The sequence below is a fragment of the Tauraco erythrolophus genome, chromosome 21, assembly GCF_009769465.1.
Source record: "Tauraco erythrolophus isolate bTauEry1 chromosome 21, bTauEry1.pri, whole genome shotgun sequence".
Taxonomy (NCBI): domain Eukaryota; kingdom Metazoa; phylum Chordata; class Aves; order Musophagiformes; family Musophagidae; genus Tauraco; species Tauraco erythrolophus.
The window spans coordinates 12,025,096-12,096,996 of NC_141485.1; the positions used below are offsets into that span (position 1 = coordinate 12,025,096).

Consider the following 71,901-nt stretch of genomic DNA (forward strand, 5'->3'; position numbering starts at 1 on the left):
CAAGTGGCTGAGCTGCACTGTTCTGACCTGCCACCAGTACTCAACTTTGCCTTGATTTCGTTTGGATCCAAACTGAAGTGCCTAAGTTCAGCTATCTAAAATGGTAGCAAAGCACCTTATCAACACTGGCTCGATTTTCAAAACTAATGATCATTTTCAAAAGCAACTTTCTTTGGCTAGCAGCAGTTAATCAGGACTGTTCAGCGCTGTCATCTAGATAATATGGATCTATATGTTCAGTCTTAAACCCTTAAGTTTAAATGCTTTGACCACAGTCCCTAACACTGAAATAAAACTGGTTCTCTGTGTACAATACTTGCTCATAAAATTTAGCACAAAGGATGATCAGGAGGTGAATTAAAATTGAACCAAACTTGCCCTTTTACTTTCATTGGATTTTTTTTCTAAGTTTGGTGTTCTGAAATTTAAGCGATGACAGAAAAAGTTTCTTATTATTGTTACAAAGATAAACTCTACCATGACTAGCACACGACTCTACTGGCAATGACGTAGTGTTTTCGCAGTTAGGGGGGAAATAAGGTGTACAGGAATTTTTTAATTCGGTAAAAGCTTGCTTTCCATTTCAGGCACTGACTCCCAACGGTGACCGTATTTCTGTTGTCATGGAGAAGTCATTTTTCACACCTGGCTATTTTGTGGTGTTCACTGTATTTCTGATGCAACTCAGATTCCAGGAAGTCTGGGAACTCCCACAGCAAAACCTGCTCTGCAGAGGTCTCTACCTCAGCAGCAACTGTATGGAGTTGGAAGCTAATCCATGTTAAACTGCATCATTGAATCTTTTGGGATTCATTCATAACAAACATCTCAAATCCTGAAATGCAAAGCATCAAGACATCTCAAGGAAATTTTCTGACCACGTGTACAGTGCAATTCATGAAGAACTGTCTAAACATGTAGTGCCTTTAGTGTGTTCCTATGGTGAGTTTTCTACGTGCAGCCTCACAGTACAGCAAATTGTCCTTCTGGGTATGAACAATGCTCTATTAATAGTCTATTAAGTACTAGGAGTGAATGAAAGACACTTCAGATGACTCTTGAAAAATGAGTCTACTCTGAAATTGGACCCCAAGTATGGCAACATAAAATAGGATGTGGCTGTAAGAGATTCTTTTGGGGCCATATGGTTTCTTACTCTGCTCCACCCTCCTTTTCAGGAAGCAAACATGTCCCAGAACCCTGTATTCATTCGAGATTAATATGGGCATGTTTTGTGCGAACACTTTGTGGGGCTATCAGGAATTTTGTTCTCTCATAGAGAGAACAGACAACTGTTCTGGTAACATCTCCTGACCTGTCTTCGTGGAAAACACTTCTGCAGGGCGAAGCTCTTATGCACCGATTCTTGTCTTCATCCTGCAAATAAGTTGCTGTTTTTTCTCTTCATCACTCTGCTTTTATCTCACGTCCATCCTGTTTGACACATCCCTCCTGCTGACTGCTGGTGGGGCAAGCCCGTGGTTTGTTCCAAGCAAACACATGTGGACAGTTTCCACCATTGTGTGGTCTCATGTTATGAACTTACCTGTGGGTGTTTACTTTGGTGGCATGACCTGGTATTTTGCAGGACTGTATCTTTTTCTCCTTCCTTGATTTCCCCCCCCACCCCCCGCCCTCAGCCACGATAACTCTTCGTCAGAAGCGGCTGCATTTCTGCTTTGATCATATAGAACGTACCATATAGCCTCGGGTGGCACAGTGCTGCTTACTACAGATGAAATAGCTACAAACTCTCTTAGAAGTCGGGTTTAAAAAGGGATACCAGTGAAATCAGATCCCTGTAGCTGGACAGCAGTCTGATAGGAGAGCAAGGGCTGTTGTGGTATTTGGCAGCCAGGCAGTCTTTATTGTTATTAGATGAAACAAAGCTTGTGATCTTTAGTCCTTGACCTTAACTGCAGCAGCACACTCTTAATCAGACCTTAATTTAACACCTAACATGGTCACAGAAAGGATTGGACATGGGCTGCTGGTTTAATTACATATAGCTGATATCATCCAAACCAATTTAACCTCATTGCTGTGTGTTGGGCACTGGATGGGAATCGCCCTCGAGACACAGAACAAAACAGCTTCCAACAGAAAAGAACAGCAACATACCATTCAAAGTTTTGTGCACTCACTTAAGAAAAGAAATAACTACTCTTTTGGCTACTTTGCAGATGATGTTGCAATCTTTTCAGGAAGAGCTGGAATCAGCGTGATTTGCTAAATCTGTTTGCCCTTTATGCTTTCACTCTGGCATTGTAAGTATTTCTAATATTTAAAGATTAAGCATCTTGCTGATGGGATTCTCCCATCCACTTTCATTGAATCTGTTGCTGTGTGGTAGCATCGGATGACTGAAATATGTAACTGGGTAAAAAGTAACATTGATGTGTTTCATGGTAAGATTTTCACATTTTGCTACTGTTTACTTTATGCTCAGTTCTTCACAAACTGACACAACATTTATTCTTGACATTTAAATATGAACAGTTATATTTTTACATGTTTTGACACAAAATTTGATCTCTTTTTGAATTAGTCTGGAAATCCAAAAATATCCAAAGTCTTCCTTCAGAAACAGGGTTGTTTTGATTAATCAGATTTCACTCAAATTTTTTTTCACTAAAAACACCATCGGCAAACCAAATCCACAACAAGCATTGTAAATATTCTGCAGTTCTTTAGTGAAAACACAACTTTTCCATGAAATCACGGTTAAATACAAAAAGATTGTTGTGAACATCATAGGTTTACTTGAAAGAGATTGCCTCGAGTTTGCTAGAGGGAGATGTCTACCTTTAGCAGAGCACTTAAGCGAAAATACTAACGGAATAAAAGCAACAGAATATTAACAAGCAGCGAGAGCTTGGTCTCTGGGAAGGCAGAGATTCATTCCACTGTCGGTGTGTGTCCCTGGCTTGCTGAGACCTTGGGCAGGTCATGTTGCTTCTGCAGATGAACTCTGATGCCTCTAACTGAAGTGGTTTGAGACATCAATGTTTTGCATTGTCTGTCCTTCCCGTCTGCAAGAGGCTGGCTGCCTTGTGGCAGGGCTGGCAGAGCAGGGCACAGCTGGCACGTCAGGCACTCGTGTGCACGCTGGGGCACCGGAGCCTGTGCCACCGAGGAAGGTGGGTTTGCACTGAGAGCCTGGGTGGTAACATGCAGGCACTGGGGTATGAACCTTGTGGAATCATTGTGCACGTGTAAAGGTGAACAGGGATTACCTGCCACTCTCAGCAGGAAGCTTCCTACTTCCACTCTGTGCAAATGTAAATGGCTTCACAAACTGTGAGAATCAAGCCCAAAGATTTTCAGTGGAAACGAATTTAAAAGCAAAATGAATCCAAATCTTCCATGTGAAGTTCTGCATAAAATCTGTATTTTCTTCTGCTGCAGACGAAAGACAGACCTTGCCCATGTGAATGCTTTTGCACTTTAAAGGCCAGGTCACTGAAAGTCTTCTCTGGTGCTTTCAGTGCAGAGGCCATTTGAACTGAATTTAACCTGAACTGGCTAGCATGCATTGTTTCCCAAAGTGCAAGCTTTGGAAGCGGAGTAGGCTATGGCATGTTTAGTTCTCGAGTTTCTGCATGATGACTGCTGCGTATTTATATTCTGGTTTACTTTGCACAAACTTTCCATTGTAGCCCCCTTGCACCGACTGAGCTCTGAGCGAGACAAAAGAAAGGCTTGTGGTGTCAGAGCTGTGGTGGTGCAAGGTTTCATCTCCAGCTGACGCTACACTTGTACAAAAGCAATATGAAAAGCAGGTTGTCACTGGAACTGGAAACAGAATCTCTATGACAGGTTTATGTGTTTTGTCAAGATTTTGGTTTATCTTGTGCAGTTCTTTGGTACAGGTAATTCTTTCTGTTGGACGGTCTGCTGAAATTTCCCCCGGCCTGGCTAGATAGATGATCAGTGTTGCTTTAAAACCTGAATAAACAGTTATACGCCTTGGTAGCTTCAGATCCAGTGGCCAGAACAAATGACATTTTGCATGAATTCTCCCAAATGAATTCATCTGTGACTACTGTAGACTTTCGAGGTTCTGAATCATGAGAGGAGAACACTGTTAAGGCTTTTCTTGAAGAGTTCTGAAATGCCCTTCTTTCACCACCCTGATTGTTTCCAAAGTTAATGCAGTTAGCTCAAAGCCCAGTATGATTTCGCATACTCCTGTGAGTTATGTTTTGACAGAGGGTTTGGACTTTTTTGTGATTGAACGTTTTCACGTGGCTTTTGGTGACCTCATGCTAGGGTAATCACTGTGTTGATTTGAAGGAATGTAGATGGGTCTGCAGAAATGTCAGGGTCTCCCATTAAGATGTTTCTTTCACCTCAGCAGGAGTACTCAGCATTACTGTGAGTGTTGTTACTGAGATGCCCAGTAGTAAGTAACACAGCACTAGAGCACAATCACTCTGATGTATTCCAGTAACATGGTGTTAATGTGCCATTGCTTCTCCGTATTTCAGCACCAAGGCATCACTTCTTTGGATTACAATAACACAGGCAAGTGGGCTTCTGCTTTAAGCAAGAACAATAAGTCAGTCTATGCAGTAGTGTTGCTCTGGGACAGTGGGATACAGTCAGAGCTTTTCTCATTGTGCCTGAATGCAGGACACGCTCTCAAAAGACTTCTGAGTCCTGCAAAGCCTTTTTCGTACGCTCACTCTTACGCTCCACAGACTGATCCGAGGTTCAGTGGAAGCCAGTGGCACCCTGTTTCATTGCTTCTGCATAGCTTTGGATCAAGCTGGGTCAGTACTCCACTTCAAAGGGGCCTCTCTTTCATGATGCCTAAACGTAAGCGTTTACAGTACCAGAGTGCAGGGTACGTGGCAACGCATGTTGCACTAAAGTTTTCTATTTGTTATGCTGACATTTGTCTGTGCCATCTAATGAGGGTTTGCTCTACAAAGGCACTCAGCACCTAAAAGTGCAATTCTATTTTTCAGAAAGCTCTCGTCTTAGAAGTTCTCTTTATGACTAGGTATTTATGCTAAGGATTGAACTCCAGCAAATAAAGCAAAGTTTGAGCTTTCTTGATAAAGAAAACCAACACATCTTATTCATAGTTCTCCTGATTTTTTTTTTTTTTGTGATTCTTATCATGCTTAGTGTTCTTCCTAAGTCTAGACTCCCTGGAGCTAGATGATTAGAGAATCTTTGTTTGTGCGAAACTCAAAATAGGAGATTTTGAGCTTTCATTATTGTAGAGAAAAGCTTGGAAATAAAAGCACATGGAAAGCAAATGCCAGAATGCTAAAAAAGGAACCCAAAGTCATAAGCTAAAATGGTGCAATGTTGTGGCATAGAGAATAATTTAATCCCAGATTCTCACTGAAAATTGCTGCTTATTAAGCAAAATAAAAATATTTTTAGTTTTATTGCCTTAAGGATACTTAATCTAACATCAAAATGGTTTTGTTTATAAGATTCATTTTGATTTCACAAATACCACATTCTGCTTGAAAGCAAAATAAAGTAAATTTACATCAAGAGTGAATTTGATACAAAATTAAACATTAGCCTTATTCAGAGGTACCTGTGTATCCATGTGGATATATGTATGTATGGATATGAGTTTGTGTCTATGTCTTGTTACGTTAAGTTAATATTTTCATACCTGATTCGTGATTTTTGAATGCCTAAGCTTGGCAGCACTGAACGTCTGCCTTAGTTGTGGGTACTAAGCTTCTTTGAAATTCTAACCTAAATTTAAAATTTCTCCCATTAAAAAAAAAAAAAATAATCCTAGACCAGACAAGCCACTTGCCAAATGCTGGGCTATAAATTACAGCCATTTCTTTTTATTACACTATTATACACTGAAAAAATAAACCCCAAACGCCTAAACCCACAAATCTAATTACACCAAATGTGCTCTTCATCTAAAGTCGAGCTGCTGAGCTTAGCCTCAGCTCCAAGGAGACTGTATGGTTTAGCTGCAAACTAAACTTTTGGAAAAGCAGAAGCTGAAATAGTAACACAACAGTAACTCTGTATTAGCCCTGTAGGGAAATACCTAAATAAGCACTAAAATTAATGAAATACTATTTATAGCCATTGTGTCGTAAACGTACTGTTTATAAATAAATGCAAAGCAGGTTAGCCACAGCAAACTGACACAGCTGTACTGATTGTGAAGGTGATTTACACCAACAGTGGGTCTGGCCCAGCCCTTTCCGGCATGACTGTGACTGCAGTGTTGGAGACAAACCCGAGGACAAGACATGCCTGTGAAGTGTTGCACGGGTTCTGCTTCAGCCTGGAACAGCCTCTCGCCTGCGAGGCCTCAGGCTTGGTCAGCAGTACCTGAGTGTGAGCATCATCACGAAAAATGCAGAATCATGCTGCTAGGCCATGAGGTAATGTTTAGCAAAACCCTCCAAATTCCACACCCTTTCTGGGCAATCTTCTGCTTGTCTATCCTTCCAGACAGAAATCGTTCATGGCACCTAACTTAAAATCTCCCATGTTGCAATTTGAGCCTCTTACTTCTTACCTGTCATCAATAATCTCCATGGAACAAGAGCTGACCATCTGTTCTTCGTCACAGCACTGTCACTGAGTTTTCTCCTCGTTCCTATCGATTTTTTCCTGCAGGCTATATATACTTCCAGACCTTGCTCCCTTCAGGGACCTTACCCATTCCCAGTAGAACTGCAGATGGAATTCATAGCCAATAAAGACACTGCTCCCATTTGTACCCTCTGAAATAGTCTTACACTGCTTGGGTGTCACTAGGTGCAAATAAGCAGTATTGGCGCCAGGACCAGTGAGTTGGGTGGACATTTATGAGCATAAAGAGGAAATGTTCCTGCTCCCATCAGGAGCTCCGGCAAAGCTCAGAGTGGGGTTGTTCTGTCAGATCCATGTCAGATTTTGAATCAAGCTGAACGAGATCTACTGATTATTTCTACAAAATATCTCCTTATATGAAAACATCTTTTGACATTGTTGCTAATACAGACTTCTGAGAAGGCAGCTCATGACAGCAGATGGGAGGTAGTCTCCAGGATCTTTAGAGATGCTTAGCCTGGTTAAACGGGAAAAACATTGTCAGAGCAGTGATCTGGAGCAGGTTTTTCTGAACTGGTGAGTAGAGAGTCCGTGTAGATATTTGAGGCCTTCTAGGCAATGTCGAACGTTTCTGTTCAGAGCTGCACGCGAAGACGTGCCCTCACCATAACAGCTGACGCTGAAGGACACACACGTGGGCTCTGCAAACGCCGAGGGCCAGCCACAAGACCTGTGCATCATTTAAGACAATGAGTGCTTTACCTTTATCACTGCTTGAGGACAGGGAGAAGGGAATTTGACTTTTGTACCACAGGAAGATTCATCTGTGCACGTTTGCACGTGTTTTTGCATTTTCCTGTTAAATGTCACTATATTTTGAAAAGATAGTCCAGGAAGTTGCATAAAAAAAAAAAATCAATTGTTATTGAATTTATACTTAGCATGAGAATCCTGTTACAGGAGGCCTTTTAGAGATGGTGATTTCAATGCATTTGCTTGTTTTGGTTCATAGCATTAGGCAGGAGTTGTGTCTTGTCTCCTGACTATCGACCTGGCGTAGCCACAGGGTTAGTTTGCAAGACAGTGAAAAAGGTGGAGGCATTAATTGTTCATTACAAAGGTGAAAAATTGTAACTAATCACAGCACAGCGTTGCTGCTAATGCATTCGAAACCTCCCTCTACCTCACCAAACCATATGAGGGTTTAAAATGTAAATACAATTTGTAATTGAGAGCAGCATTTTATTACTTGCTTTTAAGAGGCACGGGACGCCTGTAACCCTCAATATGAAATTTCCGTTGGCTAGAAATAAATTCAGCTCCATGTTTTGTTTTTATTCCCGCGGCGACACCCACGTGAGGAAGGTAACGGCTGGTCTGCAAGCTTTCCCTCTCTCACTCAACACGGGGGAGAAGTGGCTGGGAGCTGTGGTTTTCCGTCACACTGCTGGCATCCTCACGTGGCACACCGGAGGCAAAAGCAAACATGCTGCAGGATAAATCCTCAGAGATGCTGAGAGCTGCTGAGCTACCACGGCCTGGGCTGGAGTCAAAGAGACCTGCAGGCACTCAGCCCTTCTCTGAATTTCACTCCTTCTCAGCGGGACGCTGCCCAAAAGCAGCCCGCACGGCTCTTTGCAGCTATTTATCGGCCTGGCAATGGCACCCAGGAAGCGTGGCGGTGGGCTCAGGTGCCGTTGTACTGGGTGCTGTGCAACTACACAATGAAGAGCGGCCCCTGCCACAGTGAGCTGCAAAGGTACGTGTAAGACAAGTGACGAGAAAAATATCCAGAGAAAGGAGCGTGGGACATTTCTGCTGCTTCTCTGATATGGGAGATGTCGCAAGGATGTATGATTTACAGGTAGAGCCTTTAGGGAACCAAATACTCAGGCTGTGTTTGAGTCAAAGAGTAACTCCTTTGTAACAGGATTCAACTTTAAACTTTCAGGATTTTAGCTGGTCTGGGAATGCAAAGCTCCTGTATGGAAAGGGAGGCCGTATAGTGACACCACGTAAGAAGTTACCCGTGGGTGCCTCTGTCAGCATGAAAATAATCTCCATCACACTTCCTGTCTTCCTTCTCTTCCCTTTCTATCAGTTCCAGGTCTGGGAAGCAGTGTGAAAAGGGATCCTCATAAACAGCGCAAGAATCCTGCCCTGCAGTCCTTGCAGGACATCAGCAGGGAAAGAAGAAAAGTAAGTTATCCATGTTTTGGCCAGAAGGACCAGTGACCTTCACCTGTGCAGAAGTCAGGAATCTCTAGAAAATTAAAGAACAGTGAACAGGCAGAGACTTAGAGAAAGACTGAGAAAGACCTCTGGATTTTCAGGTAAACCATCAGACCAGCTCATGTGCTGGTCACTCAGCAACAAAATGGGCAGTTCAGGGCAAAGTGAACAGTTCCAGGAGAACTGTAGGGAAGGTTTAAGAAACTCTCTAACCATGGGTGTTCCTGGGCTGAAGAGTTCACAACTCTGATAGAATCATCAGAACTTGTTTTTCAGACGAATAAATCCTGTCCCATAATTCTAGTAAAAATAGAGAAAATAATCAAAATAAAACTGAAAGTGGAATAAGTACTGCTTTGAATGGACTAGACTGGAATATTTGCCTTCAGTGCAAGTTTTGAGACCTTGTTAGGTGCCCAGTGCCTCACAGGGTTTAACTCATCATATACTTCTTCACTTAGGAATCAGGAAAGTATTAACTCTAAGTCTTGAAACGAAGGCAACCATGACAGTGGCTGCCACTTTAGTGAACAGAAACTCATTCTGCTACTTGAAGACTTCTTGGCTGAATTAATGTGTAGGACATAATAATAGCCCTGCTGAGAGTGAAATATTCCCTCTCTCATTAGAAACCACTTCTCTTCTTGCTGAGCTGTATCCTCCTACCTTCATCTGCTCCGGTTTCTATCCAACATTATTTACAATAATTGTATCCACCTTCGCTGTTGGATTTCTCAAAGGAATTGTGGCTAAGAGGGATAAAAGATGTCTACACACTCAGTGGCTCTTTCCTCAAACAAATCAGGAAGTCAAGCATGGTTTACAATGAGAAAGAGCTACTTGAAGAGCTCTGGGTGGGTTTTTTTAGCCTCTTAACGTTGCAGGGCACCTAGACACCCTATCTTATACGTGAGAAACTTAAATAGTACATTCTGACAAGCAGTTAAATGAGTTGATTAGAAAAATCCTGAATATCCAAGAGCTCCTACTGAAATCTCAGAATGCATAATGCATTCCTTGACCTAAAGGCTGGAGTAGGGCAACATAGGAGTAATCTACCCATAGTTTGTCTTCAGGGAGTCTTTATCTTCTGACATCTGTCAGCTTACTGGTAAGAAGCAGGCAAAATGTCCAGGACTAAGCTGCAAGTGTGTCGTGATGAGTAGATTTGCTAAAGTTATTTCTCTCTGCACCTCTATTAGCCTTGAGTATTTGTGTGTGTCCTTACACACAAAAAATATAAACACTAAAAGTGAAATGCAGAATGATGTGCAGCTGATGCCTCCTTGCATGTTAACTGTTTTCGTGTCACACTGACAGTTACCAAAACGCAAATGACCTCTCTTCCCTAACCCACATTTATCTACATGAGTTTCTGCACGGTGCACGGCTACAGTGGCCAAATGAGTGAAGAGGACTTGATCATATACAAACACATTAAACAGTAGATGAAAGTAGGGTCTAAACAGACTGTACATTTACCTGTCTCACTGAAGTATGCAAAAGAGTGTCTGGCGTAATGAGGTTAATGAAAATTGGATTTCCTTCTGCCTGGCATATTCGAGAAAAACCTTAGGCTAGGAGTTCACAGCAGAATCTTTCCTGAGGGACTTTCTTTTCTTCTGTGCTCTGTGTGACTGATACATACGTGATCCAAGAGTTCTGAGTAGCATCCTCATATCTGAACGTGAGCACTGAGAATTTCCTGCATTACTATGCATTTTTCCTTCTAATACAACTTGAGTTCAATGTCATTGCTGAGGGAGCATTACTCACTCCCCATGAGAAAATTGAAAATAGTTAAAGTGGCTATTTTAACTCCATCTTCTGGGAACCTTCTTAAGTTTTTGACTGGCCATAGAAGGTTGTGGTAGTCCTCCTACTTCTGCTGTTGCTCTATTATGTGTGTGCCATTTGTTCATGGAAGTTAGGCTGAGTTGACTGGAAGCCACAGTCAACAATGATAAGCAACTTCCAGTTTAGATTCCCAATGTTCTTCCCCTTCCCAATGGACTTTTTCCTCACTGCATTGCTCTGTACTTTTTCAATGAGGTGGTGCATGATTTCCACCTACGATTGTCACGGAAGTGCCTGACCCAAGTTCATTTTGAGAATAGACTGTGTGCTTAGTTTCACCTCGCTGTAGGAACCTGGTTTGAGCTGACGTTTCAGCTGCCTGAGTTTCAGTGGAAGAAACGAGCCAACAACAGTTCTCTCCTGCATGTGTCTTCTTCAGCAGGGATCAGCTTTCATGCCTGCAGAGGGTACAACAGAAAGACTGTAGAGCAGTATCACAACATGCATACTCTGACCTGCAACTAACTAGCAAAGGAGGTACCATGAGCAGTTTGCCGTTCTTTCAAGAGAGATTTTGGCTTCTAGAAGTCTTTGCCTTGACTTCTACCGAAAGGTACAAAGTGTATCAAATTTGTTTCTTACACAAGTTTGATTCTCTGTGCATTTGGAGCATTTCAGTTTTGTCTGTTCTCCGGGTTCGATATCTGACTTTGTGCTTTAGGGAGTTGATCTGTATGGCCAAGATGTTGGGTTCATGGCACAGATTTCTTTCATACATTTTTAAACCAAAAAGTTCAAGTTAAAGATATTTCCTTCACAGAAAAGAAAGGAAGACAAGTACCTCAAGGAGTGATCCAGCCCACCTGAGATGTGATTCTTACAATTGCAAACCTTGCAAAATTAAAACGTGACTTTTGGGATGTTAACTCATTATTTTGGGGTAGTTGTATGGACTGTATTGGAGTACGACAATATCTCTGAACATGACATTTGCATTTCCTCCTGTTTGAGTGACTGTACTATGTATTTTCAAACTACCATGGGATTTTGTGCTGCATTTCTGAGTACAGTGGGGTTGGCTTGCATGCATACATAAATAATGTCTGTGTTTTGAAGTGCTAGGAAAGTAAAATGGGTTAGCTAGCTGAGTCGAACAGCAGGTCGAGACATGTCACAACAGTATAATTCATCCAACAGAATGAAGATACCTTGGGGGGTCCTAAGTTAAAAGAACTTGGTTAGTCTCAGCTCAGAGTAAAGGTTACCACAGACTAGCAAAGACAGGAGCAAAGACATTCAAACATGGCTCCGGGCCCTGGTTCTGTAAGGTTTTATCCACAATCACCAAAATATTTAGGAACTAAGTCCCAAGTGAGTCCGTCTGAGGGTTCAAGTTGGTTGACCATCATTGTGAATGTGTCTGCTTGTTTTCAGAAGATTGGTATATGAGGTGCTCAACTTGTCTCACAAATGTTCACTATCTGGCCATGCTGGGTCCCACCCTGACTTCCTATACTGGAGGGATGCCCTGTCACCCACTGTGAGAACTGAGCCTCCACTGTCAGTACAATCCACTCTCCCTCTCCTGCACATTTCACATACAGCTCCTGGACTACCTGGAACCACAGTTTCCAGCATTATGGACTAGATGATCTTCAAAGTTCTCTTCCAGCCCAAACCATTCTATGATTCTACGAATGCTACAAAGAAAAATTATATTGGGCCAGATTCTGTCCTCAGCCACATGCCGGTAGATCCCGGATAATCCCACTCATTCTAAGAGGTGGCAATGGATTTATGCTATTATTTGTGAGGTCAGAACATGACACCTTTCTTACGTGCTGTGCTCTTTTTCGTAATTTTAAGCCAAGTTTATGAGTGTGAGTTGTTTCTTTAGTAGAAACAAGAGAGTTCATTACTATGTCATGTGATGATTTTCCCACAATGATTTTTTTAGAAAAGTCCCAAAGGAATGAATTAGGAACTTGTGAGAGTTACAAAGAGTTGTTAAATACCTTTGTGGTTCCTGGTTTTTACAGCTACTGTGCTGGTGGAATGTGGCCCTACTACCATGTCCTACGTTCAACATCTGCAAAGCAATGCCAAGCTACTATACTCAAAATTTCCAAAGTCACTATTTCAGCTGGCATTTTTCACTGCACTTAAATTCTTGAATTGTCTCTCATTTGGCAGTCTTTTCTCTAGTGCACTTATGGATGGTATAGCCTAAAATCTGTGCTGTATGCTGAGGTGGTATTGCTGCCTATCTTCTGTTCCCTTGTGTGTGTGTTGTAACCTGCAATGGAACATAAGTGGCTCCAAACCTCAATACAATGTGATCCAACACACTCTGGGATTCCTATGCAATCGAACCACGAATAGCTAGCATGAATTTAGCCATTGGGTCAATATTCAGGTATTATTTTCTGTAAACAAAATTGGCGTTTGCTATGCTGGACTTTTGACAGGGGAGGTAGAACCTTATATTTTAGCACATCCTGATATAGTTAGATTTCAGGTGAGTAGTTCCAATAGTTTAGCCTGAAATTTGAGGAAACTCCATGCCATACATATTCCAAAATTTTCAGAAATTATGCAAGTGTGTGTGTACAAACAGAAATTACAAATGCATCAGATTAGTTTAGAAAAGTAGATTTCACAGAAAAAGGCATAGCAGACCCCATGAAAAGCTCAATAAAAGACAAATATTCAGGCAAAATTTCTGACAGGGAGAACCATTTGTCAAGTGGTGGGCTGGTTCCTTCATTCTTTGAAAGTTTTAAGGGAATATAGCCTGTCTTTCTGTGAAGATACTTGGCCAAAATGTTAGCACATGTCTAAACCTCACCTGCTTTCCCAGAGCTCTTTAGCTTTTTTCCAGCCTCTCTCAATTCTGGACTTCTGCTTTGTTAAACCCTAACTTCTCGACAGGGTATCTTGCTGTCAGAAAGAACAGGCACTGTCAGCAGAAGCTAATTACTTTCTCATCAAATCCTATCTTGCAACAAAAATGTTGTGATCTGTCCCACTGCCTCCCAAATTATTCATGTAGAGACGACACCTGTTGGGTGGTCTAAGGTGCCTAAGGTGGGTGCAGAGGATATGCTAAACTGCAGACATGACAAAGTGCAGAACAGTGAGTCCACTAACCAGACTGGCTCAAAGTCAATGGGCACTGAATTCTGTCACTGAGGATGCTATAGCTTGAGTTGGTTTGGCCAACTACTATGAGCATAAGCTAATAATAACAGTAACAACAACAACAGCAATAACAAAGTTTAAACACGTTCTAGCTCAGCCAGAAGATGTGGGCTTGATACAGCCACCGATACACAAAATGCCATGGCCTGTGTTAGACAGGAAAGTGGCCAGAGATGTTTTTTCGATTGTTTCGTCTGTAAAACTCCAGCAGAAATTACAGTAGATTTCATTATAATCCATCAGCTCAATTATTTTGGTTACTGTTGGGTCTTCTGTTTTGATTCTGTTGGATGGAGAACAAGGCAGAGCTGTTGCATAGGGATTCATAACATCACCAGAACATTCCATTTTAATTTATTATTATTGTTTGAGGTTTTCACAAAAAAGGCTTATGCCTGCTTTTTCCACTGAGGGACCGGGCAGTATGAAGCATCCAGGGAATGAAAAATAAAGAATAAATGCAAAAGGCTGGGATTCTGCTGCCTTGCATTTCAAGCCTTTTCTATGACGGACTTCCCGTTGGGCCTATAGTAAGATAAAGTCTTCTTCTTCTCCCTGTCTGTGGAACAAAGAATGAATAACTGCGTTTCAACTTTGTGGGTGTGCTGAGAAGACAGGTTCAGCCTTGGTTTTGAAATACACATGTACTGCGGTAATTAGAACAATGCGAAAGCAAATAAAAACAGGAAGAGGAAAAGCACCTAACCCACAAAAGGATTTGGCTGATATGCAGCAAATGAGATATGGGACCACAGACTACATGATGAAGTTAAGAGAAATATTGAACAGCTGCTTTGCTACACACGTCTACAAAATGAAATGACATCCTGCAGGAAAAATAGTACAGGCTCATTTACTGCCCAAGAGGGCAGAGCTAAGGTTACAGGGACTTTAACAGTGTTGTCATTTCCTTACTCCCTGCAGCTGCTTTTTCCAATTTGATGGCTTTCCTAATGTAATTGCATTTTACATGATGATTTTTTAGAACCTGATTCTTGCTAGACTAAATCAGTAGGAATCCTGGAAAATTCAACAAAGTGATCTCGGTGCAAAAATGATGGTAGCCACAGCAGAATCAGGCATGCTCAGTCCATAACCACTTTCTCCAAATTCTGCAAGAAATACCCCATGCTGGAATAGCAAGTAGGTATTAGATGAAAACACAAAACAGTGACAACAGTGCATTTTTCAGTAGCCACATCAGATTTTGTCATTGATGTCAGGTTGAGTTATGTTAGTCTGCTTTTCATTATGTTGTGTTATGCCTTTTGACATAATGCAACACACTGTAAGTAACATAAAGTGACCCCCAAGTACAAAAGAGAACACAGTTGTTGTCAGATTAGATAGTGGCGATGAAGTCTCAGAGAGGGAGGGGTAAGTTGGAGAAGGAGAGGAGAAGGTTTGGATTCTGTGTCCTGAACAACAAATGCACAGAACTTAACAGCTACAGCAGCCCTGGCTGTTTCCAAATAGGTGTATGTGTCTCCGCTCAACAGAGAAGATTCTCGATGGGATTTGCACTGTTTAATTTATTTAAAATTCTGCAGAGGTATCTGTAATAGCTTTTTCTTTTCCGTACCTCAACTGTAGGAGCTCCATATACCTTAAATATAGACTAACTTTCCTACTACTCACCTTGTTGCCAGGCTCCAAAATACAGTAGTTGGACCAGATTTAGCCAATGGGCTTTCTGAACAGCACTGTGTGACCTGTCCTCTGTATCAAGAATTTAATCAGCTGCTAAGAAAACTACTGTAGGGAGAAAAGACAAGGGAATCATCATGGCTCTGAAAAGGAGGAGAGCTCCTCATCAATTTAAGGTGATTAGGAAAAGTAGGTGGTTCAAGGGAAGTTGCTAATTTTCTCTAAAGGGCTTGAAATACACCTCAGCTTGGTAGTTCTTGCTGGTGTCTTTGCTGGAATAAGCTGGTGTCCAGACTTTGGTGTCTAAGTGGAGGCCAGTGACGAGTGGTGTTCCTCAGGGGTCAGTACTGGGGCCAGTGACTGTTTAACATCTTTGTTGGTGACATGGACAGTGGGATCGAGTGCACCCTCAGCAAGTTTGCAGATGACACCAAGTTGTGTGGTGTTGTGGACACGCTGGAGGGAAGGGATGCCATCCAGAGGGACCTTGACAGGCTGGAGAGGTGGGCCTGTGAGAACCTCATAAAGTTCAACAAGGCCAAGTGCAAGGTCCTGCACGTGGGTCGGGGCAATCCCAAGCACAACTACAGGCTGGGCAGAGAATGGATTGAGAGCAGCCCTGAGCAAAAGGACTTGGGAGTGCTGGTGGGTGAGAAGCTCAACACGAGCCGGCACCGTGCGCTGGCAGCCCAGAAAGCCACCCGTGTCCTGGGCTGCAGCCAAAGCAGTGTGGCCAGCAGGTCGAGGGAGAGGATTCTGCCCCTCTGCTCTGCTCTTGTGAGACCCCACCTGGAATACTGTGTTCAGCTCTTGGGCCCCTCGCTGTAAGAGAGATATTGAGCTCCTGGAGCGGGTCCAGAGAAGGGCGACTAAACTGGTCAAGGGGCTGGAAAATAAAACTTATGAGGAGCGGCTGAGGGAGTTGGGGCTGTTTAGCCTGGAGAAGAGGAGGCTGAGGGGAGACCTGATTACGGCCTATAAATACTTGAGAAAAGATGGTGGGGAGGTGGGGGAAGGGCTCTTTACATTAGTGATGGGTGATAGAACAAGAGGAAATGGGTATAAGCTTAGTCAGGGGAGATTCAGGTTGGATGTTAGGAAGTATTTCTTCTCTGAAGGGGTTGTCAGCCACTGGAATAGGCTGCCCAGGGAGGTGGCTGAGTCCCCATCCCTGGATGTGTTTAAGAAAAGGGTGGATGATCTACTTAGGGATATGGTTTAATGGGGGATTAGGGACGGTTGGACTGGATGATCTCTAAGGTCTTTTCCAACCCAGAAATCTATGAAATCTATGAAACACAAGAAGGACATGGAGCTGCTGGAGCGGGTCCAGAGGAGGCCACGATGATGATCTGAGGGCTGGAGCACCTCTGCTATGGAGACAGGCTGAGAGAGTTGAGGCTGTTCAGCCTGGTGGAGAGAAGGCTCCGGGGTGATCTTATAGCAGCCTTCCTGTACCTACAGGGCCTACAAGAAAGCTGGAGAGGGGCTTTTTACAAGGGTGTGTAGTGACAGGACACGGGACAATGGCTTTAAGCTGAAAGAGGGGAGATTTTGATTAGATAGAAGGAAGAATTTTACATTGAGGGTGGTGAGGCACTGGCACAGGTTGCCCAGAGAAGCTGTGGCTGCCCCATCCCTGGAAGTGTTCAAGGCCAGGTTGGATGAGGCTTTGGGCAACCTGGTGTATTGGAGGGTGTCCCTGCCCATGGCAGGGGGGTTGGAACTAGATGATCTTTGAGGTCCCTTTCAATCATTCTGTGATTCTATGATTCTATCTGAGAGACATTGGGTCTATGCTCCTGATCCATGGTTTGCACACCTGCCAGGACTTGCAAGACAATGCTTCAGTTTGCTGCCTTGCTTTTAATTCCTATTTATATTTGGAAAATCACTGAGTATATCTGTTCCCCACCTGTAGAATAAATGAACATCTGTGACTTAGAGGATGCTAGGAGCGCATAGCAATGAGAAAACAGATGACACGGCCAGTGAACAGTAGTAAATGGCAATTCCACAAGGTATATTTTGCCAGAGTGCAGAGTGCCAGGATAGGACTCACATGAGCCTCTTGTCTTACCACCCAAGCTGTGGAAAGAACTAGCAGGGACTGTGAGGATGAACCACCGCCCACTGTACTTGAAGACCAGGTTCGAGAACATCTGAGGAACTTGAAGGTGCACAAGTCCATGGGACCTGATGAGATCCATCCGCGGGTCCTGAAGGAACTGGCGGATGAAGTTGCCAAGCCACTGGCTATTGTATTCGAGAAGTCGTGGCGGTCTGGCGAGGTCCCCGATGACTGGAAGAGAGGGAACATAACCCCCATTTTTAAAAAGGGGAACAAGGAGGACCCGGGCAACTACAGGCCGGTCAGCCTCACCTCTGTGCCTGGCAAGGTCATGGAGCAGATTCTCCTGGGAACCATGCTAAGGCACATGGAGAGCAAGGAGGTGGTGGGTGACAGCCAACATGGCTTCACCAAAGGCAGATCGTGCCTGACCAACTTGGTGGCCTTTTACGATGGGGTGACAGCATCGGTGGACAAGGGTCGACCAATGGATGTCATCTACCTGGACTTGTGCAAAGCTTTTGACACTGTCCCGCACGACATTCTTCTCTCTAAATTAGAGAGTCATGGGTTTGATGGATGGACCACTCGGTGGATAAGGAATTGGCTCAATGGCCGCACTCAGAGAGTAGTGGTCAACGGCTCAATGTCCAAGTGGAGACCGGTCACGAGTGGCGTCCCTCAGGGGTCCGTGTTGGGCCCGGCCCTCTTCAACATCTTTGTCGGTGACGTGGACAGTGGCATGGAGTGCACCCTCAGCAAGTTCGCCGATGACACCAAGCTGTGTGGTGCCGTTGACACGCTGGAAGGGAGGGATGCCATCCAGAGGGACCTCGACAGGCTGGAGAGGTGGGCCCGTACCAACCTCATGAAGTTTAACCAGGCCAAATGCAAGGTCCTACATCTGGGTCGTGGCAATCCCAGGCATAAATACAGACTGGGTGGTGATTGGATCGAGAGCAGCCCTGAGGAGAAGGACTTGGGAGTACTGGTGGACGAGAAGCTCAATATGAGCCGGCAATGTGCTCTTGCGGCCCAGAAGGCCAACCGCGTCCTGGGCTGCATCAAGAGGAGTGTGGCCAGCAGGTCGAGTGAGGTGATTCTCCCCCTCTACTCTGCCCTTGTGAGACCTCACTTGGAGTACTGCGTCCAGTTCTGGAGCCCCCAACATAAGAAGGACATGGACCAGTTGGAGAGGGTCCAGAGGAGGGCCACGAAGATGATAAGAGGGCTGGAGCACCTTTCCTATGAGGACAGGCTGAAAGAGTTGGGGCTGTTCAGCCTGGAGAAGAGGAGGCTCCGGGGTGACCTTATAGCGGTCTTCCAGTACCTCAAGGGGGCCTACAGGAAAGATGGGGAGAGGCTGTTCAGGAGGGCCAGTTGTGATAGGACAAGGGGTAATGGTTTTAAAATAGAGGGAGGTAGGTTCAGGTTGGATATTAGGAAAAAATTTTTTACTATGAGAGTGGTAGAACACTGGAACAGGTTGCCCAGAGAGGTGGTGGATGCTCCATCCCTGGAGACGTTCAAGGCCAGGTTGGATGAGACCCTGAGCAACCTGATCTAGTTGGAGATATCCCTGTTCCTTGCAGGGGGGTTGGACTAGATGACCTTTGAAGGTCCCTTCCAGCCCTAACCATTCTATGATTCTATGATTCTATGATTTTTAGATAAGGACTGGCCTTGTCTTTGCCCTGAGCACCAAATTAGATATCAGAGAGAGATCAAGGCTGGTCAATGTATAGAAAATCAAGTCCTTTGGTATGAAGGCTGGGATACATCTCTTCTAAAGGTTTGGGGATTGTCCCTACCTATTGGCAGAATATGGGAGATTTCAGTTCCCAAGTATGATTGACTGTCACATGTTTTCTTTTGAAGGCAAACCACTTAAAGACGTAAGGGAAAACTATCTGTGTGCAGAAGTAGTGTAATGTCGTGGTATGAAGTTGGTCTCAAAACTCAGTCTGCAATAGCCAGAGTATTTACAAAGGTGCTTATTATACATTTTCCATGTAACATTCAGCATTAGTGGCTTTTTTGTGTCCCCACTGACCTAGGAGAAGAGGCCACATTCCATTTGGCATCCCATCTCACTACAAGAGTTGTTACTAAGTCCTGTCATCTGCATCTTTTTAGATAGTAAATGTATGGATCAGAAACATTTTCATGATCAGTCTCAAAGATGGAAGTTGCAAAGAAACCTGAATACATTTGACGTGGTCTTCTTGACCAGTAATAGATGTGGAATCTCACTTAACAAGGTGTTTTATGATTAAAATTTAATATTACTAACAGTAATAAAGTGTAGCATTTTGTGCAAAAAAGGTGCACAGATGAGCAGGTAGAACAGCACAATGGTATCAGAATCCAATGTGTCACATACATTTTCTTTATCATTTCTCCATCCATAAATACAGTATAAATTAATATCTACTTAATTTCTAGGCATGCAACATTCTTTTAAGATGTGTATGAGATGCTGTCCTTGTTCATTAGGCTATTAAATATTAAAGAATTAGCAGTTACTCCTTCTGAACAGTGTGCAATAAACCAGCTCTGCTCTCCATCCTGCAGAGATCTGTGCAATCAGACCCCCATGACACTGACACCCACAGTGCTCTGCATGAGTGCAGAGATCTGCCTTTAAGTATCGTTTTGCAGCATCAGAGAGTCCAGAATGAAACATGAAACATTCTGTTAACTATTGTGAAGTTCATAAAAAAGCTGTTACCCTGTACTTGATAAGCTCATAAAGCAAGCTGTTACCCTTGGTAGGACATCAAACCTTTCTTATGGCCAGAGAGACACAGAGACTCAACACTGGAAAATCTCCCTGAGATTTGCAGCCAGGCTGGATCTCAGGAGACTTCCTATTATTATTTTCTTTACTAATAGATCATTATGTTGTCTCCTTCACAGCACATAGAGTTCAAATAAACCTGTCCCTGTGACAGTCTGATTCTTTGAAGGAGTGTCCTGTTCTGTCGAGTCATGTGAGAGGAAAATACAGAGAAGTAGGAAGACAGATCAAAAAGGGGGAGCAGAAAGGGCCCTGGAGGCAGACTTAAGTTTGGTATTTAATATTTCAGGTAAAATATTCACTTAGCATCAATTATCTTGTTGGGTTCTTTTTTTTTTTTTTTTTCCAAATGAAATTGCCTTCTGAATCAGCCAGCTCTCTAATTACCAGATTGAATGATTGAAATTTTTAGGGCAATTAAATTCAAGCCTTTCTTTTTCAGTCCTTATGTTATTCCCCCCTTTTCTCCCTCCCCTCTCCAGTCTGGAGCCTTTCTATAATTTGGAGGCAGTTGCAGAAGCAAGCAGACCTTTAAAGCCAAGATGTATGTCTCCCTTAATTCCTCTGTGGATTTGTTTTATAGACTGAGCAGAGAGGGTTCTGGTCTCTCAGGACATGTGCATTGCAAACACACAGTATTGTGTGGGTTTTATCCTAACACATCGCATCATTTAAAAACAGCTTGGAAGAATTCATTTAATATAGGAATTCTGTGAAAAGGCAAAGATCAGTGTAGAAAATACATGCACTATTGGAAAATGCCTGCAGATCAAGCTAGAAAACTAAAGAGCAAATTGATGATAGTCATAGAATCATAGAATCATAGAATGGCACAGGCTGGAAGGGACCTTAGAGATCATCGAATCCAACCTCCCTGTCATGGGCAGGGACGCCTCTCAACTATAATAACGATGATTGATGATACAGTAGATAAGAGAAAACAAAACTCCCGAAGAAACAGTACAAAGCATCTGTTAACAGAGCTGTTAGGACAAACTCGTGAAATGGCTGGGTGAAAAGATGAGTATTCTTGCAAAAAAGGCCACAAAATCCACAGGATGGAATCCTGGGCCCAGGAGCTGCTGCCCGTTTGGCTGTCTTGTTGGGATTAGCGCTCCGACCCTGCAAAACAAGGAGTGGCACTCAGTGCAAGTATGTGAGCTATTTCCCTGATTTCAGTGGGACTGTTCCTTCCTCAAAGTTAAGCTTTGCTGAATCAGGACCTAACCCAGTGAATGTGGTAAATCTTTATCACAACGAACCTTTGAAATTACGTAAGGTTTTCCTCAGAAACCTGACTTTGAGTTTTTCGGATGACCAGACTCAATCTAGTGTACCAACCTGGGGCTGCCAGCCAGCCAGGCTGCAGGTGAATCGATTGAGGGATTTATTTTTTTGCTGTGCTGGGTATTGGTATAAAGTCACCGGAGCCAGAACGATGAACGCTAGGCTGACTTCCAACTTGTATCCACAACAATTTCACTAAAGCCAGATGAATGCTTATTTATTACTTAATTATCCCTGTAGGTGTTTGAGGGACTTCAGAACAGCTAAAACAGTCCTTGCCCTGAAGAGCACGCAGTCAAGTCTAAGATTAGAGATGACAGTACTGCAAGGGGCTGGACCTGGAGAAAGAACAAGGTCTTTGTTCAACTAGATGCTCAAACATATGTCTGTCTCAAAGTTTGGTTGATTGGTTAAGCACTTTTGTGACTCAAGGTTGGTGTGGCTGGTGTAGACAAGTATTTCAGATGTTAGTGTACGTTCCTAAAAAAACTACTGCTGCTGCTGGTTTTAAGGCACCAGCTCTCCTACACAGATACTCTTACAGACACAGATTAGACCTTTAGGAAGTATGATCTCATGTCTGTGGAATTATGCCATTTTGTACCGGTTGATGTTATGGCCTATTGTGATAATGCCAAAGATGATTTATGAATCGGACGGAATGTGTATGCGTTAATGTCCATGAGCATTCTCCAGGAGACACAGTCCTTGTGGTTCCTATGCTGCCTTCTGTCTTCTCCTGCTCTTAACACCATATTCATCACTAACATCTCTTTTTTCATCCTTTGAAGTACAAGACTCTCCATCAATTTGCAGTAGCTCGAAATCTGGCCCCTGGACTTCAGGCATGTGTGATAGATTCAGAGAATACAGACCTGATCTGAGTCACTTTATTGCCATCTGCAGAGCAGTGCTTTTCCAGCATACCTCCCAGTTATGGTTGCACCTATGCAGAACCTCAGTCATTTTTCTGGAGCTCTGAAAGCATGCACCAGGCTCTGGACAACTCAGTGCCCAGATGTATTGCTAGCTTCCTCTACGTTTTCTCAAGGAGCATATTTCTTTTTTTGCTTTTTCAGGGTGCCATGTCCACTTAAAATCTTTTCAGTGCGTGCCCTGTGTTCATTATTTAGAAGTACATGGAAAAGCCCCTTCAGCTCTAGCTCATCATGAGCACTGTACAACTGTACTGCCTGCACTACTTATCTACTGCACTACTTCTGTGAAAGCAAAAGCCATGCATGGAACAGATGCTTGGAATGGTATTGGGATCCAATTACTGCACTTTTCCAACCTTACATCTATTGTCTAAACTTGGAGCAGGCATATTTTTATTCCTTGGTGACACTATATAAGGAGGCAGTTGGCATTGTGTTTGCTGGCTGACTAGTTGGCAGAGAAGGGGTGGAAGGAGCAGCAGCAGTATGGTAGGTTTTATTCTTTCTCATGTTTGTCTGCTTATCTCAGTCTGTATTTCTTCCTAATAATTCAAACAAAGCAGTAACGATCACACTGGACCCTATGAAATCTCATGCTTAGAATCACATCCAGAATGAAGATATATCCCATAGAGTCAGCTGTGAACTTCCAAGGACTTTTTGGCATATGTTTAACAAATGGGTGAGGTAGGGAACATAGATGCACTTGCTGAAGGGAAGAGCTCATGCATCTCTTTCCCAGACTAATACACTGGGGCAGCAATGAGTGGCACGGCTGGTGTTAATTGGTGCGACGGTCTGCTATCGTGTGATGGGGAGCGTGGAAAAAGAGTATCTCTATAATTCTAACTGTGTTGCTTTTGAGGCTGTGGGGAGAAGTAGGAAGTACTGCAGAAATTTCTGTGTCTTGTCTTTGTCCTGTCACCTCTGCACCAAAGGTGCACTTGGTGTGACTCCAAGGAGCAAAGAAGAACTCCTGCCTAAGGAAGAGTGGGCAGATTGGGCTCTATCTTCCATCTTCCGCAAATTCAGAGGAATGACTACAACAATATTAAAAAAAACACTGGTGATTTTCTCTTACCTTATTTCTCCATTCTGCAGGTCCTTTTCAGGCTATCTTAAAGTAATATTGCCCAGTGGCTCCCTGGGGCTATGAAATATTTGATTCTGGAGAACACTGGAAAGGGAGTTGTATACGAAAAGCTTTCTCAAAGCATTTAAGCAGGTGATGAATGTGATCAGAATGTGTTCTGAGAAGGATAAAACCACATCCAAAGTAATTCCTAAAATCCACTCACAAAACTAGGTTTCAGTTTCAGTCAGTGAAGCCCGGTGTCAGTGGTTTCACACCGAGCACGCGAGCCACTAATGGTGTTCTTCACCACTGTTTTAGAAGGGAGCAGTGCCTTGTGCTGGTTATGCCTCTTCAGTTGTGGATTTACAGGTTTCCCTTCAACCAGCTTCTCTAAAGTCTAAGCCAACCCATTTGTGGGGTGGGGACGAGTGCTGGGTTTTAGATTTTCTTTTTCCCCTCTTTTTTTTAAATTTTATTTACCAGTTTTCTTCCTTCCTACTTGGTTCAATGACACACTACACTGCTTGATGTTTGAAGATATTTCAGGACATTCTATGGTGAAATTGCTTAAGTTAGGAGATGTGAAATACAGTGAGAGACTATTGTGTCTCCTCACTCCCAGTTCAACTGATGATTCTCTGTGGTGGTTCTTTTCATTGTGCCTTTTGTTTTGGGAAAATGTCTTTTGAGGTACCTTACTATATGGGGACACATGAAACAGATTTAAAACGGAAAGAAAAAAAATAGCCTTAATGAAAGAAAGCTGAAGAATATCTTTACATAAGGAAGTGATCATTTTTTATTAATCAGAGGGAAATGTATATGTAATTATGCTAGATGAACTCTGTGGGGAGGTTTTTTTCTCTCTTTATGATGTCTTAAGGGATTTATAAATATTACAGAGGTTTTATAGCATCATAATATTTCAGATGTGCAGTAAAGCTACTTTCAAAGGATTAGTGCAGACAAAGCAGCATAGTAAAAATAATTACAAGTCAGCCAGTGCTACTAGGCTCTGACATACAGGGCTGATGAGAGTGAGAGAGGCAGGGTTCAGGGAGATAATTTTTCTAACAAGAGCAGACCACACAAGTGCTGTGGAATGGAGTTCTGAGAACTGTCTACGGCTCTCCACTAATTCCAGGGAATTTCAGTGAAGTTGAGTCTGTGATGTCTCCCCGCACGCTCTGTGCTGATGGAGAGAAGGAAGGGAAGAAGAGAGGTGGAAGGCAGGAGAGGGAAGCCTTTTTCATATTCCCAAAAGATTCCTGTGTTTATTCAGTTCGAGTGACACCTCGTAGCAAATTCTGTATGCTGAAGAGAACTGCGTGCCCAAAAATAGATTGCATTCTGATCAAATGTGTTTTGCAGCCTGCTTAGCTGTCTGGAATGTGCCACCTGTACTGAAACAAGGACTGACCTCAGTGGAGCAATGCTGATTTCACCAGCTGAAAATGTGGCCAGCTGTCGAACTGCTGAAGTGTCTGTGTAGGCATCTGCACACGCGTGTGTGTGTGCACATGTGTGTGTCTGCAGGTGTAGAGAGCTGCGTCAGCAGAGACGGACTGTCCATCTGTGTACCTGAAGGAGGAGGGCATGTATATGCCAGAGAAGAAATGTTGTTGGGTGGGGAAAACAGCTAGTGAATTTTGGGTCGTGGAGGTTGAGCAGTCTGCGGTTAGAGAGGTTATCTGCTCTTCTGAGATAAGTTTTGGGAGATAATGCTTTCTTTCTGTGTATCTGTGCAAGAGGAACAAGGAGACTGTGACTGGGAAGGGATTTTACGTGGGGCAAACGGGAATGCTTTAGTGCACGGGAGTGCGGAGCGAGCAGGATGGAGTCCAACAGACTTTTGTATCTAGCAGGGATCAAAGTGCCTGTGTGCCTGGGTGGGTGTGTGGGAGGCTGGGACTACGTACAAGATGGAGTGAGGATGAGAAGGGAGGGATCTGTTTGTGAGTGCAGAGTAGGTAATAAAAAGATCTTCTCTTTCTCAGTTCTGATAACGTGGGGTTTTATTTGAATGATCTGAGGCTGCTGCCTGTTTGAAATGCAAATCGTGCCCTTAGAGCAGTTGATGTTGTGTACTCCTCTAGACTGTTCCCTCAAAGACATGCACTTGGGTTGGCCTTACGCTGCTCACCTGCCATGAAAAGGACCTGAACTGTGCTAAAAAAAGGATGGCATGTCCATAGCTGGGATCTTGGGGGCAGGTGCAGTGTAAATTATCTCAGCAGAGCAAACTTGTGAGATAATAATCAACAAAAGTCCCGTCCGGTGCTGCAAAAATCCCTTGGATGGGCCTGAGATGTAACGTTTGAGTCAGAAGCTGGATTCAATGATAACAAAAACTCAAAGACAGGAAATGTCAGCACTGAGATCCCAGAGTGGATGAAAAACAAGGAGAGAGTGTGATGGATGAAAAAGTAATAGTAAGTCAGAGTTAACATCATACTGTGGATCACAGTAGGGGACAGAATCTGAGCAAGATGATGGATGATTCTGTCTTTTCTGTAGTCATGGACGTAGTTGCAGAGGAAGGAAGTATAAAATGCAAACCAGCACAATTTAAAGCTGGTAGTATCTTATGTCTAGTTTGCCCTGGGCTGAACGAACACATAAAGGTAAAGACAACAGAATCAGGCTCAACAGAATGCTGCTGTTTTTCTCTGAAGGACGCCCTCCCAGGAGACCTGCTTACCCACCTCTGTCTTCTTCAGTAAAAAAATTAAAAAAAGACACAATAAGTTGCTGAGTGGGGCAATGTTTCTGCTTGTGTTTTAACTTTGACTGTCAGGAATATCAAACTGTTTCATCTTTATTTATTTAGGGTATTTTCTCAGTAATTTAAGGCATGGTAGATGAAACAGGGAACCCCAAACCAAGCCGAAAATGTGGCTTCTGGCAGTGCTGCTCATTTTGCCTGGCTAGGAGACATTCTTGCTCTGCACAAAATGCTAAGTAAAGCTTGGTTACTTCTTACTCACTGAAGGGTAGAAGTGTGCACCTGAGCAAGCAGTGTGGAGTAGTGCCAGCTATGGAGCTCAACCTTTGTCTTGCAGCAGCTTGTCTGCTTTACCTTTCTGTGTTGTTGTCTGAGAAATCCATTGAAGTGGCTGTGATGATAAAGTTCTGCAATAATCCGGTGTCACTTTGTATCTCTGGTGTCACCAACCTGCTCTAGCACCAGCCTTTTACGAATTTATCAGGGTAAGCAACACCTCACATTCAGAAGTAAGAACCAAGTATTTTCAGCTCCTTCCTCGTTTTGCATGTAGAGATGTAAACCGGTTCCCTGCCCCCTTTTCTCTTAGGTCACCCTGAAATCAGAGATTTCTTCACTCTGATTCACTTGAATGTACACCCCCCTCTGCAACAGATGAAAAATGAATCCCTGTTCTGGCACACAGAGAGGAGAGGCAGCGCACACGCGTTGTGCCTGCCCGTGTCACTGCCCCGCTCGTGTGCCCGCTGGCTCCCTGGCACTGCCAGAGAGGAGAAATAGAAAGAACCTCAGTGAGGAAAACTCAGCTCAAAGCAAATACTGGGTTCAGTAGTGTTTTCTTGGGAGCAGATTTTGGTATGGCTTCATTTTTTCGTTTAAAGCTTCTAAAACAAACCAAAACCAAACGAAAATAAAGAGAAAAAAAGACCCTTTAAAATCCCGGCTAATTGAAAGAGTGCTAACACTAGGAAGACAAATGAGTGATACGCGACAAGCCTGCGGTTTCTCTTCTAAAGTGAAGTGTTGTTTTCTTCACAATGGGATGATTAATACACTCAGGCAGGAATATTAATAGGCTTGTTCAGTTGTTGCAACATTCTTCCCACTGCTGTGCTATTGAGGCCTCGGAATCCGAGCCCAGGGGACCCTCAGCTCTTCAGTTTCTCATCTGGCACGTTTTGTATGTCAATCTCAAAGCACATGTTGCAAAGATAGCTGCTCTAGCTTTGCAAAGTGCAGCTCGGCACACTTTGCATTTTACAAATGGGGAAATCAAGGCAGACAGAAGTGGTGTGTCAGTCACCCACTTTCTCCACTGTAGGTCACCTACTAAATCCTTGACAATTTAGAAACCATATGTTTGCTCAGTTCTGTATTGCTCTTTGTACTATGCCATTCTTTCAGAGAGATACTTCAGAGTCAGAATCCTGATTCTATTAATTAAAAAATTCTGGAGTGTTTGAAGTTGTCAGACAGCAGCACAGACCTATTTCTGTTCTCCTAGAGCTGCCTTTTAATTTGACTTACCCACCAGAAAGATAGTGACAACACAATGTACTGTGTTCTGTTCCTGCTCCACCTACTTATCTCTCAGCCTTCCTCTTCATAGTGCCTGCATGTCCACCAGTCATGGAGAATAAAGGTGTGGTTTCTTTCTGTGATTATGAATTTCCCAGCCTTTCGAGCAGATAAACTGCATTCCCAATACTGTGTATGCAAAAAACCAAGAGACTGACAATCCAAGATGCTCTATACGTTTGATGCCAAAAGACGTAGCTTGAAACTGGTGATGAAAAGTAATTCCCATCCAACAGCTGTTCATTGGCCTCTGTGAAATGTATTGGTGGTCTCAGCCCCATTCCAGAAGTGAGATCATAAATAGGATCCACACCCAGAGCTTCAGCAGAAAAACTAAAGATAGATTGAGCCACATGGGCACTGATCTCCTTTATCATCCCTAGAGATGCCTAACCAGAGAGTAACAGTGAACAAATATCATTCTGCAGTGAATTTCACCTATTGCAATGGTTCTTCTCTGGATAATTAGTCTTCAGTCTTTTTTGCCTTGAATAGGACTTCACTAATATAAAGAAACGTTTGGGTGTTTTTTGTGTTGCTAGTCTGTTTCTAATTGATACTGAGGCACAGCTTTTGGGTTTATCTGATCCTTTCTTATAGCTACAATCCTTGCTTAAAGCCTTACAGCACAGAGAACCCATTAAACTGAGGAATAATGGACATATTACCAGTGTTTGGCATTTAAAGTTAATAAAACCTGGAGCTGGAGCCCACTGTCCTTGGTTGTGGTTCTAGTTTAAAAAGATGCAGATTGTTTGCTAGCATGGGGAATATTTATCATGCTGAATGGCACAGATGACAGCACCGAGTGCACCCTCAGTAAGTCTGCCGATGACACCAAGCTGTGTGGTGCCGTGGACTCACTTGAGGGAAGAGATGCCATCCAGAGGGACCTTGATAGGCTTGAGAAATGGGCCAGTGCCAACTGCATGAGCTTCAACAAGTCAAAATGCAAGGTCCTTCACCTGGGTCGGACCAATCCTAGGCACAAATACAAACTGGGCACAGAGTGGGTTGAGAGTAGCCCTGAAGAGAAGGATTTGGGGGTGTTTATAGATGAGAAGCTCAACATGAGCCGGCAGTGCGCTCATGCGGCCCAGAAGGCCAACCTCATCCTGGGATGTATCAAGAGAAGCGTGGTCAGCAGGTCAAGAGAGGTGATTCTCCCCTTCTACTTGCTCTTGTGAGACCCCACCTTGAATACTGCGTCCAGTTCTGGTGTCCCCACCACAAGAGAGACATAGATTTGTTGGAGCGTGTTCAGAGGAGGGCCACAAAGATGACCCAGGGGCTGGAGCACCTCTGCTACGAGGACAGGTTGCGGGAGCTGGGATTGTTCAGCCTTGAAAAGAGAAGACTTCGGGGGGACCTAATAGCTGCTGTCCAATACCTGAAGGGAACCTACAGGAAGGCTGGGGAGGGACTTTTTACAAGAGTGTCCACTGACAGGACAAGGGGAAATGGGTTTAAGTTGAAGGAGAACAGATTTAGATTAGATCTTAGGAAGAAATTCTTCAATACGAGGGTGATAAGACTTTGGAATAAATTGCCCAGAGAAGTTGTGGATGCCCCTCCCTGGAGGTGTTCAGGGCCAGGTTGGACGGAGCCTTGAGTAGCCTAGTCTAGTCGAGAGGTGTCCCTGCCTGTGACAGGGAGGTTGGATTAGATGATCTCTGAGGTCCCTTCCAGCCTAAGCCACTCTATGATTCTATGAATATGGGTGCTGTATTTGGTCACAGCAGAGCAGAGCACAAGAATGGTAAAGCATGTTTTGTCTTCATAAAGACCAGCTACAGGAGCACAGGAGAACCAGTTTTACTACCCCATCCAAAAACACTGAGGCCAGCCTTGTGCCCTGTGGTCAGTTCCTCCAGACAGCTTGCAATACATTCCGCTGGGTAACATCTGCTTTCTTTTTATCTTGGGGAACAAATACATGTAAATATGTAGGATTGTTCTTAATATTTCCATTCTATCTGGAAGTGTTGAAAACTTCTACCAGGCACCTCACGTTACATGGAAGATGGCCCATTACTGCTCAAAATAACACTTATTTCATGTGTAGGAGGAGGAGGGAATCTGTTTATTCCAAAATCAATATTTCTACATTCATTAAACATTCCACTTATTCACTTTTTTTCCATGCCTGTAGTGACATTCTATCCTTATTTTCATCCTCACTACAAATACATTTTTCTTTTAGTTTCCGTTCCTATTTCCAGATTTTAGTGCTTTGCATTAGCTGATTGGAGCTTGACAGATCTGGAGTGTGGGTATCTGGGTGAGTGTCTACCATAGCCCTAATTTTCAACCTGGGGTCTAAAACAGAGTGGCTGAGTGTGGAAATCTGCCTGGCAAATTAAATTGATCAGACAATGTATACTTCAAACAGAGTCAAGTGGGAATATTTCCTTGAGCTGCTCTGCCTTTCAGGATATTTGAAATCAGTATTGAATTTGAACTTTCACAGGCTTTATTACTTTGATGAAAGGAGACAGTAGAAGTTGCCTTCTATTTCATGCAGAATAGCCCAAACTAAGTAAGACTAATTTTCCATGACATGAGAACCAGGTGGGACTATGATGACGAAGTTTAAAAGTAAAAATGATAAAGAAAAAAATAATCTGCCTGGAAGGGAACTTGAAAGGTGATGTAGCTTATTATTCTACCTCAAGTAAGGATAATGCTGTGGTTAAAACATTCCTGTAGTCTGTAGGAATCACAGATTTGATTCTTTACTGCAGAACAAGAATGTTATTGTCTTAGGCAAGCTGGTTGGGCCCTTATTCCAAGATATATCATAAAGTCTAGTTCTGACTGATTTTTCATGAGCATTAGATTCTTAGATATCATTGTAGCTCTTTCCCCAGTCTTTCTCTGTCTCAATCTTCAGACTGCAGAATAGTGATAAAAGCAGGCCTGCCTTTTCATTTAAGATGACTATCTTGAATTTTAAAATTGTACGGGCTAGTAAGGCAATGTAATGTAGTGTCATAGGTTGATGCAAGAATACAGACTGTCCTCCAAGTGAAGAAGGTGTTTCTACATAGGAAGAATCTGTTCAGTTAGTGTTGGTCCAGACAGAGCAGACTTCTACACATTCCTATGTGAGTCGGAAATTATATCATTTCCCTTTACAGTTCCTGAACTTCATATACTTCATGCAGGTCCTTATTTTGACTCTGATTGCCTGTCCTGCATGGGAACTGGGAAGAAGGAGTACCTGTAGTCACTTACCTGAATTGCTTGTATTTCTTGAGAACAGCAGGTTGAGAATTTTAGCATACATCTCCAAGTGAGACTATAAGCTTACATCTCTCCTCCTGTAGTGCAGAGCTCTGAAAAGGCAGTGCAGAAGGGCGAGTAGTCTCCTGCATCAAATGGTCTGGCCTAGGTGACTACCCAAGGAACAGGCAATTTCTTGTGAAAGCAAGCAGAGGACCAGCTGTGATAGTCAGTCACGCTTTGGGTCCCTCACCTGTTTTAGGGCAGCACAGTGACAACCTGTCCTTGTTTATTCAAGCTGTCAGGTTCCAGGCCAGAGCAAGCGAATGGCAAAAAGCTTCAGTGAGGGATTCATCTGCTACTAAAGCAGCCTTTTTTATCCCATTTTTTTATATATATATATATATATATATGATTAAATTAAAAACCTTGTCATAACAAAACACAATCCTCTTGTATTACTTGTCTGTATATATTTTACATTCTATTAAAGATGGAATTTGTTTTCATGGGTTTTTAACAGAAAAAGTAGTATATATTTGATCTTCTTATCTGTATTACAGGCTCCAAAAAAGGCAAAGAAGAAGATAGAAGGTGGTTCCAATGTATTCTCTATGTTTGAACAAACCCAGATCCAGGAGTTCAAAGAGGTTGGTCACTATTCTGCTGTTCTCTATGGTCCCCTGTCATTGCTAATGAATAACATAGGTTTGTTTGCAATCCTTATTCCATTCTCCGTCTGCTTTAATAGAATACACAGTTGTTTTCTGAATCATCTCTGTGGTTTTGGCTGATATATCGTTTTCCTTGTGTGTTTGTTCTTTCCTTCATTCTTTCTTTCATTCTCTTTCCTTCTTTCTGTCCCTCCCTCACTCTCCTGTTTCAAGCTCTAGACTTATCTGAAAAGCCCCCAAGCCTCTGCTCCCCAAAAAAGGAAAATTAGCATCTCATTCACTGTAGCTCTGATTCAGGAAAACTCTTAAGCACATTTTTAAAGTTAAGTTTAAATATTTTAAATCAGAATAGTCTTACGTGCTCAAGTATTATCCTGAATAGAGATGTCTTATTGAACCAGAGCTTTTATTAGTGGACTGTTCCACAATAGCAATAGGAAATACTATTCTGTGCCTTTCTAATACAGCCTACAAATTAGAAACAAAAATACCAAGAAGCCCTCAGCCGACTTTCTCCATAAATGCCAATAAACCAAAACAAAATGTTGAGATTAACTAAGTAAGCATCTTTTAGCTCTCAAAGAATTTGGTATTACTATGCATTGTAGATTCTGTGACCAGCTACCTGTGAGGAGGCAAATCTAATGTGCTGGCACAAAAGCTGAAGCATATTAAAGAAAGATGATTTGTTTGATGTTTACACTCTTCTTTTGAGTGGACATTTTCTAGAATGTCTGTGAGGCTATCACATTTTGCACTGGTTTGCCATTTTAAATTATTCATTTTTTCCCCATTTTTTGCTATCTCACATCTCCAAAGCAATTTCCAATGTGATAAGTAGCTGCTGTTTCATTTTGTGCATGTGGCTTTCAACTTTACTTTTTGTGAGGATTCCCACCAGTAAAGCTTAGCAGAGAACGAGACTGAAAACCCATGCAAAGGGTTGTGAATATGGCCCAGGCAAACGAATTGAAACCACTAACCTGTTCCCAACAGTTAGTGGGAACATATTTAACACTTTTCTCCCAACTCTTTTCTGTATCCAATGAACCTGCAGTTTTATTTTCTCCAATGACTACTGTTTGAAGAGGTACCAACGAAAAGAAGAACTGGTCAGAACGCGATATTTGATCTACTCTAGATAAGATAATGTTGGGAGTGTTTTTGGGAGGATGGTGACAGAATAATGGGAAAAGCATCAGGCAGTGAAGTGGTCCAGTGAAAACCAAGACCATGTTGTGTTCAAAGACTGCAGACTTGGGACAAGTATTTCTGAAAAGCTGGTTTTGATCAGAACATTTTTATCCAGAGATTTCAACCAGCTCACCAGAAAATGTTTCAGCATTGCTGTTATTACATTATTTTAAGTTCACACGTTACAATACAGACGTAACACTCTTCCTGTCTTCTGTGAGCTTGCTGGGCTCTGATTTGCTCTTCATATTTTCTTCTGTTTTGCTTCCAAATTGTGGGGATCACCATTTAAAGCAAGCCCCTCCAAAAGGAGGGGAAATAACTCTAAAAAGTTTGGCAGGTAAATGAAGGGTTATGAACATGCACGCTGCAAATAATCACATGGGCAAACTGGAATGTGAGCAGTGGGGCTTTGTAAGGAACTGGAGGTAAACCTACATGAAGCTATGTTGATATAATACAATCATGGAGAGAAGTGCACCCTGTAGAGCAGTACACTTTAAAATGCTGCAAGTTGCTGTAGCTGCAATGGACTGACTGTATTCTCAAGAGAACGTTGTCTTTCATAGTAATACTGAAGTAAGTCTAATTCCTGGTCATTGTAGAGATACACTCTCATATTGATGTGCGTGTCAGACAGATAACCAGCTTCAGGGATGTGCCTGGTTCTAATAATATTCCCCCTAGTATGACCAGGGCACTTTCAGGTCATTAAAATCTTTCAAAATCAATGAAACATTAAAAGTGTGATGGAAGCAAATAGACAGTCATGCAAATAGGTAAATAAATAGATAGGCAGTTAGTTGGCTTGGTAAATAATAGGTAGAGTACATAAATTCTGTGTTGGCTGAAAATCGAAAAATAACTGTTTTTTTTCTATCAGAAGTTAAATTTTGCCTGACAAGAAGTATTTAAGGTCAACACATCAAGGTCAGCCAGAGCACAGAGAAAAGTCCGAAAGATACAGTTTATTGGAAAGGGAAACAAACCTTGAATAAATAATACTGTGAAACCTACATTTCTCTCTATTTTTGAAAATTCAGCTGTCTCTGTACGAAGGATCATTCTGAGGCCCAGAAGAAACTGACATTAGCTTGATCTACAGCAAATAAATGTTTTACAGAATACGGTAGTTGCACAAAGGGATGAGGTATGAGAAAGGTACAAAACACACAGTAACCACTGAGTGAATTCTCTCTAACTACAGCCTCTCTAATTCAAACTTTCATGGGTTAAGGCCTGAGTGGCTGGAGCTGCCAGCATTGGCTTCAGCCCAGCTACACGCTGCACTGAGCAGTAATTCAGTAAGAAGAAGTTTGGGTGGGTTTAATTAAGCCCCTTGCCAAGATACAGTAATGTGTTGAAAGTGAGGAAAGTGCAATGATGTGGCCTGATGTGGATGAATCAAAGGAAGTTAAATATTCTTAAATATTCTTCTTTACAGGATGAATATAATACCTGCCCTGGACGGGTACGTGTGATTGTAGCACTGTCCAGTGCACAATGGCAATAAATTCTTCTTTTTCTTCCAACAGGCTTTTACCATCATGGATCAGAACAGAGATGGCTTTATTGACAAAGCAGACTTGAGAGACACGTTTGCTGCACTAGGTAAGCTGGTCGTAACAATTAAATGCTTAAAAAAATTCAGTTTAAATTTCAAGCACGTGAGAGAAGTTTGTATTAGAATTACAGTGGGAGAAGTAATGTGATACAGAGGAGGCAAAAGGAAACCTGTTTAGTTTGATCTTCCTCCGTTATGGTAGTTGCTACCCTTCTACATAGCTCCAGCTGGAAAGTCTCCTGAGCAGCCTCTTTCAGAAGCAGAATGAAGGTCTCTCTGGGACTCACTGGCGGGTGCAACAGAGCTATGCAGCTGGCAACTCTCCAAAGGCACTGATCCCTTCCCTGCAACTGCTTCACAAAAAGCCCACCCAGGCAGGGGTCCATGACAGGCATTTCTGATTCGCCTCTGAATCCAGGCTTCACAGGCTGCACTTTTTTCATCTAGGAGCCGTGCAATATCTACTAATTAATGTTGTTGTCATGGACTAACTGCCCCTCTGCCCACACAGAAGTAGGAAGACTTCATGTGAGGTTCTGTGCTGTTGTGCATTTATGCGGGGTGGAATGTGCATGTCATGAGATTCCATGTGCATCACAATCCTGATAGTATCAAGCAGATTAAAGAAAATCTTCCCAAGGAATGGAAAAATCAAAATGTTCATGATCCCAAACCTGGAGTTGTATGTATCCTTGTTGCAACATTTGAGGCTTGAACAGTGATGTAGGCATTTGGGCTTTTGCCATCTGGATCTTATTAAAAAGAGTTTGATAAGAATCTTTAATGTTCCCTGGGGTGGAATCAGACGCCAGCAGAGTCAGTGCAAAGAGCAGAAGCTCCTGAACTCTTTATTGTGACAATGAGGTTTGCAAACTTTGGCCTGTAGCTACTGTTACCCTGAAATATTTATTTCTTAAGGCCAAGTTCTGGTATCTCTCCTTTCAGTGAAGCCCTTCAATGCCTATAGAGTACAGTCACAGCAAATTACCCCCCAGTTTGAGTAGGGTTGTCAGGGTTTAAATTCTCATCAATAGGATGGGGATGCTGAGGATTCTCAGCACAAGGATGGGGAAGTGATAGGACTGCACAAGGATGGGAAAGGGATGGGACTGCACAAGGATAGTGAAGAGATACAACTACTCAACTTGCCCATCTGCCCTCTACTCAGAAAGGCATCTCGATATACAGGAGGGTAAAGACTGAGACCTTGGATTCACTTCAATCACTTTGAACTCTGTTATGTTAATGTCAGTGAGGACAGTATTTCACCTGAAGTAAATAAAAAAAAAAACAAACAAAACAGAAAAATAATTTATCTGCAAGTACCTCTTTCTTTTGTCCACTGCTGGCTACGTCCATATTATGTATCGTTCTTACTCCTTCAGTCACCCTTTGATCTTAGAGCCAGCTCTGCCAATTTGGTTTACACTAGGGTATTCTGGAGTTGTGTTCTGCCATGTTATTAGCAAAGTTGCACAGAGCCCTGAGCTCCCCAGTGGGAGGAGATGAATGGGAATCATTTTTTGAAACACAATTTGTGATTTATTATGAAAAATGATCTCTGCTGCAGGTCGTCTGAATGTCAAGAATGAAGAGCTTGAAGACATGGTGAAGGAGGCGCCAGGTCCTATTAACTTCACTGTCTTCCTTACTATGTTTGGGGAAAAGCTGAAAGGTACGTACCTTTGGGGGATTGGAGAGGTATCTGTCAAAGATCCTCAGCACTGAAATATCTCAACACCTTGCAAATTATAATAATGTATCCACAGAACAATGCTTAAAGGCAAGGAGTGATCTCCGTTTTTGCAGACAGAGCTGAAGTATGAAAAGACTAAGGGACGGTCCAAAGGACAATTCAAAGGTGTGATTTCAGCTTGCATAAGCTAAAATGAAAGTGGTAAGTTGAGGACCAGAAAGTAATGCAATCACGGCAGCCTGGAGCAAAGTGCAGATGAGTTATTCATCATCAGTAGGCTCCTGTTGCTCATGCTATAGTGGTATCGCTCCCAGTGTTAGCTGGTTTAAAAGTATTTTCAGTATTCCTCAAAAAAAGCTTTCAGCACTCCTTTGGCTCATTATGCAAACATGGCCTCTGCATCATTCTTGCAGTTACAGGGCATGAAGGAGCAGCATGGCCTTCCTTCATTTTCTGTACTAGTTGTTACCCAGTGGCCCAGCCTTTCAGTTCAACAGTGATTTTGCCATTGGATGAAGATTTTGCTGAATAATCCTTTATGGAGTGGATAAATTGAAATAATTTAATCTCAGTGGATTCACAATGATAAAGGAAAGGATTTTGCTGCGGAATATATAGGGATTGCTGTAGGGAGTTAGAAAATGTGGGTACTGAATTTGTTGTGGGAGCTAGTAATTTAGTCGTATCTGTTATACTGTTAGTGGCTAGAAACTGCAAGAGAGGGAGCGTGAGGCAAGGAGAAACCTCTAGCCATCTTCCTATACGTGTTAGAGACAGGTGAAAGCCTTGACCTTCAAAGCAAGGTTTGCCTTAGCCAAGCGCATTCCAGAAGTTTGCTAAAATAACTAATGGACAGAAAAATGGAAAAATCCGATCCCATCTTCTTAAAAACATTTATTGTATTGCTGCTGGACTCTGGCTTTATATTGCTGAGCACAATTTCAGTGAAGGGCTTTCTAGGCTTGGAATAGAAAATACAGGTCTGAAGAAAGAACTAATGTAGTTAGTCCTCAAAGAAATATGCTATTGCTAAGGAACACAGCATGACTGGGAAACGTAAGAGGTGATGGAGAAAGCAGTAGACTGACACTGAGGAGAGGATTTTACTACCCAGACATCGATCTGTCTTGATTACAGTGGTACCTCCACCTTTACATTCCAGATGTCACCCTGCAGAGTAGGTAGGGCTCTTCTCCATAGTCTTCCTTCTGGGATATGTGACTATTTCTTGTGGGGTGCCCTGCTACTCATTCCTGTCTATTTGTGATGCTTAGATTCATAGATTCATAGATTTCTAGGTTGGAAAAGACCTTAGAGATCATCCAGTCCAACCATCCCTAATCCCCATTAAACCATATCCTTAAGTAGTTCATCCACCCTTTTCTTAAACACATCCAGGGATGGGGACTCAACCACCTCCCTGGGCAGCCTATTCCAGTGGCTGACAACCCTTTCAGAGAAGAAATACTTCCTAACATCCAACCTGAATCTCCCCTGCCTAAGCTGATACCCATTTCCTCTTGTCATATCACCCATTACTAATGTGAAGAGCCCTTCCCCCACCTCCCCACCATCCCTTCTCAAGTATTTATAGGCCGTAATCAGGTCTCCCCTCAGCCTCCTCTTCTCCAGGCTAAACAGCCCCAACTCCCTCAGCCGCTCCCCATAAGTTTTATTTTCCACTTATGATCACACTGAGCATGGAAATGAGCTCTTCTTCCTTTCCCCTCCTTCCCTCTTGTCTCTTAACGATTGCTGAAGCTGGCAAAGAGTCTGACCCTGCCAATTGTGTGGCCCAAAACCAGAGCCAGCACGGGAAGGTGAATGCTAAAGCATACCCCTCTTGTCTGCAGGTTTCCTGTTGGCTACTAGCAGAGGAGGAGGGTTTTTTTAATTTCCATTTGGTAAAGGGAAAATCACAGCTGTGCTTGTCATGCCCTTCTGGTTGGGTTTGTCATGCAAAGGAAGCAGAGCCAAAAGACTGCACATTCCCAATCAAAACTAATTGGGATGAAGAGCCTTTGTAGTGCAATTAGAACGGGAGAAAGGGCTAGAGGAAGTGGATATGGCAATTTTGCAACACTTTATTAGCTAAGCACCATTCAGAGAATTTGGTGAAAGGTGCTTTCTAAGTAAAATTTGTTGTGCTATAATTGATTTCTGTCATAAAGGGGAAGCTGGGATTTTTGGGACGAGCTTTAGCTTTGTATATTGAGATTATGATGCCAGATGAACAGCTAACAAAACTAGGTTTATGTTAATGCCAACCACATGGAGCTGTTTCTACAGGGAGTCAGAATAATACAATTTGTACAGAAAACAGAGATGCCGCACATCAAAGAAACCACTTTATTTACCAGCTAATCAATAAAGAATGCCTGCTGCATTGCTTCTCTTCAAAGCCAAAGTCCAAGGATATGACAGAGTAGAAAATGTAAAACACAGTAAGGAAAAAAAATCCCCCACACAGTGAAGACTACTTAAAATGCAGACCTTTCCTCCGAGCTGGAAGACATTTCTCTTCATGGGACAGTCAAAACACTCATTAAATACCAATGCTCTTTGTATTGATCATATATTCACTGCAGTTTGAATACATTGCCTACAGCTTGGCAAAAATACGTATTTATGTCCAGTGTGTGACAAGAAGGAGGCCATATAGCCTTCATTTTATTCACTGTTATATCCACTAAGATGTTACTGCTAATCCTTGTGAATGAAACCTTTTAAACAAAGAAAACTAAGAAGGCATCAGGAGTGTACGTAGCCGTTAGAGCAGGGAACCTTGACTGAGTTCTATTCTGGTTCGCTCTCTGCCAAACTTTGCAACAAGCTTTGAAGCTGTGATTCTTCGTGTTATTACTTTTTTCTAATCACACTTTCAAAACTTCAGCATCCCCAGGAACTTCATTTGTCCGTGGGTCAGTCTGCCTGCTTGTAAATTTGGTTTCCTACAGTTATAAAAAATTATTTGTATTATATATACTGCCAGAATATTTTGAAATACTGGGGATTAGTCAGAAACAGAGTGTATAACGTATCCCTTGGTGTGGGTTGGAACTGACTGTAAGTGAGCATACTCAGAATCTGCAGTATGACAGGACAGTCAGAAACCCCAGCCAGGATTAAGGTGCTGTGAGAGCTAGTCCCTGACCCAAATTTTTTCCAGTCTAAACAGATGGACCAGATAAAGAATGGAAGAAAAGGAAGACTATTGCTATCATTTTACTGCTGGGAACAGAGGGTCAGGGAAATTAAAGTCACACCAAAAGTTTGTGGCCCATCTTAAAGCAGAAGCAAAATCTTGGAGCCATAGTCTAGTGCTTTAAATCATCCTGTTTCTATAAGTAACACTTAATGAAGAGACACTTGAGTGGAAGTGCACTGCAGAACAGAAGTGCAAATCACCATTTTACATTGATCATCCTGTTTCCATTGCGTTCCATTGACATTCTGATTTTATGATGAGCTCCATTTCCTTTAGTGAGGGAAATAACCTCTTCTCTATATAGTGAAGAACAAGTCACATCAAAAAATGTTCTTACAAGGAACGTACAGTACAAGATTAAAGGAAGCCAGTGAAGGAAACAGTTTGTTATATTTTCATTTCTGAAAGCCACTAATCCTCTGGGTACTGATACTGGAGACCAGTTCCTGGAAGTTTTCTCTCCTGCAGACATAGAACGGGTATGAGTTATTATTTTTAAGCTTCTGAGTATTGAACTATTCACCTCTATTGTTTATCTGACATGACAAATGCTGCCGACTTAGAGAACCTTTGTCTTCAAATCTACAACTGCTGAATTCTCCGTTTTGCACTGTTTTCAAGTGAATGCAATTACTTAGCAAGTATTGGGCAGCTATAGAAATACATCCAGGCTTCTAAATTATATTTCATTCATTTTAGGCACGGACCCAGAAGAAACCATTCTGAATGCTTTTAAGATTTTTGACCCAGAAGGAAAAGGCCACATAAAGGCAGACTAGTAAGTTTATTTCAAATTCTTTTAAAAGAATAATATTAATAATAATAATTGCACAAGCTTAAAGAACTGCTTAAAAGCTGTATTTTTGACAGTATTTTAAGAGACAGAGGAACTGTCAGGCAGAGAAACATTTAGCTTTGTAAGACAGAGATAAAAGACTGGACTATTGTATGAATGTATTTGTATACCAAAAAGAGATGTTATTGTCTTCAGACATTGCAAGAGGCAACGGAAATATAGTCACATGTAGGCCATTAGATAGCCTTTTTTGAAGGTCTGGATATAAATCAACACACGACTCTTTGCAGATTAACTCCATATGTAAAATTAAAATGAATGTCTGGTGCATAACTCTCAGAGTGCTTGACTAAAATGGGAAAACTAGTCCCCTTTTAAAAAAAAAGTGATCAATTTAATTAACTCTGGGACATAGTTTTAGTGAGGACATTTTCCCTGTGTGTTTACCGTTTGAGCCTTCTGCTTCTAGACAATAATTTGCTGTAAAATTCCACCAGATATGGTGGGACTCAAACCAAATAATACTATTAATAATATGGCAATTATTGTCAATATGCTGTTTTTTAAATAAGGAGGCAGGACCTAATTTGTATTCATAACCTGTTAAACCAACAGAGCAAGGTAAAAGGACTTTAAGTGCTAATTGCAGAGATGTAAATCCTCATTGCACTGCCAGAACTGTGTAAGCAGGTAAATGAGATAAATGATATCAAATCAGGGCTGTGGATGAGGAGGTCTGACCTATGCCTCCAGTGAAATGCTTTATGTGCCTAGATTTATGCATATGCTTAAATTCCTTGGTGAATTTAGCATCTCTACTTCTACTGCAGCAGCCATTTCAGGTAGGTTTTATAAAGCATAATATGTACAGGAAATCTATTAGGGAACCACGAGTTACAAAACTGTATTTGCATCAATTAATTCTGCCAATGTTGTGATAAGGTAAATGAAAACTAAGCCTCTTACCAGAACCTCTAAGGTGTTTTCCACGACATTATCAGCAATTAGCCATGTCTCATAAAAGTTAGTTGAAAACATAAAATTCACGTACAATATTTCTTTCCATTACCAATATTCTTTTCTATGGCAGTGCCCCAGTGGGTATGAGAGTCCTATTATGGTAAGAAATATGCAAAACAAAAGCAAAGACACAATCTTTTCACTAAAGAACTTCCAAATTAATTAGAACACAACAAGTGAATGTAGCAAAAAATCAGAAGGAACAGAGGGTTAACAGTCGTCTTGATTATTTTGGGTTTAACATTCTGCAAACGGCTTGGGAAGAACAGTCAGAGAAATACATCAGAGTGGCTCAAACAATCAGAATAAAATGTTGCCTGTTGCCAAATAGGCCAGATCACACGGTAGTGAAACCACAACCATGAAATGCAACCTTCTGATAACACAAACTCCATGAAATGTTCTATTTCCCACCACTATCTGTAACAATATACTGCATACAAAATCTGCAGCTTGCCTCCCTGTGTCCAGTTCTACATTCCTTGGGTGCTGGAAGCCAGTTGGAGTTTGGGGCAAATTAGGAATGCAGTATCACACTCCAAAATGAAGATGAGAGAGAAATTCTTTTATTTTCCCTTGGTGGAAAAGGTCAACCTTGTCCCCACCCCCACTGCACTGCTAACGTTAGACAATTGTTCTAGTTCATCACCACAACAGAGCATAATGTTTACTTATTAGACCCGAGGGTAATGTTGATCATTACAGAACAAACCATTAAATCAATTCTGTGAATGTCTTTGAGGTTTAACTTCTATTCATATGCTTCCAAAATTTAGACATTTGAAGGTTTTGAAATAATTTTTGTGTTGGCTCATACAGCCATTTCAATATGACAGTTAATGTTAATAAATAGGATTTCTCCATATTAAAAAATCCTGGAATGTTTCTCTCCAAAATGAGCCATGTTGACCTTTTAATCAGAACTTCTTTTTGTGTTCATGGAGTTAACATCCTTCTGGGGATTTTTATGTCTCTTCCCTCTGCGTGCTTTCACTTCGGGTCTGGAAATGACTCACTTAGTCCATCTGATGGTAGCAAGGATGGAGTCTTCTAACCTTTCCAGAAGCTCCAGGAGTTTACAACTTACTTCCATATTCAATCACAGACTTTGTTTGTCTGCATCATTATACCACACACAAAATCCTTCCTATAGCATGATGTCAAACAGAGAAAATGCTTTTGGTCAGATTCTCAGCTGGTGTAAACTGGCATAGCATTCGGAAAGGTTAGATGATTCAGTCCTAAATGCCATTCATTGGACAAAGTGAGTCAGGCCAACATCAACTGTGTCTAATGCTGATGCCAACGAAACTTTTCAGATTTGCACCAGATGAAAATGGGCCCAGGGAGTTTACATGCATTCTGGACCTTTGGGGATTGGTTTGGCTGAGCTAGTGATGTTTCTCATAGTTGTAGAGCACTGCTCTTTTCAACTCACCTGTTTTTCTCCAGGTCAGCACTGTAGAATGGGTAAACCCCGTGGAAAACCAAAATGTCTCTCAAATAATTTAAAAAAAGGTTTTGAGAATATAAGAATGCAAACAAAGTATTTTTAACTGTGGAATGAACTGATGTCAGCCAGGACAAGAGATAAGATTTAAACTCTCAGGTCAAGGCAAATGGATATTCTTTTTTGCCCAGAAGACTTTGCCTTTTTTTTTTTTTTTTTTTTGACAAGCAAACAGTCTTCAAAAAAGAAAACAAGATGCATGAAGAAAAAAGTGCATAATCACTAGCTTTGAAAGCTGTGAGTGTTCGTTTCTCTATAAAATAAATAATGGAAAATGTGCATAGATCCTTAACTCAGTCCTTCTTCCTTATGAGTGTGCCAGAGCCTACTGGGCTGTGCATCAGAAGATTATAATTAGATATTTGATCTTTTCTTTTCCCCTAAGTACTTTAAGTATGTGAATAGAAGACACACAGTGCCCAGATCTCTCTTTAATTCAGTCCTGTTTGTGATGAAGTTTATTTGTGACTTCTGACAAAAGTGCTGTAAGTGCTTCCTTCTATTCACCGAGCTCCTTCCTTTATCACACTTCCTAGTTACGTTTGTTGACGTTGTTTGCCCCAGTGCACATATAGAATCATAGAATGGTTAGGGCTGGAAGGGACCTTCAAAGGTCATCTAGTCCAACCCCCCTGCAAGGAACAGGGACATCTCCAACTAGATCAGGTTGCTCAGGGCCTCGTCCAACCTGGCCTTGAACGTCTCCAGGGATGGAGCATCCACCACCTCTCTGGGCAACCTGTTCCAGTGTTCTGCCACTCTCATGGTAAAAAATTTTTTCCTAATATCCAACCTGAATCTACCTCCCTCTATTTTAAAACCATTACCCCTTGTCCTATCACAACTGGCCCTCCTGAACAGCCTCTCCCCATCTTTCTTGTAGGCCCCCTTGAGGTACTGGAAGACCGCTATAAGGTCACCCCGGAGCCTCCTCTTCTCCAGGCTGAACAGCCCCAACTCTTATATCCAATAATCAATTTGTGCTGATGACAATGATCTCTCTGCGCTTGCACCGACAGATCATTTGAAAATTCCCCTTCAAAAAAGGCAGTCACATAAAAAATGGCCAGGATAATAAAACAGAAAGAGCAATATGAGAGAAAGAGATGAAGAGAGACTTTGCTAAGGAGAGAGAATGGTAAAGTAATGCAGGGAAAATATATACAATAGCTTAAGCTCTGTCTGTGACTTCAGAATATTTCCCAAAACTTGCATGAATATTTTCACACTTGTCCTTCTGGGTAAGATCCTTATTCATTACCCAGAAACTCCTTTTTTCACTTTTCCCTTTCTGTTCTTCCAAACGAGCACCTCATATCAACAAGAAAGAGATTTAGAAGCGTATTTGCCGCTTATGCAAATTGGGATATGTCTCTGTTGTAGCCTTTCACTGGAAAAAAATATGTGTGTCAGAGATATGCGGAAGAAGAGTTGTAGCTTTGCCATCAAAACTACACTTTTATCAGTGTGACTTTTTTTTGCTTGAGGTGCGTGGCATATAGGAGCAGAAAGGGACTCTTTACTGTTTTGCCTGAACATCTGCATCCACAGGATGTGAATTTTGCTCATATGGAAGTGCTCCTGTGCAGGAATGATTTCTATTATAAATAGTTTTAAATATTCACTTTAAAAAACAGAAACAAATATTCACTGTAGAAAGCAGAAAGGACTGTTTCCAGAAGAGCTATTGCTCTCCCCACAACTGATTCTTCGAAAAAGCAGTCTTTTTTTCAAATCTATGAACTAAAACAGATCTCTATACTTATTTCAGCTTTTGGTTTTGTCCAAAAGACTGCTCATCTGTTATCACAGGCTTATAGTCTGTTTTATTGATCTAGAAAAAATCATAATAATGTATAAATACCTTTGGTGGTAACAAAAGGAGACAACTCTGCCTCTTCAGTGTGAAGGCAAAGTCTTTGAGATTAAATAGGAATTCTTCTACAGGAAGGGAAAATTATTAGTGCAAGTGAAAGGGGCGTTTATGTGATATAACTGAGTTCAGACTGGTGGATGTACTAGCACATTGTGTGTGTACTGCCCTCAGCACGTGAGTAACTAGGTGAAAGATAAAGACATTTTATCTAAAGGAGTTAGACTAGAAACAGGAATCTTTTTTCCTGGCTTTTCTATTCACCTATAAACTTAAGTAAAAAAAACCCATGCTCGACTGACTTCCCACAATGTCTTTGAAAACAGAGGGTAAATCAGCTGAGAGTCTGTCCCAAAAATATTCTTTTTGATGTACTTGCATAGGATGCAGATTGTGTGTGGGATAAATTCCTTGTTACAGTGCTGTAACTCCAGATCAAGACATGGTACCGTGAAATACAACAGGTCTCATGCAGTTTCCCTGTCTCCTCTGGGAATGACTGCATGCAAATAAAGGGGTTCTCAGATGGTGATTCGGAATAGCTGTTGGAGTTCTCTTTCAAGTCCTCTTTCTCATTTCATGCTCTGTTCCTTTCATCCTCAGATTTTACAGAAAATATTCTCTCTTTTGGTTTCGTTAAGTGATCCAAACTTTAAACAGCAAGTGAGAAAACCTACCATTTTAGGTTAAGATAAGCATACCAAATTGCTGTATTTCATTTAGAGTAATAACCTTAAACAACTTTAAACCTCTATAAAATGTCACAAAAGCAAAATAAGTTGGCAGAGCGAGGCATCGACACTGATGGGTGCCCGCAGAAAATCTCTTACAATATCATGTAAGGATTAACAGCTGTAATTTATGCGGTCACACAGATTTCCTTTCATGCAACTTCAGGAGGGATCTTGCCATCTGAATTGTCATGTGCCATTATCACCCTTTAATCAGGTTATTTCATTTTATTTGAACAGCATCAAAGAAATGCTTATGACACAGGCAGACCGCTTCAGTCAAGAAGAGGTAAGGACCTTCTTCCCTTATTCAAAATAGGAATCTACCTCCAGCTAGGATTCAGCAATAAGTATTTGCCTCTCTTTAAATGCATGAATTCACCTGAAATTCAGACTGAGAGAAGGCTGATGCCAACTCTAGCAATTAGGAACAATTCAAAGCATCCCTTCTGAATAGCTCCATGGCTAAATCAAAGTCAAACAGATTCTTTGGACTTCCATCCAAGTTTAAGCGTGGCCTATCTCTTGCTGTTCTTTCCTATGGTGAGCTGGGCAGTGGATTTCCTAGAGTTCAAGTGGGTTTGGGTGGGGACTGTGATCTGGTTTCCATTTCTGTGAGAGCTATTTCGTTTGAAATCTGAAATTAGTTCTGAATTGACGTACTGACTTTGTGGTTTGTGTGAGACTGAACATGGATTCTGCTGGCTGGGAGGAATTTAGAGGGACTTTGTTTTCAGAAGAGGAGATTGAGTGGAGTTGGTTTGTGGCAAGAACAGACTGGAGTTCAGGCTGTAGTACATTATTTGGCCAGGGCTTACCTGGACTTCAGGGAGAGCTGTTTTTGACAGGGAACTTGTTGGGATTCTAGCAGGACTGTCTTAATTAGTTGTATCCTAATTCCTATTTCAATTTTGCTAAAGCTAAAGAAAAATTTTCCATAGTGGTTAACAGATCAAGGCAGAAGGGAGCTGAACTGGGTTGAAAATGAAAAGCAGTACATGTTGCTGTCCCACAGTCCTGCGTTTGTAACACTTATCTCCTGTTTGCTTGGCAGATCAAACAGATGTTTGCTGCTTTCCCTCCAGACGTCTCTGGTAACCTTGACTATAAGAACCTCTGTTACGTTATCACCCACGGTGAGGAGAAAGACTAAGAGGAAAGAGATGAGCTTCTCCTGTGATGATGCACCAAGTTATTTCATAATGCTTTTGTGTGCAAGGCAAAGGGCTAAACGTTGAGTATGTGAAGCCATATGGTCATCAGAAGAGAACCAATAAAACAATTGAAATTAGATTAAAGTTATTTAATGCTCCTGTTTTTATAAAAGATGAAAATTCCAATTTTGTGAGTTTTTTCCCATCCTTTTATTTTTTTTTCTTCTGTCAGTGGTTTGAAATGGAATTTTCTTGATGAACTGGTGCTTTTGTGATTTATTGACCGTCCTAACGTTCACCAGATGGTCCACTGGGCATTGCAGTGTTGCTTCACCTCTTGTTTTTATACACAAGCTCCATGTGTTAACTGAGAAATCCTCTAACTTATTGCAGCAGGAAGAGTATTTGGTAAATAGAATTGTGTTCCATTTCACAGACCCTAGCAATGAAAGTGTAAATAAAACAATCCTAAACTCTGTGAATATGCAATATGCCTTCTCCATCTCAGTGACGTGGCCGCCTTCATAAGCCACTTGACTCTTTTGCTTTGATGCAAAAGAAAAGAAACAGTGGAATAATGGCTATTTTTCTCATAGTAAGATTTACTTAGGCACTTAGAAACCAGTAATAACGAATTTCCCTCTTCAGAGGTACCTTTATTATGTGTGAGAGGTTGTCCATGAAATACCAATAACACCTAGTCTTTCACCTGTTGGTCATTGGCCTTGTTTTATCAGTGAGGCACACACTGGAAGGATGTGTTTTGCCAAAGATTGTCAAAAGTCTAGGGACAAAGACAAGAAAAGAACTCAGGAACTGTAGCCCAGGGTTACACACGGAAGCAGACTACCTCTCACTTTTATAATCCAAGATCAGCATAGTTTCTAAAATGGGCTACAGTTTCTTGTATTTGGACTTCTAGGAACTGGATATATTCTGCCTATGTGGAATATTGTATGAATACTTCCTGCGTGGGAGTCAGAAGGATGCTGCAGCCAGAGTGAAACAAGCGTCTGCTGTTTTAACGACTAATGGAAATGGTTTCCTTTTGCATCAGTGTTGTTGGCACCACACTCCCCCAGACGTTGAGAGGAAGTAACAAGCCACTTATTTTCTGCTTCCATTTTAGTCTTTGTTAGAAGCTCTTTAACTTGAGGGCAAGGTGTCAAATTCTGCCCTCGTCAGGAGGGGCAGAAATGACATGAAAAAGCTTTAGCATCTGCATGACTTGGGGATGTGGCATTCATCCCCACCTGCATTTTTTAGTGTTCCAGCAAACCCTTGCACTCAGTGTGCTTTAGTAATACAGCAAAACTGGAATGAGAAGGGTCCTTGCTGACACAAAGTTGATATAATAAATCTCACCCCTTGCCCCTGTGTCCAGAAGCCCCTGTGTCCAGAAGCATATTGCTATAACAGCAATGTTTTTCTAGTATAAGTAGGTGACCTCTAACTGTATCCACCAGTAAATATCTCTCTTAAAAACATTGGTGGACACAGCTAGAAGCAAAATTTGGCCCTTTCCTACATGAATCTTGCTGAAGATGTGGAGAAGGCTTTAGCACTTCTTGCCTTATGTTCTTCCTGTAACATCTGAAACAATGGCATGGTCACACAGACCTGTCCCTCCCAACAAGGAGTGCAGCTTGACTGAGCTTTGGGGACTAGCAAAACTCATACCATGCAAGAGTCGTATGACTCTTTTTCCACGTCATGGCTTATTCACCAGAAGCTGAACTTTCCTGTACAAGTACAGTTCTTATCTCTGTTTCTGGCTCTTTTCTCCCCAGAATGTGTTTTTCTTCATAGGTGTAGGACCACTGCTTATGGGATGGGATTGTAGATAAGCCATGGGAGGTCATGGAGGTAGAGGATATTTGGGGGCACAGTAGAAAAGATGATTTATGAGCTTTGGCTTTAGGCTCTTATGCAGACCCAAACAAGTGACAGCACTTCTCAACAAAGAAAGGAGCTGCTTATGGGAGAGGGCTGCAAAACGGATGTTTCATTTACAGACTTCATTTGGAAATTGCTTGAGTGGTGGGTCTGGAAAATGCTCTGGTATGGCACAAACACATGTGCAAAGCCTAATACTACCTTGTATGAGCTCCACAAAATCTCATACACAACCAAATGAGTACTGACTGTTCCACTAATGCGAGCTGAAGTCACTCAGGCATCAGATGTCAGACAGTGCTTATGGCTTTTGCACTGTTTAAAGATTTCAGAATGAAACTTAAGACTAGACAAAATGGCATGCAGGCTTACCTTTGGCATTCCGTCTAGAGAGGTTTATTTTTCCTCATGCAAACTGGTAGACAAAAACTTTGAGGATAGCGCTCTTGAAAGATGAGGTCACATTTTTCCATCGCAGCATGCATACTTTTTGATGGGTCCTTTGTCATCTGTTACTGCCTAGTTACACGACTTCTTCAAGGGCAGCTCTGTGGCATCTTAGGCTGTTGGAAGCCTGGTCTGAGCAGTTCCACATTCTCCCCTTCCCCTGGCTGCACCCCGTCCCTCCCTTGGGTCAGTACTAGAGCTCGTACACACACATCAGGTGCAGACTGAGAAGAAACCTCCTTGCTCTTCAGACATACCAGCTCCCTACGTTTTCTTGCCTGTCTACAGCTACCAGGGCCCTGAGTGCACTGACAGGCTTAGTGACCTTGACCAGTCTCACATGGAACCTCCACCCGTACATGCTGTCTGTGGGACCAGAAGCCCCATTTAGGCTCACCCCAGGGCCTTCAAACCTTTCTTGAGCTGTGCTCTTGAACCTGCACTACTCCTTGGGCCTTTCATATCACTGTGGACCTGCTGCGCAATCACTGAGCTGTGCATGACTCTAGTAACTGTTGCTGGATGTAACCCTGACAGGTAGCTTGACTTTTCAGCTTGATCTTGGACCCACCTCATCATCATAGACTTGCCTGATGATCTGGACTCTTGAACCTGACTACCATCTCTGGGCTTGCCTTGCTTGGACATTGGTGAGGTCACTTTCCTGCTGGCCATGTTACTGTGCCCTGCTGCAGGCTCCCTGTTCCTTAGGGAGCAGCGGTTCCCTAACAACTGCAGATGGGGCAGGAGCATGAAACTGTGGGGAGGATGGAAACCAGGACCACCTTGGTGCAGATTAGGTTGAGCTAGGCTTTGTCTAGATGAGCAATTTGTTTTGGAGCTGTGCAATTTTGAAACAAATCACTTGATTACCTCAAGCAGCCTAGGCAGCTTTTTTGGAGGAAGCTAGACCAGAAGCTCTGCTTGAAATTCAGTCCAAATTCCCTCCAGTTCCTGATGGGGATCAAACCAGGGCGCAGGCTATGAAGTCCTCCAGCAGCTACCAAATGTTCATGCACCACCAGAGTGCTCTCAACCACCCAGAGCTCTTATAACTCTCTGAAGTAGTTCCTGGGCTTTATAAAGCCCCAAGTTCCAATTGAGCCTACCTATTTGCCTTCAGGTTTTTTGCAGTTCTGCTGCTCCTTCCTCATTGGTACACTTTTCTCTTTGTTCGAAATCCATTTATTCCTTTTTTTCCTGTCTGTTGCCCCAGAATTTACTGCACTTTGAGGACAGTGCAACAGATGTGCCTATTACAGACTGCTTGAAGAGATCTTTGGGTTAGGCTACACCACCAAGTTGTTGCTCATTTAGACTTCTGCACCTTGGCTATTGGACCATCACACAAGAGAATTTGAAGCTGTAACCTGCCCCTTCTATAAGGGGGAAGGACAGATGTTTAGATAAATATAATAAAAATATTCCAGGCTTGTTCTAAGAATCTTTATCAATCCCAATTTCATTTCAATCTGTATTTTCATTTGGGGACACAGAGCTGTGCTTATGGGTTTTGGATGCAGATTCAAATAACTAAAGGGAACAAACAGCTGAGGCTAATTCCACAAAAACAGATTCTCAACAAGCATCATTAAAATGATCAGATGGGAACCGAACTTGCATGAACCCTGGCAGTTGCTCCTTAGTGTCAGTCCTTTCACAAACGATTACTATTTGGATGGGAAAAACCAAAGAAACAGTGTAGAATCGATAATGTGTTTTATTAACTCTTAAACATTTAATCCTGTAAACCTTTCGGAAACCTTATGAATGGCTAGAGCAGCCTTTGAAATATACTGTCATAAAAGGCAGAGAAAGATTCTCATGAGTTTCCCCCAGCTTGTTGTTCTGCTTGGAGGCAGGATCGTTGTTAGAAATGTTTGTCTGACCTGTCTAAACTTTCTAGGTAGCCTCAAGTGCAAAGCTAGCCTGATATTTATGCATATTTTTTCCCCTACCATCTAACCTAAATCTTTCTGTCTGCAAATTAAGCCAATTTCATCCTTTGCATCCTCTTTGTAATGAACGTTAGCATACTGGAAGACTGTTTAGTTTTCTTTTTTTCAGCATTCCTTTTTCAACTTTTCCTCTTGGCCATCTTTTCTACACTTCTAATTCTTCTTGCTCTCTTTAGGATTACCTTAAATTTGTGCATTCCAGTACCAGCCAGAATGGAATAATTATTTCAGGGGGTTGGTTATCTGTAAAAAAAAACAACCAACCAAAAAAAAAACCCCTGTAATTCAGCAGCAGTGAAGGTTATGTGTGTTTCTAGGCAATATGGGTAAAAAATTATTCCAGACCTCTCTTTCTGAGTAACTGCTTGCTTCTGATCCCGCTGTAGCCTGTTCTACGTATCCCAGAAACTTCCTGAGATCTTGATTCCTCTCTGCCTCTGTTACCTTGGTGATGTGCCAGCAGGGGTTATCTAAGGACATACCTTGAATTTCCACTAATGTTAAAAAGGTGAAGATGGTCTGCAGTATGAGATTTCTGTGTGAAAATACAATGCCAATACTGGCATTAATGTTTTCATTAATGACCTGGATGATGGGACCAAGTACAACAAATCCATACTCTTCCCAGTGGTGTTCCTTGACAAGACGAGAGGCAATGGACACAAACTGAAACGCAGGAAACTACATGTAAACTTTTTCACTGTGATGGTGGTCAAATATTGGAACAGGTTGCCCAGATAAGGAGTGGAATGTCCATCACTGGAGCTATCCCAAACCCGACTGGATATGGCCTTGGGAAATGTGCTTTAGCCAGTGCTGCTCTGAGCAGGAGGTTTGGTCTAGGCTGTCTCCAGAGGTGCCTTCCAGCTTCGAGAAATCCGTGATGCTGTGATGTTATATATGGCAGCGTTGTTAATACAGCCCAAATGGCACTTGCCTTTTACTGGGTTGACATATGATCAATCTGTGCTGCATTATGAACCTCAGATCCTTTCCTGAGGAGCTACAGCCTAACCAATTACTCTCTGGATTTTACTCGTGTCTTTCTTCTAACATGTAACAATCCGTACTGATCTTTAATTCCTTCTTGTTGATTTTCTATCTCCACTTCAGTTTAAGGCTGTTCTGAATTCTATCTCTGTCCCCCGAACTCCACATAAGTTGCCTCAGTTTACTGTCCATCGACCACAATTTTTGTATGTGTTCTCTGTTCTGCCCTCCAAACTCCTAATATTGAACAGTATCTGACCCTCGGCAGTCTTCTCCTCCTCTTCTTTCTCCCTCGTAATCCTTGAAATGCCTTCTGGTTTTAGCAGTGCTAATTCATGTTGGACATGTTTTTTTAACTGTACTCTAGGTCACTGGTCTTTAACCTGCCTGTAGGCAACTATACAGGCAAAGTTTCTCACCTGTGGGCCTTGCTTCATTTCCCCATGAATCTGTTTAAATTCAGGTAGTCATCCGCAAAATGTTATCCAGGAACCACAGACAGATACATCTCTCCAAGTCACCCTATGCTAATGCTTGTACACAATGAGAATGGATTTCCCACTAGGAATGGGAGAAAACAACATCCACAAAGCTGGTTTATATGCAAGAGCAAACCCACTTGGATTCCTAAAGGCAAGTCCATGGCTTCCACCAGAAAAGACTCCAACTCCCATATCTCTGATTACCTGGCTGGGGCCCGCAATTTGCTGAGGAACACTTCTGGGTGTGTTAATGCTGTGCAGAACTGTCTGTACAGCTGCAGCATCTGAAGTCCCTTGTCTTTCAACACGCTGTTATGCCCTTTTCCAAGCTCAGGGCTTTGGAAGGCATAAGAGGGGGTTTACATCGAAGGAGCCAGACTTAGCGAATCTCAAAGCACATGTGGGCACAGTATTTGAAACAATACTTTTCTGACATGCAAACCTGGCAATTTTTGTTAGAGTTTTTGTTAGATTCTAAAGTTTTGTTAGATTCTCATGTCTATTGACTTAACTTTGGCAACTTAAATCTAGTGTATGTTCAAGGAGGCTTATCTCTGCAGGACTTCTTTTCAGTGATTGAAGGGAGAGAGGTCCTTGAATAGACATTTCAGGGCACTGAGGTTCATCTCTCCTCTGATTCAGCCTCTGCAAGCATCTGTTTTACTCCGCTGATTATAAAGCAGGGCCTAGGAATGCTAGGACAGGTATTTAAGGTCAGGCATGGCAGTACCTCCTCGAGTCCTTATCTGGCAAAATGTTGCCATTTGTTACTGGCCCTTTCAGTCTAAATGATTGCTTAATGTGCCTTTTGACCTGAGGAACATCACTTTTTTTACAATACGTACTAGCAACCTCAGTGTTTGGTCAGCTGCTTCGGCAGGAATACAGAGCTCAGGTGCTAGGCCAGGCAGGAATTGTTTGTTATAATGATAAGAAGACAGTAGCTGCCCTTTCATAGGGTAAGAGGACTTATGTACACAAGTGAAGGAAGACCCAAACAGCCAGAGGGCTAGAGGAAAACAGTAAGGTACGAACCATGTTGGCTGAGGTCACATAGCAGGTAGGTAGAGAGTTACGACCAGCTGTGTGTTCTGTTGACCAGTAGCTGTTGGCTTCATTGACATTCCAGATGCTGATCCTGCAAAGTTGTATGTGCAAGCTGACTCCCAACAAATCTCCTGATAGGCTTGGTCAAGTATTTGCTGCAGGTGTTACAGCTTTTCTCTTTTTTATTACTGGAGAGCATCAAAAAAAAGCCATCTCTGGAGAAGAAATGTGATTATGTGGATGGCTGGGGATGCTACTTGCCAAGCTCAAGCAGCAACCAGTTTGTATATCCCTGTACAGCACAGATAAAGCACATCCCACTCGACACTTGGGAGGATTTGAAGCTGGTTCTCCTTGTACAGTGTTGCCAAAAGCCTTCTGATTCCTGCTTTGTCTGGATTTTGGCCTCCTCCATGAACCTGCCCACACTGTACTGAAAACTGGTGTTGCTCAGTGTGCCACAGGCTCACATGGTTCAAAAAGCAGTTGTTTTACAGAAAGCTGATGAGGATGGCAGGTAACTTTATTTCTCCTACCTTGTCCCTATAAATTGTGGAAGCTGCAAGTACCCCCGCAGCTGTGATGAGTGGAAGCTTCATTACCAAAGAGAGTGGGGTTCGGGGCTTCTTCTAACGGGCCAGAAAGAGATAAATCTCCATGAATTTACTGGTAAGCTAGTGCCTTTAAGCTGTCGTATGTAAAAAGGATGAGGTTTAAATAGCAGCTAGAAAGTAATTTGTAGAACGGGAATTAGCTGGTTTCAGCAAGGATCTCTGCCCTCCCAACTGGGCCGAGAGTGTAAAGGCTGTGACAAAATTTAATGCCTGGAAAAACACGACTGGTGTGAATCACGTGCCGAAGCAGTACGAGTGTCTGCGTTTTGTCTGGAATTGCGAAAAGCCTTAAGGAAATATCCGTGATTTCTTTCGAAGTTGGTGTTACAGTTCCCTCACGTTTGCACAGACGGCGGCACACGGGTAGTGCCGGCACACCGCGCGCTGCCCTGCTTTGCCTGGAAAAGACGGAAAAGTTCGGTTCTGTCCCCGGGCCAAACACACACACAGGGCGCTCGCCGGAGTGGGGCGAACACCCGCGGCTCGGCCGGGCACGGGGTGCCGAGCGTGCCCTGGGCCGGGGCAGCGCGGCGGGGCTCTGCCTGCCCGCCGTGCCCCAGCGTGGCTGGCGCCTGGAGCCGTCCCGCTCCTGCGGGATTCGTGCTCACGGGCTCCGCTGCCCCGGGAGCCACTGCCAGAGGAGGGACACGAGGGGCGGCTGCGGGCCCAGCTCAGGGCCGCTCCGTGCCCGCGCACCGCCCGGCTCCTGCCCCTGCCCGGCCAGCGGGGAGCCGGGGCCACAGCGCGTCAAGGTGAGCCAGGGTTTTTTCCAAGCAGCGTATGAATTAGGGTTTGAGCCCTCGGAGCAGCCCTGGTGCCTGGGGAACTGGTTCTTTGAGGGGGTGGGACGGGAAAGTTGCGAGGGTTTTGTTTTGTCTTACCCGGGCCGCGACTGGCTTGCGATGCCCTGTGTAGCCAGCTGTGCCCAGTTGCAGAGTCACCCCCTGGCTTGTCATGTAACACAGGAAGCTTACCACCTTTTTCCAGCCACTAGCACTTTCACTTTAGTAGTGAGGCTCTCCCGTGTGCTGTGCCGGCAGGTATCGGGCTGGCATTAGTGAAGCCCCGGGCACCGAGGTGCTGGGCAGCGTGCTGGCACCAGCAGCGTCTGGCCGGGTTGCCTGTCCGCATACCTGACTGAAAGAGAAAAAAAAAAAATCCTTTTTTTTTCCAGATGGCTCCCGTTAGTTATGTTCTAAGGGCAAGGTAAAAATGGTGGAGAAAAGGAGTGGAGTGCCGCAAAGCCCCTCTGTTATTGATTCTCCATGTTAGAGCTGGGAGAAAAATAAGAGACTTTGGCCAGTTTAACTGCTGTGAGTGTTTGTGGCATCTTGTTGGAAATGCTGAAGTGAGGAATAGGGGGTCTTGGTGCTTTCTTTATAGTCAGTCTAGTGAGGGATGCCCAGGGGACACATCAGACCTCTGAAGCGAGGAATCAGGTCTGAACTGGCTCCTGGAGGAGACACTCCTCCACTCATGGCCAATGTGTTAGTTGATGGCTAAATTCACCACCAGAATTGGGTAACCTGAATGCATCCGATCATCAAAACAGTCTTCTGTCTCATTGCTCCTTGCAAGTACCAAGGTATATTTATTTTGCTTTGTATTAAAAATAAAACCCCAGTGCTGTGGGGTAGCAGGGGGTTCTCTGTGACCCAGTGCCAGTCAACCCTCCCTGTGCCCCTGGCAGTGCAGGGCAGCCCTACGACATCCCTGTGGGCTCCTCTTGGGCCGGAAAGGTGCAGACTGGGGTTTGGCAACAGCTAATGGAGAAGCAGTTGAGGTCGAAGCAGTGCTTCAGCTGCCTTTTGCAAAGACAAGAGCAGATGTTCTCAACCTTAGATGTGGGTGCTTAGCTGATAACAAACAGCATGAGCGGGCCCTGTACTATTAGACAAGTAATGAAGGCTGGTGTGGATTCTCTTATGTCTAATAAGCACTTTACTTCGGTGGGGCTCTGAAGCGCATCTGTATCCTTCACCCAGCTGCCTATACTGTGAAACCCACAGGAACTTCATATCTTTGAAACCTCTCCCACTCTGTCAGGTTTGGCTGAAGTTTGCATGTGGTTATTAGAACAGAGGACAGGCAAGTGCATGTTTTATTATTTTATATCCCCCCCAGTGTGCATTTTAATGTGTGTGCATATATACTGCTGCTCCTGAATCAATTTCATGTTGCATCCTCAGTTTGGTTTAATTTAACTGGCAGGGATGGGAACTTGGAGACTTTATTTTCTTTTTTTCTGAGTTGTTTCCGTCTACTGTTTTATGAATATTCCATTGCTCAATAATGGGAGGTGGAAAATGAAATCCCAAGATCATCTTTTAAAGGATGTTAATGACCATGAATGTAACCAATATGGTTAATAATGGTCCAAGCAGAGATGGGAGACCATTCTCTTCTTTTGAATAACGGCCAACATAGCTTTCTGATTATCCCTTCTAGAGAGAGAGTTCTGGATATTAAGGGATAAGTCATGCTAAGTATTTCCTCCTCAGACTCCTTATTCATTTATGCCTACTGGTTTTTGTCATATTTAAAGGTGTTGTTTAGCCTGGTTTGAATTACTTTAAAACAAACGAGTCTTTTGAAAAACAGCTTTTGAATCCACAGAGATGTTTACTAAATCCTTTTGATTAAAGGGACAAGGTTTTTCTTCTTTAAGAAATATTCTGTAACAAAAGTAAGAATTATTCTTAATTTGAAGTGTGAAAGGGAGGAACAAGAGCTCCAGACTTCAGAAAGCTCTGCTTGGTGGATAGATAGCGTATACTCAGTTTTCTTGTACTTTTCTGAGTTAGAAATTTGGAGGCTCAGCAATGAAGTACCATGTCACAGATGCTAGCATGGAATTTCTGGGAGGGGGAAGTATTATTTCCTTTCCATAAACTAAAAAGCAGCAGACAAAAAAAAAGAAAAAAAAAAGCATTTTAACCCTGGAGCAATGAGAAGATAAGGAAGTATTGGGCAGAGAAACAAAGCCCTTTAGGCTAATGAGCCTATTGCCTCTAGGTTTATCTCAGCTCCACCTCTCTCCTTTGTCACTGTGTTCTTCAGTCTCCTCCTCCAGTCTAGCTGCCTCTTAACCTCATTAATACTTTGCTTTGATGGTCTTAAGTTCTTGACAATTTATTCCAGATGTTTGCTACTTTGAGTGAAGTAGATTTCCCAAATTTCCTGTTTACTCTTAATGTCTCTTGTCTTTTTCTTCTTCTTTGAAAGTGTGACAGTTTTTTTAACCTCTTAGCAATCCAGACATGTTAGTTCACTGCTCCACTCCCTCTTCCTCCTAACATCTCCTGAAGTTTGGGTATCTTCCTTAGAATGGACTCTCCTTTTTCTTGTCTTTTTGTAAGGCAATCTTGACCTTTTTCACCTTCCTTAATTCTGCACACATGAAACTCTAAGCTCTGAAGTTATTTAGGTGTGTGGTGGTGGTTTGGTTTTTTCTGAGTGTACCCACACAGGATAGGAAGAATACTATGGAGAAAAAAAACCATATTCCTATTTTTTGACACACTCCAGACTGCATGTTCTTCCAACATGGGTTTGCCCATGTTGCTCATTCCATCAGGTGTTTTCCATGGATGAATTACCTGAAGAGCTTTGAGTAGACATAGTCGGCTGGCATCTCCTCACTGAGTTGCTCAAGGTGCAAAATTTGGGGCTGCCCTTAATGGCATCAACACAACTCCTTACAGTTGTGTCAGAGTGCAGTCGAAGCAGCGTAGCTGACCTCGGAATGGCTGTGCTGTTGGAAGTTCCCATTATAGTAATAAAAACGTGTCCACTTTAAAGTGGTTGTATGGCTTTAATTATTCTGTTGTTTTCTTTAAAAATAAAACCAAAAACACAACAAACCTTTAAGTGAACCAGTTCTTCAAGTGCAAAAGCCGTGCCTAGAACAAGCCTTAGGCCTCAATCTTGCAAACGCTTTCACAGGTGCTTAACTTTACCACTATGAGTAATCCTATTGATTTTAAACGGCACTACTCAGGCAATAAAGAGTGGATTTGTATGATCTGGGGCTTACCGTGGGGTATATCAGAAGTCACTTTTCTGAAATGAATGATTACATGGGTGTAAGAGGAGTGTCCAGCCCAGGATTTAGCTAAAATTAATAGCACTTTTGCTTGTGGGCTTCCTTTGAAGTATTTAGCTCTAGTCTGCTCTTTTGAGTGCTGTGTCTTGAAGGCCGTTCATTTTTTGACTGGTGACTTTTGTTACAATGTCCTTCAAAATGAATATTCCGGCAGTACTTGGTGTACTGCAGCTTTCTATCTCTTGTCTGATTGTAGCCTTCCGTTGAGGCTCTTCCATGTGTCAGTGCCTTTACAATGTCATTTTCTGGTGCCTGACACTGGGTGAACCCATGCTGCAGCTTTGCAGCCTCTAGATCTCTCTTTCCTATGCAGTTGCCTATTTTCATGAAACTTGTGGCAATGTGACAGCTCTGAAACTCCCGTCTCTCTATCAAATTGAGCTGAAAGCAACCAACTCATTCAAAAGTTATTAGAGATGCATGCTCATGCACACCATGATCATATATGCGTTATTTTTGAAGGAAGTCAGGCAGAAAAAAAAAGTGATTTGATTAGAGATAGATGCATTATAATGTTTCATGAGCTTGAAAAAATGACTTTGTTGTATGACTGGTCTTACAGATACGCTTTACCTGAATTCATCTCTCGCACCCTCCCCCTTGACAAAAATGGTCATAAGGCTACTTTTTTGCACAAAATATAGATGGACAAACCTTTTTGGAAGTCACAGAAGGAAAATTCCCCTCTCAGTATTTCAACAATATAAGTAGGCTTGGCATTAGGGCTGAGAGATCTGTGCCAGTTGCCGACACGGTGGGTGAGTCATTTCTGCTCAGGTGTTTGCTGGAGAAGGAAACCTTTGCGTTATGCTTAGTCTGAGAAATACTTAGGGGAAAGAGCCCTGTTGTGTTAAAGCAGCAGGAATCTGACATCATATCCAACGTTGTCCCAGCCCGCTGTGCAGCAGATCTTTAAAGGGAAAGGATATCTTACTCCAGCCTCTTTTCCCCTTTAAAAGGGCAAACTCTTGCATCTTAGTTTTAAGAATTTCAAAATATAAAAATTAAAAAAAACCCAAAACAAACCCAAGTACTGAGATCAAGAGAACATCTGACTTCAGCTGGAGCATGTAGAGAAGGAATGTTTGACCTGAAAGGGTTTATTCCAGATGGCTGGAGCACCTGGATGTTGCACAGCATTATGTGTTATAACTTCAACTTTCAAAACGCGAGTGCTATTAATGCAGCAGTTCTGCTCCGACACTTGTGTCGGAAAAGAGAAAGCTTTGGCTAGAAAGAACCTAAATTGCAAATTTCACAGAAATTGTGGCAGAATTTCCATCGAGCTCTGCGGGAGGTGGTCGATACTGACTCTCACAGTTGAATTGTGCTGACTGGCAATGTGCTGCAGGATGCACTGAGGAATTAAGGGTGGGAATGTAGGACACCAGGTGAAGATTAGGAAAGCCAGAGTCTGTCACTGGCTCAATGAACTCTTGAACAAGTTGTTTTGCACTCACCCATCTCATTCTCTTTGGATTATTCCTGGCACTTTGTTAGGATTCTTGGCACCGTATGGGTGGGTGCTTTGCAGAAGGAGTCTTCACGACCCACAGGAATTACAAGGTAGATGATAACTTGCATATCCATTATTGTTTCTGTGGAATCATCTCATTCAAACCTAGTTAGCATGTTAAGTTCATGAGACAAACATCAAAAATCCAAGCTTTAGGAATGGGTGTAGGAAAGCAGCATCTACACTGATGCTGTTTCTTTCCTGTTGATAAACAGCATGTACTGTGTTCTCCTGCCTCTGTTTTTAGGAGATCTGTGGTGCTTTGGAAGAGGATCAAGGTTACAGCTGCTTTTCCTTCCTCCTCCAGCTTGCAAGACCAGACTTCTGAGTGCACCCAGAAATCTTGCACTTTCCCCAACAAAAGAGGTGGGGATCCTAGCTGTTGGACAGCCCGAGGGGCTGCTGCCACTGGCCTTACTCCTTCTAAGTATTGTTCTTGGGACACTGCCACTGCTACTGCCAGAACTTGAGGCTCCAGCTCAGCTCCTGCTGATGCTATTGCTGGCTTGGATGCCTCTTTTGCAGCTTTCTGGTTAGACGGTTGTTAGCAGCAAACCTGGGGTGTGGAAGATTGGTCACTACTTGTCTTAATTTCTTTCCTCCTCTTTCTCTTCGTTTGCTGGTCGCCATTTTGGAGATGAGTGTAAAGGGAGACACACTGAGCAGAAATAATGTTAACTCTGGGAATGATCCAAAAGGCATTTTTTCAATCACAGACTTTAGATTAGGACTGAGTTGTGTAGCCACATGAAGCCAAACCAATGAATTTAAGTTTGAAGACACCAACATCCTATGGAGAGAGCTACTGAAACAAGCTCAGGATAGAAAAATGTCTTTGTCAGGTTGTCAGAGCTGTGCAGCTGTTCTAGATTTTCACTGTTAGCCTAAGAAATAGTCTATCCCTTTTCCATCTCTGAGATGCCCCTCAGATTCTGCCTGCAAGGAATAGCATCAGCCAACATCTTCAATGCAGGGCCTTCCTCCAGCCTGAGTCGTTTGGCAAAACAACACAGTAGAATCTTTAATGAAGAAATGTTGGTTACAAAATAACCATAATAGGCATTTAAACACATTGCATTTGCTAATACTTTTCTTTATAACTCTTGTGTCTAGAAGCCCCATCTGTGATCAGGGCCTTGTTGTGCGAGATGTTATGCAAATACATATTTTGTACAAACAGGATGATGCAATCACTTGGAAAACTTTATAATCAAAGCAGAAAAAGGGCAAGAGGGGAAAGAAAAACACATGAAGTGGAGTGGCTTCTTCAGGGTGATGTGATAGGTCACTGGCAAAGGCAAGAGCAGCAGTGGGTTTCTGCTGGTCCTTACCCACCATGGCATCTTGTCTTTCCTAAAACACCCGTATGCTTTCTCAGTGCTCCCCAGCCTCTCTTAAACTCTGTTGCAGAGCTGGAATGCTAAGTGGGTTCAGCTAATTCAATTTAACCTTCATTTGTCAAGCTGCTCTCGTATCCAGAGCCGTGTGGCTGCTCTGTGTTGCTGGGAACTGAGCTGGATTTGTTAGGTTTCCAGAGAGGAAATGGAGCACAGCAGAACTGCCCTTACAGCAGAGCCGGGATGCTGTGCTGAACCGTGGGCATGCCATCCCAAGAACAACTTGTGGTCACAAACCAGGCTACCCAGTTTTAAATTGTGTCCAACTTTTTGAGCTACCCAGTTTTAAATCGTGTCCAACTTTTTGAGCCAGTCAACTAAATTTTTCTGAAGCTTATTAAATTAACTAGTTAGACCAAGGCAATATACAAGGTACAAGCCAAAGAAAGCATAGTGGGTGTAACTTTCTGAAGGAGAATTATAGTTGCTGCTGATCATGCTGTTACAGTAAATGTTGTGTCAGTGTTTCCATTATTGGTCTCTTTTTTTCTTTTTTTTTTTTTTACCTTCAATGAGTTTTTCTGGGGCTGCATGAAAAAGTTTGCACCTCATGAAAAGGTTTCCATGTGCTGCGAAATGTAACGTGAAACCGCTGAATTTCTGTTACCCAACAAATCTGTGCTGTTTGTACAGGGAAGGAGCAACCCTCAAAACTGGGATCTGGACCTGATACTGAGCACCCAAAATTTTGGGGGAATTCAGCTCACACTCAATTCTTCCTATTGTGAAAATATTGACTTTAGTTCTTGTCTAGCAGTGAAGAGATGACAAATCTTTGAGTCAGGTACACTTCTGTGGTTCAACTCTGCTGATACAAACAGCTTTGCCCTATTTGTGATTTGTCTTCTTTTACAATTTACATTACATTGCCATGTTAGGACGCTGTGATTGAGGGTGAGATGCCATGTGAGATGCCAGCCTCACCGCAAAGACCTCCTATTACTGAGTGGGCTCTGTGTCTCAGCCCACACAAAAGTGCAAATATGCTCTACTTGATTAATCATCTTCATTATGGTCGTATTTTCAAGCAACCAGGAACAGGGCTCTCTTGTGTTGGGCACTGTGCAGCTCTAGAGAACCAGCCTTTCTTTGTTTCCTGTGTGATGTGCCAACCTGTTTCTCCAGGCCAAACCTGCTCTCTAATTCAAGTGACAAAATTGGTGAAAAACTGGTTTGTGTCTTGCTCTTTCATCCGCCTGGACATGTTTGGGAATCTCTTAGAATAACTGAATTAACTAGTTTAAGCTTTTTTAAAATTTTTTTTTATTGCACACCTCCCACAATAACTCTGAAGTAGCTTCATAATGGAAATGCTGACACAACACCATCGTCTCAGCCCCAGGAGTGTGTCCCTCCTTCTATTGTTTGCCTTGGCCTCTGTGTATTGTATACTGCCTCCATTTAATTGGTTAATTTAATAAACTTCTGAAGTGCTGTATCAGTTGCCTGGCTTAGCTTTTATCCACTAGCCTGATGAAGAAAGTATAAGTTTCAAAAGCTTTCCTGTATGAAGTTAATCAAATCAAAGATATCTCCTACTGTACTTTGCATGTGTGTGTCTTGGAAAGACTGCTTGAATTGACACATTTTTGCAATTAAAGCATTTTAAAAAGCCCTCTAAAAATCTTTGTGTAGCTAATGTTTCAGGCTTGACCTGCCTAACTTCAGTTTCAAAAAAAAGGATATTTTAAACTTAAGGCTGTGCAATGCTTCAGTAGCCAAATCTATGTTAGGCCGCACTATACTTTAGATGGACGCTTGGGGTTGGAAAGTGGGGACAGAAGTGGGAAAAACATAACAAGAATGATGTGAAGGTGTTATGGAAGGGAAGTCTTGCAATTCAGCCATATGTGAGACTTGGGTGATCTGCACCCAATTTCTGGTTCTCGCTGAAGCCCTGCATAACCATGAGTGTATCCTTTAACACCTCTCTGCTCCATTCCTCCTTTGGAGGTCTCTTTCACATTTTGTGCGTCTCATTAATTCCAATTCTGAGATTTGGGGATTGTATGCTACAATGGGGCTTTTTATTGCATGAGCTGTAACAATAATTAGTTGGAAAGATTGGTAGATCTCACAGCACGCTTTCACTGGGTGCAGCAAAGCCTCTTTCAGAGCAGTGCAGAGGGCACTTGAGGCCCCTGTGCCACGCGTGAGAGAGCGTCTGCGTTCGGCAGAGCCGGAGTGCCACGCACATGTAACACGAGTCCATCTTTATCTATTTTAATCCGCAGTTTGAGCATCCCAAGATTTAAGGGTATTCATCTATCAAGAGTGATTTAGATATACTTGATCATGCCTCAGGGCAGGGGAACAGCCTAGGTTACTTCTTGATATCCCTTCCAGCCTTGTTTTTTTTGTGACTTTATTAGATCTGACAACAACAGAATCATACACTTTGTTCCAAAGGATTCTTCCATTAATTAGTACTTTGTGATGCATAGCTCCCCTTCCCTTGAGGAGCTCTAAGAGGTTGACAAGTGCTAATTAAGTCCTACAAGAACTGGTGTGTTGGGTAATTATTATTTTACAGGTAGAGAAACTGAGGTGCAAATGTAACCCACAGGAAGTTTTGGGACAGAATCTCACTTCGATGCTTAGCATTTCAGCTACTTAAAATTCTTGCTGAGCTGTGCCTCTGGGCTGTTGTCACCAACGGAGAATAATGCTGGTGTTTCCCTCCTCCTGCCCACATCTGAGCTAGTCAAGGCTGTAACAGGCTCATCAGCCACGTTTGGGCTGCATCAGCGTCAGAGGGGGACTGGTAGCAAAATTAATCTGGCCTGTGTGCCAAAAAAAAGTTTATTTTTTCTCTATTGCCACGCTTCCTGGACTTGCAGAATTATACTGACTTTAAAGGGGAGCTGCCCTAGAGTCCTGAATCAGGCCTTTTGTGTTGGGAGGGAGGTAACCTCTTGCAGTCCAAGTCATTGGAGTGTAATTTTCAGTCAAACATTTGCCAGTGTAATTAGTCTGCTTTAGAGTTCTCCAGTGTGGAGTGACATGGCCAAGTGGCATTTGAGAACACTTTAAAAGGAAATGGGCTAATTAGTTTAGCTCTGGGTCAACAGTACATCAGGAGCCGTTGAGCCAGACTGGCCTCTATCTGGATCGCTGATGTTTAAACTTCTCTGTTTAGTCAGCAATACCTTGCTAAAGGAGGGTCTCTTTGGTGTGAACAATGAGGTGTGGCTGGAACAGTTGGTTTTGTCCTGTAGTAGGGCTGTTATCCTGGGTATATCCATATGAGAGAGGCCACATGCTAATTTTTCCATCCTGCTTTTCCTGTGTCTTCTGTGTCCCACAACACCTGTTTGTAAGGTTAGACTTTATGTGAAATTCTGGGAAAAATTGCTGCTTCCAGAAATAATAATATTTATCATCCTCAGTCAAATTCTGTTCTGAATCTTCAGTGATTCCACTGATTTCCTTGGGTCCATGCAGACTGTGCACAGGGATCTGAATTTGATCAGCTGTGGTTTCTGATGAAACGAATTTCATTCCACCACACCAGTCCTCAAACCTCCCATTTGCAAATTACCCAGGTGAATTACCACCTTAGATCTAGGCATGCAAGCCAAGATCAGCTTTACAAGAGTTTTTCCTGGTTCCACCTGAGATGCATTAAATGCCAGCAACCCAAGAACGCAGACCTGAGAGCACAAATGCCAGGGTGGTAGCAGGTTTGTCCTTGATGTGATGTAGAGGGGCAGGTTAGGCAAGTTAAACTTTGATTTGCAGCTCTCGCGTGATGGAAAATTGTCTTGTTGCCACTGTCCAGCTCTGTCGCTCTGCTGTGTATCAGTTCCTTTCGCTCTTCCAGGGTGTGGTCTCAATTAATGTTTGCACACTGTAATTTGTGATGTTGCTCAGTTTACAGGACAAAATTTGCCAGTCCAAACCCTGGCTTGGTGAGAGGGCGAGGTGCTTATTAAGATCGGGAGTTCTTTTTTTCACGTTCACACGTAGTCTCTTGTAATCCCACAAGCCAGGGCGTAATGCAGCTTTGCACAGCAGCAGTGGCTGTGAGACAAGGGGTTGGTTATAAGCAGGACTGGAGAAAGTGCTAAGAATGAGCCCAGAGATATTTCTTGCATAAGAATTTCTCTCTGTCTTGTTTCTTCTCCCTAATGAAGAGGCTTTCCTGAGTAGGGCTATGCAGATGAGATTCACAAGTGATCTTGTCCCAAACTGTGTTGGACATGCAAATATTACCCTGCACTCTGTTATGCTCTTGCCAGAGTGATTACACCATGGCTGGTCTGATCACACCTGCCATGCTGCAGAGTCTCCGTCGTAGTGTTTGCTTCTGGGGAAGACTCCCATAAGGTCATGAACCTTACAGAAACCATTAGTGTAGTTCTGAATGTCCCTGTTCCAAATGTTCTGAACAGTCCCTGTACTTAATGTTTCAGAAATGGGACTTGTTTTGTTTCAAAGGTGGTCACTGCAGAATGCAGAAAGAGGACATGAGTCTCCCAGCTCCTTCCGAGAAAGCAATCTTGACCTGTTCTACTGGTGAAGTGGTAGCCAGGTGGAGAGGCACAGAGAAGAACTGGGAGGCAAATAATGCCCTATGTTTTTCTCATGGGTTACAATCTGAAAAGGCTGGTCAATGGGCATTCGCAGTCTATTTTCCACCTCCTTGACTCGTTGTGGGTCAAACCTCCCCAAACACACGCTCTGTTGTGTGTCCAAGTCTGGACTCTCTGCCATCCAGGAGAGGCTGCATCTTACAGCTGTGCAGGAGAATGGGCTACTAAGGGAAGGTTCAATATTCAAAGGCTGCAGTTGTGAGGGGCCCCAATTAAGCCAGAGAGCCCAGCTGAGCAGATTGGCCAGTCCCTTGCTGTTAAGAGAGCAAATCGTTGAGCAGAAATGTCCCTGAGCGTTGCCAAAATGACCAATGGATCCGTATCATGTCTAGCTGAGAGCTGGGCGTCTTTAGCCTGAGCATTCGTGTGAAATCAAAGGTGAAGCACTGGCAGGGGACAGCAACTAATTGGTCCTGGGTATCTAGGGAGGGCGTGTTGAACATCCCCCCTCGATGCAGTAAGCCTCTCTGAGTGTGTTAGTGCCCATCTGGTGGGTAATTAGCTGGATCTCTAGTTGAAGAATCGGTGAAGGGATCCCTCTTCCCACATCTCTGTGTAAAGTGGTTGTTCTAATTGTTGTGACATCCAGCTGGAGGGTCCCTGTGTCTGTCATTACAGACCATTAAACTCCTTCAGATCCATCTCTATGTTTTAAGAGGTTTCTGACCCTTGGGTGACAGTGGCTGAGGGGGATCTGACCTTTTCCTCCTTTTCCTCCTGGAACATTGAACATTTGCTTGGGTAGAATGAGTCAAAAAGTTCCTGGCTGGGCAGAGTGCATGTTCACAGGCTCCTGTCCTGACAGGCCAGGCATGGGCAAAAACTACCTTCCACAGCAGCGTTGTATTACCCTGCCTTGTCACCTGTTGGGTTGTTCCTGATGTTAGCAGCAAACAGGAGAGTTTCCTCTCCAGCAAGAATTCCTCTGGTTTCTAAGTAACAGTAGTCTTGATACTGGTAGGCACAAATTGTCCTGGAAGAGGCAGGAGGGAGTCGAAGTGCTGCAGGGAACAAAACGAGCTGAACAGTCTGCTCCAAAAAGCTGCAAGGAAAATGTTTCTTGAAAAACAAAAAAGCCTCCCAGGTTCAGGAGAGGATGATAATACTAGTGAAAAGACCAAAAAAGGGAATCGTTTCAGGTTGAATAAAATATTTTAACTGACTCAATACATAATGCTTCCTTTCATTAAAGTGCCCGTAATATTTTCTTGTTAATGGAAATTAATTTATTCATTTCAGTTTGCGACTGTGTAAGCACTTCTGGGCCGATGACTTTTATTTTTTCAGCTGAAGTGACAAATCCTACATAAATTTGCCATGTTATTGTTGACCCAAATATGCCTATTTTCTTTGGGCAGGAATAAAAGTTTCAGCTGAGAAATTCTGCCTGCTTCTAATCTGGACAACACCTTCTGCCTAAGGATGCTTTCATTCATAAATAGAAAGGCAAATAACTGGATGGAAATGAAACCCAGGAAGTCAGTACCTACACTGTCAGGGTTGAGGATTTCACACAAACCAACAAAAGGGAAATTGAAAGAACCTGAACAGTATGGTGTTGCTTAAACCCTTTGTGAGCCAAATGTACAGGGTTATTCTCAGAGAGCATTAGCCACAACATGTGTAGAACAAAGTTAGGTGTCTTGCTCAGCCTGTCGCTATGTAAGGCGTTATCATGACTTTTGTGATGGTATCACATCTCTAAAGTGTCAATGAGAGTGAACTTCTATAAGCTACCGAGCTACGGATTTGCATAAATAAAGTAGTGTGTATTTAGGATGCATGGGGCAGCACAGTATGTAGGAGACCGGACATCTCAAAGCCCCAATTTCCAGGCCATCTTCATCCTTCATCTTCTGAGCAGTGGTGGGAATGGTATCTCAGTTGCCCAGTGACCCAGTATTCTAACTCAAAACATGAGAATTTTGAGCCTCTTTTTTTTTGCTAAAATAATGGGTCCTTTATTGCCTGTGTATAACCGGGGATGAAAAGGTGAAGTTTTCTTTCGTGGTTGTCAATAACAACAATATTTTTGTCTTGCAAAGGACAATGGGAGAAGTTCACAACACTAATTGTCACGGGAAGCAATTTTCTAAAAGGGGAGTCTGGTCTCAGCTGTTTAAACGTGTACTCACTGGTGCTTGATTAATAGCTAATTAGAGAAATATGATGTTACATAGTTTCTAAATCTGTGAAATCTAGTGTCACTCAAGGATTGAGCCTGTAATTATTTACCATTTTGGGAAAAGTCCTGTTGACAGTCCTCACTGTCCAAAGAAATAGCTGACATGAGTGTAAACATGGGACTCATTGGAAAGGATAACTGACTGGAGGACTGTAGAATTTTTCTCTAATATATATCAAAAATTATATAATTAGTATATTAATAGAAAATATTTGGACGCCACTATATAAATGCATGTATAAATATATATTGCATATAATAATATATTATTTTCATTTCATATAGGAAACTAATGAACTGAAACTTGCATTTCTGTTTCCTGATCTACTTTTTCTTTTGTGAGAAAGCTGGAGGGTTGGGGTCTCTTCTGAGAGAGGTAGAGCTTTTTCTTTTGGAAGGAGTTCAGAACTCAATTTAGATGGCTAAATAAAAGTTGGATTATCAAAAGCATGCATTATGCTAAGTAGCATTTAATAGTGTTGAGACTTTTTTGAAAGCTGCAGTTCTGAGGTATCCGACTGCAAACTAAACTTGTGAGCAATCTGCTCTGGTGCCATCATGAGTACGTGGAGGGAAGCACCTTCCCAAGGGCTCTCAGTGGAAGCCATATTGTTGAGCTTCTCTCCTCTGAAACAAATTGTGTTGTAAAGCTTCAGTAATGAGTAAATGTTCATTTCTGTTACCCTTTAAGACAATTCCTTCTGTGTGGAAATACTTCATTCAGCCCCTCAGGGCACGGAATAAAATTTTAAAAACGGGTAAAAATCAGTTCACACAGAAGGGAAAAGGGCGGGCAGAGGAAATATTATTCTGCAGGAAATCAAAACACACCAACCTTCTACAAATCCAGAGTAGATAAACTGTTTACCAGTGGCTGCCGAGTTTGGGAGAGTGATGGTATAATCACCCAAACCATTTTGAAATGCACTTCTAAATAAAAAAGCATTTTGTGCAGTTGCAGTAATTAATGGTTGCTCTCTTGCAATAGCCTGCAGAAAACTAACTCATGCGTTTGACAGCAAACATGAATATGCTTGTACAACTGAAGGGAATCGTTAGGCTTGTGTGAGCTTGATCGCTTCAAAACAAACCAAGAAGCTGAACGTGGAAGCGTGTTACGGCTTAGGGGCTTGACTGAAGTCGAGGGGAGAGTGTCAGTATTAAAACCTACGGAAAGCAGGAAGGCTCAGCTCATTTGCACCCTCGCCAGCTGTGGCACGTGCATTAATGTACACATTGAAGGAGCACACTTGGCGCCCCGAACTGCCCAAGTGGCACGGGCGTTCGAAAAGGGAAGGACGATTGTAACACCATGAGATATGTGATTGCTTTGGGAAACTGGACTTTGCTGCGGGCAGATGTGAGAAGACAGCGATGTCTTGAGATTGTTGTGCATACCTCTGTTTCCTTTTGCCTCTGACTTGGATGAAGGCAACTTCTGTCACATCCATGGAGTTCCTGTAGGAGGAAATGTGATTTATTTACGAGGGAAAAGAAGGGGGGAATTACGACAAATTGTGCGAATACTAAGAATTTCAAAGAAAGCAAATAGAAAGGTGATTCAGTTTGCCTCTCACTTAGCATGTGCTTACCCTGATTATTCCATCCAGTGAATTTGCAGGCATGAATTTTCAGGAGCACTCACTGGAAAAGCTTATAAGGAAACATGGCAAAGCTTGCATGGAGAGTGAATTTCAAAAATCTGTGCTGTGTTGCTGCAGCTGATTCTCTTTTGTGTGTCTGAGCAAGGGACAGCAACACCTCATGTGACCACTCAAAGTGTCTTCGTAGGCTATTTGAATGTTTTAGATTTGGTATGTAAGACGACATACCAACTTGTTGAAGATGAAGTGAATAAAGTCTGCTGAGACCTATTATTCATGCTGTAGAAGTTTCAATGTCTAATGTCTACCCATTCCTCATTCACATCATGGAGTGCAAAACATTGAATTCTTATGGCTCAAATACATCCAAGTATCCAAAACTTACTAATTACTGCTAAATTTCAAATTTTCTATTTAAAGGGATGAGAGCTGCATTCCAGTTCTGAAGGAGCAAGCAAGTTTTCCTCTTGCTTACAGAGAGATTAATCGGGAAGACCTCTACTGTCTGTCTGATCTACCTGTTTGGACAGAGAGGAGACCACGTGAGCTGGAAGTGAATGCTTTTCTCCATAGCAGGGCTTGACAAAGGCTGTTTGGGACAGGAGTCATCTTCGTGGTGTTTATGCTCCTTGATTTCTAGTTGCCTCTTGGACTGTGTAGGATTGCTTAGTCCCTGGCATTACCTCAGTTATGAATTTGACAATTTCCTGATAGATTGTTTATCAAAGAAAATATTATGTCAATAATGTCTAAAACTTGTAGCAATATTGCTCCCAGCCCAGAGATGTAAATACTGTGTTATCTCATGGCACAGCCTTAAATGACGCCACACATCTTGAAATAACATGTCCAAATGTGTCAGAGGAAGAGATTGTTAAAGCGTTTGCCTTATATTACCTGCCTGCTAGCAAATGGGTGGTGAGAGACTTGTTTAATTTTTTCTTTTCTTTTCTTTTCTTTTTTTTTAATGTCTATTAGGCAGATCATGCAACTATCTAAACAGATTTCTGGAAAACCTGTTTGCTAGCTTACTCACAGCCCCAAATGGCTTTGAGCTGCAGTAGTGTGGTGCCTAACCCTTCAGGGGAAAAGAAAAACAGAGCAAACCCAACCCAGTGCACCTTCTAGAACAACATCTTCCGAATTTGTGAAGACTAGGGGGGGAGGGAGGGGAAAAATGGCCTGTGTGTGAAACCACGAATTATATTATGTCTGCCAAACCCCTTTGAGAATTGGACCAACTGTCGGTTCAAATGATTTGTGCTTATCCAAACTTTACTCATCAAAGGTTTTTATGAGTTCACTTTGGCAATGGCTGTGTTTTTCCATGTGGTGAAATCATACACCTGGAAAACATGCAGCCAAAATGGTGTGGAGCTTGAATAACTCTCCTTGTTCTCCAAATGCTCTTGAGTTTTAAGCATCATGGTAGTTAAAGTGTTTGTGGTGCTATAAAATTTGTACAACTTTACAGTAAACCTGACTCTTGCGTAACCCTCTTGGCCAGATGATTGGCAGCTTGGTTGAGATCTTGTAACACAAAAAGGAACAAATACTGGCCTTAAGATTTTACTGTACAACGGGAAGATAGCTGAAAATCTTTACCTTTGTACAAGCTGTGCATGGTGGCATGGAAAACACCCTGCAAAGCAGCAGCCTATGAATAATCCTATTTTATGGCTTGCTTCACAAACAGTGTACAGAGCCCTGTCCAAAATGAGCTAGTCCTGGGATGGACAACAGCGATCAAGATGACTGTACTTCACAGAAGTGATGAGGAGAGGCTGAGAGAAGGTACTGGCAGCGAATTCAAGAGAAGGGGTATGTCTACAGCAGTACTTGATGTTGACCTTGAAGTTACCTTAACCAGTCTGTCTGTTGTTTCTGGCAGACTGCAGCCAAGCCAATTATATTGCCCTCCTCATTTGCAAGTTGGGCCCTCCTAGAAGCTGTTTTGAGGCCAGCTTGCCTTTCCCTGTGGGCAGTAGAGAGAAGCAGAGCTGGGGAGGAGCGGTGAGAAGTGGGATTGTTGTGGGTTGGCTTCTGTGCCCCGAGCCTGTGCTGGCTCCAGACATGGTTCAGCACAGCATGGGGTTAGAGGATTGGTCATAGTGGCAAGAGCTCTGATTTGTAATTGAGCAAAGGTCCTAGGATTGTGGTGGGACCACTGGTAAATTGTGGCTTTGGCAACCTCAAGGTTAATCCTATTGATGTTCTGGGTATTGGGTAGGTCTTTGAGCGTGGCTGAAGACGTGCAGCTTTTTCTATTTAATTGAAGAGCACCTTTCCCCTGCAGAGTGTATCGTTTTATTTTCCAGTTGCAATTAAGCTGGAGTTGTCTGGGAAAAAGGGCACAGCATCATTCTTAAAATGGTGTAATGAAACGAAAGATACATAAAACTAGTGTAACAAAACTGGTGAAGATGTAAAGAATTAGGGCACGGTGAACAGCAGTTTAACTGCAATGCCTAGTCACTTGTTGTTCTGTTTACACAACAAAATAGCCTGAAGAGAGTTAATATGTTTAGA

At 42.6% G+C, this 71,901-nt stretch overlaps 1 protein-coding gene across 4 annotated transcripts; it reads left to right on the plus strand.

The window, feature by feature from the left end:
* Nucleotides 1–25,941: 25,941 nt before the first annotated feature.
* Nucleotides 25,942–46,535, plus strand: MYL10 (myosin light chain 10). 4 transcript variants are annotated; one of them, XM_086624510.1, is made up of 8 exons: nt 31,686–31,770; nt 32,024–32,072; nt 33,639–33,681; nt 34,520–34,595; nt 36,119–36,223; nt 40,152–40,230; nt 45,623–45,671; nt 46,437–46,535. In XM_086624510.1, exons 1-8 carry the CDS (start codon nt 31,731–31,733, stop codon nt 46,533–46,535), a joined length of 540 nt encoding a protein of 179 aa, XP_086480636.1. In that variant the 5' UTR covers nt 31,686–31,730. The 4 variants fall into 4 exon arrangements, with proteins under 4 accessions (XP_009976682.1, XP_086480636.1, XP_009976681.2 ...); XM_009978380.2 differs by lacking the exons at nt 32,024–32,072; nt 33,639–33,681 and adding an exon at nt 25,942–25,975 and having other exon boundaries at nt 31,708–31,766; XM_009978379.2 differs by lacking the exons at nt 32,024–32,072; nt 33,639–33,681 and having other exon boundaries at nt 31,686–31,766.
* Nucleotides 46,536–71,901: the final 25,366 nt, after the last annotated feature.

Excerpts from the sequence above, each read along its gene's own strand:
- MYL10 (XM_086624510.1), top strand. The coding sequence starts at position 31,731 with ATGTTTGAACAAACCCAGATCCAGGAGTTCAAAGAGGTTG. Across the intron at positions 31,771-32,023 it reads CCAGGAGTTCAAAGAGGTTG|CCCCCAAGCCTCTGCTCCCC; the intron begins GTCACTATTCTG and ends TTATCTGAAAAG. Across the intron at positions 32,073-33,638 it reads AAATTAGCATCTCATTCACT|GGATGTGCCTGGTTCTAATA; the intron begins GTAGCTCTGATT and ends AACCAGCTTCAG.